The sequence below is a fragment of the Xenopus laevis genome, chromosome 1S (assembly GCF_017654675.1).
Source record: "Xenopus laevis strain J_2021 chromosome 1S, Xenopus_laevis_v10.1, whole genome shotgun sequence".
Lineage (NCBI taxonomy): Eukaryota > Metazoa > Chordata > Amphibia > Anura > Pipidae > Xenopus > Xenopus laevis.
Window position 1 is genome coordinate 151,156,975 of NC_054372.1, and position 72,089 is coordinate 151,229,063.

Consider the following 72,089-nt stretch of genomic DNA (forward strand, 5'->3'; position numbering starts at 1 on the left):
GTTATATTAAGCTAGTGATTAAAGCAGCAAAGCCTCACCTAATGCAGAGCAATGGCAAACTTTATAGCCTTTGAAACCTGTAAGGCTCACTCTGTAAGATGAAAATTTCATCCTTCAGAATTTAATTACATTACTTTAATAGGGATTTGTGTCCGAGTTATCATGTTTTGGGAATTGGAAAATCAGACTGCAATATGAATGCATCTTAAATTGGCTACACAAAAGCAGCCAATAAATCACTGACCCTCATGTAGTCTATGGGCACATATGTAGATGGAGTCAAACCAGTTAGTGTAGATGCAGCAACCTGGTGTTTTGTTTCGGTATGATGGTATTGGATAATGACAGGTCTGCCAGAGCATCAGATGATTTCCGATTGGGCTCCAGCCAAGAACAATTCACACCAACCCTTTCCTATTCTCATCATAGGCTTTTGTAAGACACCTATTGCATTTAGCACTGTCTCCATGTAATTATTGTTAAAATACATCCTCAACATCATTTTATCTGGTGGGTTATCTGGTGGTTTATCCAGACCCACACTGGGTCATAGTTTCATAGACTAGAAGTTTGGTTGGAAAGCAATTAAATTAAAACGACCAGCATTTATCACCTCTTACTGGAAACACAATACTCTTATAAAAGAACTCATGCTTTATGATAATGTTCCCATCACAAAAGGTAAAATTTCTGAGAATTATGATAAATATTAATGTGTGTTTATAAAGCGTTCATATTGCACAGAGCTGTACAAAGAGACATTTTAGCAAACAAATATGGTACAAAAGAAAGCCCCTGCTCAAGAAATCTTCCTGTCCAATACTAGAACATATTTATATCAAGGAGACAGAAAAAAAATCATAATTTATTTTGCTACAGCTGTTTTACAGAAAGATTTTATATGTAAAAATACTACTTACTTCTTAGGCGGTTTACAGCAGTTTTTTCCCAATAAACATATCCAGAAGTGCCGTCAGCCTGTGGAGTTTTTGATGTACTTACAGTGGGGACACTGTTGACTGAGCACCTGGTTGAAGGGAAGATCGGTGAGCTGGAGCGGTCTATTTCTTGGTTTTTCATTCACTGTAAAATACTACTTGCCCTATCTAACCATTTATTATTTTGCACTGAACAACCCAAGTTTATGGTTCTTCTTTCATCAGATGGTTTATAATTGGACCCTGGGAGAATTCCTGGTCCCACTCCCTATGCCCAGGATATCATTGTCTTTTTGAATTTAAAATCTTTAAATTTTAAATCCTTTATTGTCATCTTTTCTTATATGAAGGCGCAACTCCTTTTTCCATGGCCCAGTCATACAGCTGTTGCAATGTAGCTTTTATCCAAATATCGGCCATACACCCAACTTTGAATTCACTGAGGGTTTTACTATACTGTACTTTAAAGTGCAAAATGGCCAGTTTTACAGTAGGTTAGTGAAAACATTTTCCCTTGGCTTTCAGCTTCCCAGGGATCCCTTCAAGTAAAAAAATGTATACAAAAGTACATATTATACTATATAATACTATATTATACTATTAACACATATGTTTTTATAAAATGCAGCCCATCAATTGCTGAACTACATCCCCCAACATCCCAAGGAAAGCTTGAGCTTCTGCTTATGGAGGATAATGGAATCTGCAATTCAACAATGGTTGAAGGGGCTGCAGTTTGGCATCCATAATGTTATGTTATTACCCCAATGGTGGCACCAGCCGTCCTATAATAACTTACCTGCCTCCCCCCCTCTATTTCCAGCCATTTGCAAATGGATATTGTGTGTTTGCTCTGGATTAAATTACCTGTAATTTGCAAGAAGATGCTTGCAATGTTACTAATGAGCAGATATTTTCATAGGTCCATATGTGTGTGCATGTGTGTCAATATGGATAGGAGTTCTAATGAGGACCTGTGTGTCCATATCAGTTTGAGTTTGTCTTTTTCATTTCTGATGTTGAGTTTATGCATCTGTCTGTATATCTTCATCTTATTTTGTCTTTGTGTATATATATATATATATATATATATATATATATATATATATATATATATATATGTAATTGTATGTGTCCTTATGTGTATGCCTAGTTTTAAAGTGGACCCGTCACCCAGAAATAAAAATCTGTATACTAAAAGTCCTTTTTAAATTAAATATGAAAGGCAATTATTAAAGCATTCATAGCTGTTTAAAAATATCAGCTGTCAATCAAATATTGCCTACCCCACCTCTATGCTTAGGCATAGAGGCGGGGCAAACAATTACTTTCACTTTCCTTTCAGCACTTCCTAGATGTCACTGCTCTCTCCACATTCCCCCAGCTCTCTTAAAGATTTAATTGTGTAACCAGGGCATGGGGATGGACATTGGGTCCCTGTCCAAACAAGATTCTGAGGTGATACAAGACTTACCTTAATAACAGTGTCCACAAAATGGCTCCTTCCTGGTTAATATAATTATGAGTTCCCAGACTGATGGAAACAATATTCAAATAATTTATACAGTGTAATTAAAGTTCATTTTGCTTGACTAACATGATAAAATAGGATTTGGAATAATTTTGTTTGGGTGACGGGTCCCCTTTATAAAAGGAAAGCTCCAATTGATAGGGGGTGCCAATTGTTCTGGCACCCCCCCCCCCCCCCAATGATTGTAGTCACTTACCTGGCGCTAAAGTTTTAAGACACAATTGCACTTTTTTTTTGCCAAATCACTGAGAGTAGATCAAGGTTTCCATCTAGTGGAATTCTGGAAAACTGCAGTAATACTTTTGTTCAAAAGTCGCTGTCTCACTAAGGGGCACATTAAACTCTTGTTTTAGTAGTTGTATATTTTATAGGCTAATGTAGCCAAATCAAGGTTGCATATTATTTACAAAGGCCTCACTGGTCTTTTCTGTTTTGTAATTCCAATCTCCACAATTTAGAATATTCATAATGCAATGAATTTAAAATGATTCAAAGTTTTATCAACTCTTCCGAGATACAGAGAAAGTAAAATGCACATTCTGAATTCTGGCATGCAGATAATCAGGTTTTTCACCTCGAAAATTCTTAAATCTCTATGTCTCATGAAAACTCAAATGATTTGAAAATGCATGAAAATGCATTCGCAAAAATCTATTTCTGCAATCGCTGCAATGAAGATTCTTTGCGCTTATGAGCAGGGCTGGAACTAGGGGTAGGCAGAAGAGGCAACTGTCTAGGGCGCAATGATTGGGGGGTGCTGGGCAGCTACCTCTAAAACGGTGTTCTGCACACCCCTAGCTGGCTTCACACCCCTTACTCCCCATCCTTCCCTCTGCCAACCACCTCTCCATTGCTCTCCCTGCCCTCATGATCCGTTTTTGAGCAAAGTAAAAATTGTTAGATTTAATCCTTTTACGATTCGAAGGATCATACAAAAAAACCCCCATAAGCTCACCCATAGGCTCACCCATAGGCTAAACAACAATGGTCGAAGTTGTGAAGTTTTTTCAATTGGAATTGAATTTTGGCCTATTCGATGGTCGAAGTATCCAAAAATGACTTAGAAATTCTAAGTTTTTGTATTCAAAAATGTACTTTGACCCTTAGTAAATGGGCGCCTAAGTGTATATTAAGTATATTTTAAATAAAAAAGAATTATAGATTGAGCCATAAAAGGTGAAGCAGAGAGCATTTTGTACAGGGAATATATTCCTGCCTTTTAAAACACTAGGATGCCCAGCAGCCTCCTGGCTGTTGTACATAAAAAAAAGTGTTCAGTGGGTATCATTTGTGAATCTGCCACTATGCCATTCTACTATTAATTCTGGGGGGTATTATACATGGAACTGCCTTTGTGTCATTCGACTATGCATTCTATGAATTCGGGGGGGGGGAGGAATTGCCTTTGTGCCATGATCCTATGAATTCAGGGGAGGGGGTCTTATACATGGAATAGCCTCTGTGCATTCTAATGTGAATTCTGGGGGTATTACACATGGGTGGTATTATACATGGGGGGTATTATACATGGAATTGCCTCTGTGCCATTCTACTATGAATTCCGAGTGATATTATACATGGAATTGCCTCTGTGCCATTCTAATGTGAATTCTGGGGGCATTATACATGGAATTGCATCTGTGCCATGATCCTATGAATTCTGGGGGGTCTTATATATGGAATTACCTCTGTGCATTCTAATGTGAATTCCTGCCTTTTAAAACACTGGGATGCCCAGTAGCATCCTGGCTGTTGTACGTAAAAAAAAGTGTTCAGTGGGTATCACTGCCACTATGCCATTCTACTATTAATTCTGGGGGGTATTATACATGGAATTGCCTTTGTGCCATTCGACTATGAATTCTGGGGGTATTATATATGGAATTGCCTCTGTGCCATTCTAATATGAATTCCGAGTGATATTATACATGGAATTGCCTCTGTGCCATTTTAATATGAATTCTGGGGGTATTATACATGGAATTGCCTCTGTGCCATGATCCTATGAATTCTGGGGGGTTTTATACATGGAATTGCCTCTGTGCATTCTAATGTGAATTCTGGGGGTATTATACATGGAATTGCCTCTGTGCCATTCTACTATGAATTCTGTGGGGTATTATATATGGAATTGCCTCTGTGCCATTCTAATATGAATTCTGGGGGGTATTATACATGGAATTGCCTCTGTGCCATTCTACTATGAATTCTGGGGGTTATTATTTATGGAATTTCCATTATATATGCAATTGCCACTGTGCCATTCTAATATGAATTATGTGGGGTATTAGACATGGAATTGCCTCTGTGCCATTCTAATGTGAAGTCTGGGGGTATTATGGCCTCTGTGCCATTCTACTATGAACTCTGGGGGTATTATACATGGAATTGCCTTTTTGCATTACACTATGAATTCTGGGGGTATAATACATGGATTTGCCTCTGTGCCATTATAATTTGAATTCTGGGGGGGTATTATACATGGAATTGCCTCTGTGCCATTCTACTATAAATGTCTGGGGAATTATGCATGGAATTGCCTCTGTGCCATTCTAATAGGAATTCTGGGGGGTATTATGTATGGAATTGCCTATGTCCCATTCTACTATGAATTCTGGGGTATTATACACGGATTTGCCTCTGTGCCGTTCTACTATTAATTCTGGGGGTTATTATACATGGAATTGCCTCTGTGCCATTCTACTATGAATTCTGGGGTATTATACATGGAATTGCCTCTTTGCCATTCTACTATGAAGTCTGAGGAGTATTATACATGGAATTGTCTCAGTGCCATGATCCTACTATGAATTCTGGGGGGTATTATACATGGAATTGCCTCTGTGCCATTCTAATATGAATTCTGGGGAGTATTAGACATGGAATTGCCTCTGTGCCATTCTAATAGTTTGGGGGTAATATACATGGAATCGCCTATGTGCCATAGACCTACTAAGAATTCTGGAGGGTATTACACATGGAATTGCCACTGTGCCCTTCTACTATGAATTCCGGGGGGTATTATACATGAAATTGTCTCTGTGTCATCCTATGAATTCTGGGGGTATTATACATGGAATTGCATCTGTGCCATGCTACTATGAATTCTGGGGGGTATTATACATGGAATTGCCTCTGTGCCATGCTACTATGAATTCTGGGGGTATTATACATGGAATTGCCTCTGTGCCATGCTACTATGAATTCTGGGGGGTATTATACATGGAATTGCTTGCCTATTTTATGTTTGTCTATGTTTTTCTTTTGTGTTCTAATAACATTTCCTTATTTTTAGCTGTTCCATTTGTCTCCCTTCCCTTCTGCCCCCTCCCTTTTTCCTCTGGCAGCGATTCCCTTTAATTATGTTAAATAGAACTGCACATGGATAGGATAAGTTGGGCCCTAGTTATCTGGATAGCAGGCAATGATCAAATTCTTCAGCCCTTGTTCAATTTGTTTCTACTTGAGCTAATTTACTTTTCCATTTATTCAATATATTTTATTCTTACATTAAAAAATGGTATTGCCACTAATTAATATAAATGGAGAGGGCACCGAAAGTTGTTCGCCAAGAGGGCCCCTGAAAGTTCCTCTGCAGGGGGGCCCCACAAACTCTAGTTATGCCACTGGAAGCAGGGCCGGCCTTAGGCCAATTGGACCAATTGGGCCCAATTGGGCCCCGCACATCTGGGGGCCCCTCACTGCCCCTTTCCTTTCTATTTTGTGCCTGTATGCCCTTATTTTCCTAAATACTTGCTGTGTCAGTAGCCAGCAACACTTTGTCTAGGGGCCCCGCCAACATGGTCCCAATTGGGCCCCACATTTGATAGGACCAGCCCTGACTGGAAGTCCTCACTTTATTGGTAGGAAACACAAGATAATGGGAAGGTATTTATGGAATATATCATGAATGAGTTTCAGGCGTCTTCTCTCCAGCTCTCCTGTAGCTATAATATAATGTATCCAGCAGAAACGGAACTAGAGGGGGGCGGGCCCTGGCACAGGACGCGTAGCCGGGCCCCGCCCCCCTCTGTACACCCGGAACTGGCCCGGGAATATGCGCCGCAAAGCGGCGCGCGGACTGCCGGGGGGCCCTGAGGGGGTGCAGCTGGCCCCCCCTGCTCCCCCGGTAGTTCCGCCCCTGGTATCCAGCATCATAATCCGTTGCTTTGACTGTGTTGAACAAGCAGGATCCCAACTATCTGGCAACTATGGCCATGGATGGAATGGAGGTGATTAGAGGGCACTCTTACATGCTGCAGGATGTGCATGATGATTCCATTAAACACAGGTTGGAACACTGAGCTGCCTGCTTAGTTACTTTTTTGGCAGCCCGTGGGGCATACTATTTGCTACCGCAGTCTGGTTTGTGTCATTGAATTACATTATGGCATGAGGGACTGTGTAGTTTGGGGTACACCCATAGGGCATTATTTGTTCTTGCCAGTGTAAATAATAATTATTTTTATTATTTTTTCAGGCGGTAATCTTGGATGTACGATTGCTCTGTACTTCAGTAGCAAGAAAACCACTGTGCTTGTAACAACAGCATTGCTGGGCACCACATTCATCTTGCCACTGTACCGCAGGTGAGCTTCTTACTTGGGCTTTACTGTAATACATTACCCAAGTGTATGTTTGGGTGTGTCATTTCACCTTGCAGCACACACATAGGCCTGGAATTTTGCACACCTGTAATGTAAATGGGTTTTATAGGAATTTTATATGCCAATAAAAAATATTCAGTATAAATTAGGTATAGTCATGAACTGGCCGGTGTCCTGTAAATTATGTGCAATCCAATCAGGTTACAGACTCCAGTAGCATCCTGACTAACAGAAATATGCTTGTTTCCTTTGCAGCGGATGATCATCAGGCCCTAAGCTGGGATATTCAGCAGATGCCAAGAGCCATTGAGGGTCCCATATTGGCATACACAGCAGAGAAAGAAATCAACAATGTGCAGTGGGCGAGCACCCAGCCGGACTGGATTGACATTTGTTATAACAACTGTCTGGAGATCCTGAGAGTGTGACTCTATTTATTCCTTACTTTTCTTGCCCACTCCTCCTGCTCCTTTCCTTAGGATCTTCCGCTCCTGAAGGCCTACAGTTTTATACATCCAGACTTTCCCATCTTTGGTCTAAGCCAGAAGATCCTCATTCTACTCCCGGAGCTCATTGGCTTACACTACTAAACATTAGTGTCCAGATAAACCAAGTCCTTCTGTCTGTTTTTACAGTATATGACACAACTCTGTTACATGGAGGAATAAGTGCTGCTTAGTAAACCAGGCCCTGGTTTTTAACCTGCTACATTACAAGGGATTCCCTTCCCTAGTCAGTCCCCTGTACTTAGCCTTGAGTGTATTTCAGTTGTTGGGGGGATTCTGTGAAGTCAATATAAACCGGTATTAACCTTTTCCTTTTATATTCTGGTTTCAGGAACCCTTGCTTCCATCCAGAGCAAATATAATCAATAAATCCAATGAATGGGTAATGATACCAATAGGCACAGGGATTCTGCTGCAAGGTGTCTTTATTCAACTACTACATGTTTCGAGCTAAACAGCTCTTTATCAAGTGTGAACAATCAATGTGGTACACAATACAGATACTTAAAGCCCTGCCCCTCTAACTATAGATTGGTCAGCCAGCAACTGCTGGGAGGATTCATCAGCCTAGCTGGTCCAAGAAAAGTTCAAGTCTAAATATTCCATCTGTGTGTGTGAAATTCAGTCCAACCAAAACCCAAAGTCCAACATTGCGTTCCATTTGCAGTGGTGGTGTCCTGTATCCAAGTGTTCCAAGTAAAGTGAGCTATTTAAAATATTAAAATGTAATAAAATCGTATTAAGCACTTGAACCTCAGCACTACCTATTATGGGTCTGCTAAAGAGATTGTTAGTCGAATCAATACATTACAAGTCATTTGTATTCACAAGAACCTGCTACAAAGTATTCTTAATTTCTTAATTGCTGCCAGACTTAATTGTAACATTGTACTTACTTATTTGTAACATTGCACATTACTAGGAAGTGTTCTTACCATACAGAAGGTTTTTAATTCACATTCATATTCAAGGCAGCACTATCTGTTAAAGAAAGACACAATATTAGTTACCCATTCTACAAGAAACAGGCAACGCTCCATTGGTCATTTAGACCTTCTGGTACCAGTGCACATCATTTCTTTATCCACAATGCCTCTTTTTGTAGAAGTATTTTCTTAGTGTCATCCCGTCTCTGTGGTAACTGTATCACTAGTACCAGACATTTTAATTGCGACACATTATGTCTATTCTGGTTGAAGTGGCGTGATACTGGGGTGTCAGTGTAGGAGTTCGCTTTAAAGTTCTTAATATCACCTCTGTGTTTTTTTATTCTGGCCTTAATATGTTGGGGGGATTACGTGGTAACTATTGTACTGTAAAATGACCTGTGTCTACTATTCACATATATGTGTGTATTTGTAGTGTTGACATGCTATTTCTATTTATTGTCTGATATTAAATGAGTATCAGGTTCCCTCCATTGATTAGCAGCAATGATTTCACATATTGCTTTTTTTAGATACGGACTCTGTACTCCTGTACTCCTGGTTGCTCTTAGGGTGCTTCTCTTCTGTGTCTCACTTGCAGCTTGTATTTTGGGCAAGACATATCCCTAATGAATGATGGACCCTATGAAAACCTGGAGCAATCCGAGAAAGGAAGGCACCCAAGCTACAAAGAAGAGTCAGGGGTTTGGGAGAGAACTTGAAAAGTGGTTATAGAGTAATTGGTACAGGTACACCCTGGAACCTACTCTTGCCTGAGAACTGGAAATCCAGCTCTGTTTAATCAGTGCCTGTGATAAAAATGACTTATCATAATTTTTTCTGTTACATTTAAAAACACCAATGTTGAACGCAGTTACAATAGGGCTTGACCAGAACCAGATGAATGCTCCCTAAGTGCTACATGATTCAGAAGGAGGTTAAAACAAAATGTCCAAAGCCATTTTTATTTCCAGGCGAGAGAGAATTAAATTCCTTCTCGATTCCAACGCTGTTATGTAATAAAAAGCACTACGTTTGCCCGGGGCTGTAACCCATAGCAACCAATCAGCAGGTAGAGTTTACTGGTCATCTGTTTAAATGCAAACATCTTATTGGTTGCTATAGGTTACTGCTCCTGGGAAAACGTAGTGAATTTTTACATATGGGGGCAAGCGGGCAATCGGACCAGTCCCTGGATCAACCTGTACTGAGCCAATGCCAGTAGCCCTATATTTTTTCACTTGCTAAAAAGTCATCCCATCCTTTCTCAAAGCTATCTAATATATCTGCCATTACAACTGATTCTGGGAGAGAATTCCACAACTTCACAGCTCTCACTAAAACAAACCCTTTCCAAATGTTAATATGGAATCTTCTTTCTTCTAATCTCAATGAGTCCCTTGTGTCTGCTGGAAGGATATACTGGTGAATAAAGCATCAGAGAGTTTATTGTATGGTCCCCCTAGTATATTTATACATAGTTATCATGTAACTATGAACAACCCCAACTTGGCCATACCGGAGACCTTCCATTCCTGTCATCAGCCTAGTTACTCTTGTCTGTATTTTCTCTACTGGAATAATGTCCCTTTAGGAGCTCTAAAACTGTCACTATGTGGCACAGTGTGGCCCCTGTCCCATTGTTCCCGTTACAAGACTCTACATGATATATTTTATTGCTGCTATATGAATATTTGCTTTGTTACTATAAGAAGTTATAGAGGACCTGGGCAAGGGGGTCTAACTCCCAAATCCTAAACTCTGCCTAATCCACAGCCTAACTCAGGGGTGTCCAAACCTTTTGCAGCGAGGGCCAGATTTGGTGAGGTGAAAATGTGTGGGGGCCAACCATTCAGCCTGACCTCCATTCCGAGGTAGCTAGCTTGTGATCAGGATCATTCACTCCTGGAGATGGACGCGTACACTGCGTTTAGGATGTGGAGAAGTGGAGTCTGTTTGGATTTATTCCCCGCGTCTCATTTAAACAAGAAATCGCGTAGCCGTAGCAGTAATATTTGGGCACATGATTAGTGAAAAGATCGTCTATAAGAAGTATGCGAGAGCAGTGTGTCACTACGTGGCATTACGTGTCTATTACTAACACCTTCAGCACACAGGCAGCAGTATAGACCAAGTGGCAGATCATATTACTAATGGGCCCAAATATAACGGCTACGCGATTCCTTGCTCTCACCCCCTTCTTACATCACCTCACCCCTTACCTTCACTTTCACCTTACCCTCGCTCTCACACCTTCTCTCAACCCGTACCTCTTTCCCTTGCTCTCACCCCCTCCTCTAAGCCCCCACACCGTATCCTCACTCTCACCCACCCCTTAGCCTGGCTCTCATCTCCCTCCTCTCACGTCCCCCACCACTTACCCTCACTCTCACCCACTCCTCTCACCCCTTACCCTCGCTTTCACCCACCTCCTCTCACCCTTATCGCCCCCCTTCTCTCACCCCCCCACCCCTGCTTTCAACCACCCTATTCTTACCCCTCCACCCCTTACCTTTGCTTTCACCCACTCTCCATACTCTCTCTTTCACCCCACCCCTTAATCTCGCTTCAACCCCCTCCTCTCACCCCCCAATCTCTTACCCTCTCTTTAACCCACCCCATTCTTACCCCCCGACCCCTGCTTTCTCCTCTTACCCCCACCCCTTATTCTTGTTTTAATCTCCCCCTCACATCCCCACCCCTTATCCTCACTTTCACTCCCCTCCTTTTACCCCCACCCCTTGCTTTCACCCCTCCTCTTACCCTCCACCCCTTGCCCTTGGTTTCACCCCCTCTTCTCAACCCCCAACCCTTACCCTCGCTTTCAACCACCTCCTCTCACCCCCCAACATCTTACCCTCACTTTCACCCCTACCCGTTACCCTCAGTTTTACCCACCCTATTCTTACCCCCACCCCTTACCTTCGCTTTCACCCCTCCTCTCACCCCCACCCATTACCCTCGCTTTCACCCACCCTCTTCTTACCCCTTACCCTTGCTTTCACCCATCCTTTTCTTACCACCCACCCCTTACCATCACTTTCACCCCCTCCTCTTACCCCCACCCATTACCCTTGCTTTCACCCACTCTCTTCTTACCCCCATCCCTTTCCTTCACTTTCACCCCCACCCCCACTTTATCCCCCTCCTCTTACACCCCCACCCCTTACCCTTGCTTTCACCCACGCTTTTCTTACCCCCCACCCCTTACTGTCGCTTTAACCCCTCCTCTCAACCCCACAACTTAACCTCATTTTAACCTCCCTCCTCTCACCCCCACCCCTTACTCTCGCTTTCACCCCCCACCCTAACCCTCACTTTAACCTCCCTCCTCTCACCCCCTTACCCTCACTAAAACCCCCCTCCTCTCACCCCCACCCCTTACCGTCGCTTTAACCCCTCCTCACACCCCCTACCCTCATTTTAACCTCCCTCCTCTCACCCGCTTTCCCCCCGCTCTAACCCCTCTCCTCTCACCCCCACCCCTTACTCTAGTTTTCACCCCCCTACTCTCACCCCCCACCCTCGCTAAAACCCCCCTACTCTCACCCCCACCCCTTACCCTCGCTTTCACCCCCCACCCCTAACCCTTGCTTTAACCTCCCTCCTTTCACCCCCTTACCATCGCTTTAACCCCTCTTCTCTCACCCCCCAACACTTACACTCACTTTAACCCCCTCCTCTCACCCCCACCCCTTACCCTTGCTTTCACCCACCCTTTTCATACCCCACACCCTTACCCTCGCTTTAACCTCTTTCCTCTCACCCCTTACCCTTGCTTTAACCTCCCTCCTCTCATCCCCTTTACCTTAGCTTTCACCCACCCTCTTCTTACCCCCCACCTATTACTCTCGCTTTCACCCCCTCCTCTCACCCTACCCCTTGCCCTCACTCTTAACCACCCCTACCTGCTTATCATGCACCCACATAAGCAGTCACACATGCACATACATGCACCCTCCCTCTCAAACATACATATAAAACCATGACCCAGGGAGTAATACCGATTGCCATTTGGAGTCAGGAAGGAATTTTTCCCTTTAGTGCAGATTGGCCCAAGTACTCTAGGGTTTTTGCCTTCCTCTGGATCATTGGCTGTTAAGAATGCCCGAACTCAATTGACTTTTAATATGAATAAATCCTGTTCCCACCAACAGGTTTCCCCATAGATATGTCTCTGTGTTTTTCTTGAATCTCTATGGCAAATATTGAGCGGAGGGAAGGTGCTCCTGTGCCTCATTCTGATCAAGGTAATGGACCAATAGTGTGATTTAATACTGCAGAGGGGCTGCTCAAATGTGCAGATGCAGGGCAGGATATAACTCAGCAGTGGTATTGATAGAGTCTTAAAGATCTGTATGGTTTTATATCTATGCAGGTTTGTTTTTAGAATAGGTACTGCTCTGGAAATTCATTGGTTAATATGAACATCATGGGGCTGAAATACATGGAGTCAATATTTGTGCAGGGGGTTGTTAGAATGGGTAATGATATGCAATTTCATTGGTTAATAATTATGTGATGGAGCTGATCTTTTCGTGGTTTCTATGCAATATAATAGGGTGGTGTTCACCTCTTTCTGTGCCACCCCCAGATCCCTGGGCATGAAGCATGACTGTACCACAAAAGTCACAGGACAAGCTCATGTTATCTATTATGGTGAAAGGTCCATCCTAAAGCTTGAAATGGGTAAGAAAGCCCAGGATGGAAAAACCAACCAAAATTTATCCTAGCACCCACATAGTGCCTTTGAAATACACCACATGCAAAACACCGTGCCCCTACACCCATCACAGGCAAAACAAACCATATATAGCGAAGTTAGCCTTAAAGCTTTACCTACACTAAATATCTGATTTAGTGGATCTGATATGGGATATTTTGCAGGCAGCTTCTCTCCAACTGTTGTTTGACTACCACTCCCAGCATCCCCAGGCACACAGCTAAAGGGCTACACACTGGATATCTCTGCTATCCCTGCAATAGAGGCAGAGGCATAAAAAAGAACTGATTGGGGAGTTAGAGGGCGTTGAGTCCTGCACTGGGTCAGGTTATGGCTGAAAACCCACAAATCAGTCAGGTTCTGTGTTGAAAGTCCCCAATTCCCTGATTATGAGGGCAGTCTGTGGGTACCAAGCTTGAATGCAGGGTCTCATCCCCCAAGTGCAAGGAGCCTAGTGGGTCTGGTTTGGAAAAGCAAAAGGACACTAAATTCCAAATAGGGTTGCCACCGGCCGGTATTTTACCTGCCTAGCCGGTAAAATACCTGCCAAGGTCGGGGCTGGTATTAAAAATTTACCGGTAAATTTGTAATACAATTAAAAAGAGCCCTCGGCCTGCCCCCAATCCCCTGGAACTTACCTTTTCTTTTGCTTCTTTTAGCGTCCGTGGCGCAGCCCCGCCGTTCGACCATTCGAAAATCGAAGTACTGTCTCTTTAAAAAACTTTGACTTCGACACTTCGCCACCTTAAACCTGCCAAATTGCTATGTTAGCCTATGGGGACCTCCTAGAACCTATAGGCAACATTTGGCTAAGTTTTTAGAAGTGAAAGTTTTTTTTTGAAAATCGTTCGATTGATCGATTAAATCGTTCGAATCGTTTGTTTCGAGCGATTTCTACGATCGATTTTAATTCGATTGAAAACTGCTAAATTAAATTTTAAAAATACTTCGACTATCGAGTTTTTTCAATTCGATGGTTGAATTTCGAAGTTTTAGCACTTCGAAATTCGACCCTTAGTAAATGTGCCTGCTCGTCTCCATGGACAGAATTGCCTGCAACTTCGATGTGATTGAATTTACAACCTCCAGCCTCCTATTTGCTGTCTATTATTTCTTTTTCTTTTCTTCTATCCTTATGCCTTTTTCATTTCATTAAAAAAAAAAAAAAAAAAATGAATTCAAGTATCATTCACAACAGATCCAAAAACCCCCACAATTATTTATCAAACTTCACGCTGACTGCTGAGGTAACGAGTGGTTGTGTTGGACAATTTCATTGAAAAAATCCAAATCAAAACAAATCCAAAATATATACATTTATAAAAAAAACAACAAATAAAAATAAAGTCACATTTTCTGGGAGGAGCCTGCTGAGTTTCTCTGCACTGGAAATCGACAGGAGTGTTTGAGCTGGTGCTATTATCAATAATTCATGATGATGATCATGAGCGAAGTCAGGCTGAGATTTAATATTTCAAAAGTGTTGCTTAAAAAAACCCCATATAACTTTCTTTTTTTAATAAACGAGTCAAGTACATGGATTGCGATTTCACTTTTCCAGTGGCTTTAAATTTATCTGTAAATGCCATTGATTTTAAAAGCAGTATTTGCATATCCCTCTGCTTTCTGGTTCCGACTCTTGAACAAATGTAGCAGACAGGTCCATTCACCTTCAGGTTGGTTAGTCGCTGGTTATTGCAAGTTAGCGTGGAGGTACACATTTGACTTTCGCATATTCTGCACATGGGGGGGGCATTTTTCTTTGCATCACCCTGGTCACATGACATATTTCATACAAATGCAGCATGATGTAACAGCATAACAAAATCTACTGGACAACAATGCACGTGACTCCATGTGTCCTACACCCTAGTTTTGAGCACACACGGCACACCATAATAATCAGGATTAAAGGGAACATTGCTTGGCTGGCTGCTCCAGAGTCGGACACTTTAAATAACAGCTGTGATGGAAATGGGAGACTGCACAATATTGAAGAATTACCCTTTCCACGGGAAGAGTTATTCTCTTCTGTGTTTTCAAGAGCAGTACTTGCCTTGCTTATACAGTGAAGCTGAAACAGTGCCACCTGCTGTTTGTTAGGTAGAAGTGAAGTTAGTGAGAAAAGGAAACTCTTGTGGCGTTGCTCTGCTCAGAAAAGGAAGCGAGCAAGCATACAAGAGTCACCTGATGTTTTTCAGTTCAGTTCCAAGCATAGCAATATCACAAGACTTTCCTCTTCACACTAACTTCAAATCCCTTGACTGTGGCCGCTTGGACGAAATAAACAGCAGGTTGCACTGTTGCTTTAATGTCATTACATTAGTGGGGTACAAACTGCTGAAATCCTGAAAACAAGAAAAACATACTTACCACAAACTGCAAAAGTGCTCAGCAGACCAGTTATACATAAATTTGTTTTGAGGATTTACGTGTCCTTTAATTGCAAATATACACACAGAAAGAGAACCCTGACTTATAACTAGGGCACATTGGTCCTCCAGGAATCTTTGAAATGCAACTCCCAACATCCTTCTTGATAGAAAACAGCAGTACTTAAGAGTGAGTTTACTTTTAATACTACATTCTTCAACTATAAAATCCCAATACCAGCATCTTCCTGGCATACAGTTCCCATCATCCTCAGCAAGCAAACAAAGCTAACAAAATCAGTGCCTGTAACTCATCACAGCAATGGGCACTGATCTGATTCATTAAAGGGATAAGCACCATATTCTAAATAACTGGCCAAGCAAACCATCTTATTTTCAAGGGGAAAGCAACCCAAAAAGAGGAAAACACACGCCAATATTTTATCCAGAGATATCTCCTTTAAAGGGGAACTAACTGGACTCCCAGTCTTAATGATTTCTTCACCCACAAAGGAACTCGAATCAGACACATTAGGGAATGGGGGCAAATTATGTACTATACATTCATCAAAACCATAAAATAAAAATAATTAAAATGAAAAAAAAAAACACAAAAAGGCAGTAAAACGGAGTGTGTAAACAGAAGCGAGAAGGTGCAAGAACAAACGCCACTCGAATTTCCTGAGATACCCTGTCCTATGTGCCGCCTTGGGAAGGACAAGTTTATTCCGAGTTACAGTGTAAGATGGCAGCAAGGGCCTGCAGTAGCCACGTGGGGTGGAGGGTATTTGTAAGAGGGTTCCTGAAGGCACAGGCCAGCCAAGGCTATGGGATGATGGAGCGACACTGAGCTGAGGCTTCTACTGGAATACGCCCCTGCTGTTCCTGAGATTCACTCACAAGTTGCCTGCTGCACAGAATGGAATAAAAAAGAGGATGAGTTGGGGATCATCTATTATAAGGCATAATGTCCCCCCTACTGTAAATTACAAGGATATTAGAAGTCATTGAGGGGTTCTGTGACCATATAAAGATACAAGGCTGCAGGCTGAGTTATACATATATATACTCTGAATATCACTCATGTATTATAAGGGACAATATACTCCCTACTGTAAATGATAAGGATATTAGATATCACTGAGGGGTTCTGCGACCCCCAAACTGCCCCCACTTACCTGGTCCTGCGGCATGTATGGGTGTTTCGGTCCCATGTCCCCTTGTGCAGTGGCTTTGGGGAGGCTGCATTTGGAATGGCATTCTGTAAAAGGGAGATGGAGAGAGATTAAAACATGAACTCACTGGTGAAACAATAAGTCTCCACTTGTTACTTTAATATTGAACCACAGATCTCAGCATGCTCAGCCAACCAGCCCCTAAACATGATATACGTTAACGCGTATTGACATTGGCCTATGGATTAAATACCAGAAGAACAGAGAATACTGGGAGTTGTAGTTCAGTAGGAACTGGAGATGCTAGCGACCAGATGCCAGCAATACACTTGCCACAATACTCACCACTGGGTTCGCTACATATTCTGGAAAGGGGGCATGTTGCCACTTTGCTCAAACATGATAGCCTGAAAGTGTCCTCTGTTGTGATCCAGGTCCGCAGAGCAGCGTGGCCATTAGTGTCACCGTGAGCAGGGGGCTGTGTGGCATGCACAGGCAGGACCACCATCAGAAATCGCAGGGCCCCACACGACAAAATTTCCTGGGCCCCCTGGGCTGTACCCACCGCATGTCATCATATATCAGGTAAATGGTAATTATGATCAAAGGTATTTTTTAAAGGATGTGATAGACTGTTTTTCCAACTGAATTTACAAGCACTAACCTGCTAGGCCTTCTATGCAATTGTCTGTCCTTCTACTAGTTTGTGGTACAATACTAAGACATACATAGTTTATGCATGTGCTGATATATAAGTACCACATTTTACCTTGTGCAAATGTTACATTTCCACCACTCCATCCCTACTCACAGTATTATATAGGTGGTCAAGTATTGTAATCAATCATAAGTTACTGTGTTGCCCCAGGACCAGTCCTCGAGACATATAAGTAAAGGCAAATGGTTATGGACTTCATAGGGGGCTTTAAATGGTTTTAATAGTAATTACAAAGGTAGTTTAGAAAAACAAACATTTCTAATTTCTGGGTTTTTTTTCAGTGTTTATTCAGTTTACATGTCACAGCATTTAACATTTTGTGTATTGCATTTACATATACACATAGTAAATCAAGGTTTTGTTATTTCTGTATAAATGTCTAGTGATTTAGTAAACGTGTGGGATCCACGGTAGCATATTTAATTAGTTTTAAGACAGTTTAAACACTGGAGTGCCCACTTAGCGCACAAATCATAAAATTAACTCCTGCCTTCTGGGAACTACCACATATTTAGGGAGTTATTTCACTATACTGGGTCCCTTCTGGACCACAATTAAAATAAATATAAATGTTAGGGTCAATCCTTGTACTCACTGCAACCTAAATGATTCTTCTACTCAATTCCTCAGTCACTCGTAGGTGCTTCTTCTGCCCCTTGCAGTGGCAGAAAGCATTTTTCTTTTGGTCACTTGCTCACCAAACTGACCCACATAGCTGAAGTAATGGGCATAGTAAAAAAAAAAAGGTGGCCAGCCTTAATCTGCCATACAGGACTAATTATAGATGTGTATATACGAATAACATGGTGAAAAATACAACCCTATTATCAAAAATGATGGGACACTCAATTAATAAATAAAAAATATTGTAAACCTGGAAAAAGTGCTAGGGGTCAGGAAACTCCTCCCAATCCTGGATTTGGAGAATGCCAAGTAATAATAGGGGCTTCATTACAGAGCAATAGGCAAGTTTCCGGAAGTGACCATTTCCCAGATACTGTATGTTGTTTTCTTCATGGTCACATTCTTTCCTTCCTAGATGTTACAGATTTTTTGTGGTCCCTGCGAAACAGTGAAAGCAGGGTTCCACTGCAGTTACCATCAAGATAGAGTCCTGTGCGGGTCCATTTTTTGGAACCCGTACCCGCAACCCTTACCCACATTCTTACACACTTGGACCCGCTACCCAACCCACAAGTAGCATATCCGCAACCCGGACCCGCTGACCATCAAGAACCAGGAAGTACTGTCATTGTAAACTGGAAGTGACATCATCGGAAGTAGACGTTATGAGCAAAAAAAGAGTAAGAACCGCTATTGAGAAAACCAGCGGCCCGACCCACATCTGTACCCGGAACTTCTACCCGCAACCCGCAGGGTACCTCTGGTTTTTGCGGGTAACTGACTCGCTGCAGGACTCTACATCAAGACGCAATATTTAATGCAAATAAAAATAGAAGAATGATACACATTAAGCACAATCATTGTTCTTATTCTAACTTTTTACCAATTAAGTTAGAAACATTGTATCTTTTTTGGGAAATCGGGACTTTCCAGTACAAAAGCAGTACTGCGGGTTGAGCTGTCAAAAGCGGGACTGTCCTTCTCAAAACGGGACGGTTGGGAGGTACGCAATTAAATGGTAAAGAGAACAGGCGAATGTGTGGAGAGCAGTGATCTCTAGGAAGTGCTGAATGGAAAGTGAAAGCTGGCTGGTCCTTAGGGCAATGCTAAACACTTGGCATAATGCATATTTATACATGTCATATATGTGTGATATGTCATAGCATAACTGTTGCTGGCCCACTGTGTATAAGCAAGCACTTTGCCTTAGTCAATGCATCCCCTTAGTGTAAGCCCTAGTAAATTACTTCTTAATATAATTCAGTCACAGTAAAGAGCTTTAGAATATGCTGGCATTAAAAGCGTATAATAAAGAACTTTATTAATTTTATGTGCTTAAATTGGCAGTGTCCCTCCATGTTTTTAACAACTTTAATTAATAGGGCTTGTCTATAAATAGTTTCGCCTATTGCTGCAGTTAAAGGGGAACTAAAGTCTAAAATAGAATAAGGTTAGAAGTGCTGTATTTTGTATACTAAATATAAACATGAACTTATTGCACCAGAAGCCTAAAGCAGGGGGCTGTCATCTTGTAGCAATCATTGCAAGACCAAGACTATGCACATGCTCAGCGTGGGCTGGCCTTCAGTTTGGAGGTTAAGCTTAGGGATCGTCCTAAATTATCAAAACAGCACAAGTCAAATAATTTCTGCCATAGTAGCTGATACATCAAGAATGATTAATAACCAGAATATGTAGAATGCACTGGGTCTGCAGATACAAATCTCTACAAAGTTGCCAGCTGTTTTATAGGGAAACAAAGTTGCTTGAGTTCGGGGAAGTAAGGTGGGTGGCTCCCCCTTGCTGTTAGAAAGTATGATCATTTCCCTACAGAGCAGTTAGGGGCTGTCTGGGACTGTTTCCTATCTGCAGCTGTCAGAGCAAGTAAAACAAAACAGGAATTTCACTGCATACAGTCAGGTTTATTATAAAAACAGTAGACATTTTTTAATTAAAGTATATTGGAGATAGATTTCTTTTTCAGTAGAAAGTAAAAAATGGGATTTTATTTTTTTGCCTTTACATCCCCTTTAAGGAACATTTATGTTTTTTATTATTTCTTTCAGTTAGCAGGGCAAACAGTATTGTGGATGGCGAAGGAAACAGATTTGTTTACACAAAGATATGGATACATTTTCAACTATTTTTATTGTTTTCACTGTAAACATAGGTGTATGTGTATACTGCTCCTTTAAATTCAAAATGGAATCTGAAAAGTGTGTTATGTAATTTTGATAAAAGACAAGAATATACAGTCAGATTTACACTATGTTATCCATATGACTTGGCAAACATATGATTGTGGACCAAAAATGACAGTGTTAGAGTTATTTGCATACTTGCATAGTATAGACAGATACTGTACATGCAGTTCTCACAGACTTTGAATGGAGCGATGTCTGCCTAACTAGCTACTGATGAAACTCAGAGTTCACCCAAAAGCCCCTTTTCAGCACTAGGTCATCTGCATCCAGAGGGAGCTTCTGGTGTGGGCGGCCATGTTGTAGAAATGAGAATAGTTTCATTGCCTTTTCTACTGAGCTCATTATGCACATGCGTGCCACTTAACATGGCTGTCTGCATCAGCTGTACCAGTCACAGAGATGGAAAAAAATACTGTTTCTGCCACAGAAGTGTGAGCTGTATTAGCCTGCATCTCTGGTGTGGGAAACAATTTTTGGGCAATAGGTGTCCTTTAAATTATATTCACGTCACATTACATTAGAATCTGCTTCTAAAAAAAGATACAACCTTTATTTTCGGAGTGTTGATGCTTCCAAAATGAATGAAGAAACATAGATTATTAATGTTTTAGGGCTGCTGAACCATTGGATTGGTACAGTAAGTTTAGAATATAAATTCCAGCATTTCTCATTAAATCTACTAGGCTTCAGTGAGAACATCTATGGGGGTTCACTCCAAATTTCATCTGTATTCCCAGGGGTTTACAAACTTAGTTTACAGCCTGGGTCTGTTGCCCCTGAAGCAGACAGGGGGCATGGGGCTGCTGGTGTAGAGAGAAAATTGCCTCAAGGTTCCACAGCAGATGCTGCCAAAAGTGCCAGCTAAGGCAAGGTTGGCATAATAGCCATTTTATTTTATGAATTGGGGGCATCAGGTTTTAGTGGGTTTTGAGTTGGTTTTTAAAAAGTGGTTACATAGATATAGGTATGTGTATATATATGTGAGTGCATGACTATGCACGTCTTTCATGTGTACCTGCCAACCAAAGTAATGAGCCCATTCTTGAATGGCAGGTGGTATGGCAGCCGTGGTCTTCTGCAGCACCTCCTCTCCTTGAGTGCCACTTCCCAGCAGCCCCTGGTCATACGCCACATACACTGCTCCCCCAGCGAGGCCAGCTTGGTGTTTCCTTGTTTCCACTGGATGTGGTGTTTCTCTTTTTAACCCTTGCGGTCTGTCCCTGTACCCCGTCCACGGTACTGGTAGTCAGTGCAAAATCTATCAGTGGAACAGACCAGGTGGACGCAGTAATCTGCTGCAAAAGATGCCTTTTTATTTGACTCTACATGTTTGGAGCAAAAATGCCCTTTGTAGTGTCAAATAAAAAGGCATCTTTTAAAGCAGATTACTACTCCCCCCCCGTACCCCACAGAAATTGAGAGGCACAGTGACTCCCCCAGTAGCGATTCTAGAGGGGAGCGGGCCCTGGTGCGTGACGTGCATCCGGGCCCCGCCCCCTCCGTACGGCCGCATTTTCAGTGGCAAACGGACTGCCGGGGGGCCCTGAGGGGGTGCGGGCCCTGGCCCGCTCGCACCCCCGGTAGTTCCGCCACTGACTCCCCCCACAGAAATTCAGAGGCACAGTGACTCCCCCCTCACCCAACAGAAATTCAGAGGCACAGTGACTCCCCCCCACAAAAATTCAGAGGCACAGTGACTCCCCCCTCAGAAATTCAGAGGCACAGAAACTCCCCCCACAGAAATTCAGAGGCACAGTGACTCCCCCCTCAGAAATTAAGAGGCACAGTGACCACCTAGGGTTGCCACCCGGCTGGTATTTTACCGGCCTAGCCGGTTAAACACCTGCCAAGGCCAGGGCCTGTATTTCAAATTTACCGGCAATGCAGTTGCCGGTAATTTGTAATACCCTTTATAAAAAGCCCTCTGTCTGCCCCCAATTCGGGCAGAACTCACCTTTTTTGCAGTGTTCTTGACATTGCCGCGATGTTGCTCCGCCCCATTTTGTGTCGCTGCGTAGCCCCGCACCCTTTTGTGTCATGGACCACACCCTTTTTGTACCCTCCACCCACCGGCTGGTAATTTTTTTCAGTAATGGTGGCAACCCTACATGTATCCCACAGAAATTCTGAGGCACAGTGACTCCCCCCATAGAAATTCAGAGGCACAGTGATCCCTTCACCACCTACAAACATCCAGCGACACAATGAACTGGCCCAAAAGTTAAGGTAGAGGTTACAACCTGTACAAAAGCTACCATACAAGTTGGCCACCCCGGGGTTTAAGTTGCAGGTCCTGTCAAGAGTCCGCAGCCGCCACTAGAAACCATTGTCGCTTTCCCATGTTTGAATTTGCCGCTCACTAATAGGCAATCCGCAGCGGAGCGGTCACATGGTAGCATCACATGACCGTGACGTCTGGTCCTTATCGCGTATAGGAACTAGCCGCTAACCTATTGACAACGTCTTGGGAGAACTCACTCTATCTAGTCTTTGCTCTCGACCCTTCTTTGCCCTTTATCGTCCAACCGTGACCCGGGGTTTTGTGAGTCCCGCTGTTTGTCTGTCACAGCCCGGCTAAACATATGAGTGTTTCACTGGTTGTCATCCGGCTGGAACTTGCAGACCATTCTCGCTTTCCAGTGGGTTTTCAGTATTGTGCTGGTAAGTTCCGGAACATTTGCATCACTACAGCTTTCTGACTGGTCTCTGTCTGTTCTGCACTTTTAACCTTTGGGGAATGCGCTTTATTTAGTGTGTTATCTTGTCACCTTGTCAATTACAATACGAACAAACGGATGGCATAACGATATAAGGCATAGCTATTAAAGGGGTTGTTCACCTTTGGGTTCACTTTTAGTATGATGTAGAGAGAGATATTCTGAGACAATTTGCAATTGGTTTTCATTTTTTATTATTTGTGGTTTTTGAGTTATTTAGCTTTTTATTCAGCAGCTCTCTGGTTTGCTATTTTCAGCAATCTGGTTGCTAGGGTCCAACTTATCCTAGCAACCATGCATTGCTTTAAACAAGAGACTGGAATATGATAAGGGGAGACCGGAAAAGAAAGATAAGTAATAAAAAGTAGCAATAACAATAAGTTTGGGTAGCCTTACAAGTAATTTGTTTTTAGATGGGGTCAGCGACCCCCATTTGAAAGCTGGAAAGAGACAGAAGAAGAAGGCAAATAATAAAAAACTGCAAAAAAATAAATAAACATGAAGACCAATTGAAAAGTTGCTTAGAATTAGCCATTCTGTTTCCCTTTCATGGCAATACATTGTATTAGGAATATACAATATGTGACGATGTCAGTGCCATCTCTGTGATGCAGTGTTGTGCAACTTTTCCAGGCATATTGAGCTTATGTTCTACTGTAACTAAGATACTAGGGCCAAGTTAGATTACACTGATGTCATACAAAAACATGTCTATGAAGAGTCTCCTTCATCCAGGTCATGTATCTAGTTGAATTAAAGGCACAGTAACTTTCCATAATTTACATCTTCATACCTTAAAGGAAAACTATACCCCCCAAACAATGTAGGTCTCTATTAAAAGATACTGAGTAAAACAGCTCATGTGTAAAACCCTGCTTCATGTAAATGAACCATTATCATAATAATATATTTTTTTAGTAGTATGTGCCATTAGGTAATCATAAATAGAAAATTGCCATTTTAAGAAATAAGGGCCGCCCCCTGAGATCGTAAGATTCACTGTGTACACATACAAACCACATGTAAGGTCACATGAGCCAATTAACAGACAGAGTTCTGCCTTTTGCTTCCTCACTTTTTCCTGTTGCAGTTAGTGTTGTAGTATTTCTGGTCAGGTGATCTCTGAGGCAGCACAGATAGAGTCACAAAATGGTGGTTCAAGGCAAGAGATGTAAAAGGGCAATATTTATGTAAATATATATTCCAGTTTGGTAAGATTCTTTAATATGTCATTCAATTTGATATAAACTATCTGTTGCTTAAGTATTCATTTTGGGGGTATAGTTTTCCTTTAAGACTACTAGAAAATCATGTAAACATTAAATAAACCCAATTGGCTGGTTTTGCTTCCAGTAATGATTAATTATATTTTAGTTGGAATCATGTACAAGTTACTGTTTTATTATTACAAAGAAAAATAATCATTTTTAAAATTTGGATTATGTGGATAAAATGCAGTCTATGGGGCACGGCCATTCTGTAATTCAGAGCTTTCTGGATAACGGGTTTCCGGATAACTGATACCATACCTGTATTTCATTCAAAGAGCAGAAATCACTTATCAAAAATTGCTCTGTTCTGTCAAGTAATAAAAATGCATCTTTTTTTGCCTTAAATACATTGTTATAAGTTTTATATTCTAGTATGTAAGTTAGAGCACAGCACTCCTATAATCTTCCTTTTATTTATATTTTACAGAAAGATTATAATTACATGATCTGTCATTAAAGTTTCATTTTAAAGGTAGCAACAAGTTCTGGAGCAAATTCACATTGAAGTTAATATTTAATGCTCACTAATCTTCACTGTACTCTTCTGGTTTCTGGAAATAAAAGCAACTTATTATTAATATTCCTTTCCAGCCACCGATATGTCTGATGAAGAAATCAAAGAAAATGCTTTGCATAATGCAGCAGCTGACTTGCAAGGGAAGTTGCCAGTAGATAAGACTGCAATTCTGCACCAACACATTGGAAGGAGAGAAATGACAGACATGATTATAGAGACTCTAGGTCCCAGCTCAGGTTAGCTTTGAACTTCAACTTACTGTATATTTCCCCATTTCATCATTTTGAGCCTGTGTTTTTCTAGCTGATCCCCAGCTCCAATCTTGTCTGTGATTATCTGTATGCAAGTTTAGTAAGAGAATGAGCTGTTCCCTAGTTATCTCAAACACCACGAAGATTTGTTACAAATGTTAATGTATGTATAGTTTTATTTGTACAGCGCTCCTTGAAGGCAAAGCACTGTACAGCAAAGCAATAAATAATTAGTAACAAACAGGAGGTCACTGCATTAATAAGTAACAATAAATGCATTATTAGGGTCAGGGCACATGCTCAGATTCGGGGAGATTAGTCGCCCAGTGACAAATCTCCTCTTCTTCAGGACGACTAATCTCCCCGAACTGCCTCCCGCCGACTAGAATGTAAAATGCCGGCCGGATGGCACTCTGATCGCTTCATTTTCTGAAGTCGCCCAAAGTGCAAAGCTCTCCGAGTGCCATCCCGCAAGGCGATTTACATTCTAGAAAGCGGGAGGCAGTTTGGGGAGATTAGTCGCCCCAAAGAAGAGGAGATTTGTCGCCGGGCGACTAATCTTTCCGAATCTGAATGTGTGCCCTGACCCTTATAAATACAACTCACATAAATATAAAATATAATAACAATGCAGATTAAGTGCTCAGTGTCAAGGAGAGAAAAGGATGGAGGACCCTGCCCCGTGGGGCTTACAGTCTAAATGGGAGGGTAACTTAAGGACACAATTCAGAGGAGTATTAAAGCGATGTAGGTTACAGTGGGTGACACTGTCATATGGGTGACACTGTGATATAAGTGCCAGTTCCCAGTTCAGATGTTATCCAGGTGCTCCCAGGGATAGTCTTTATGTTTTGTTTTAAAATCATTGAAGGAGGATTCTCTCTGGAGAGATTCATTCCAAATAGCAGCAAGAGAGAAGGGTTTGACACGGGAAACGGCAGTAGTAGTGGGGGGGGGGGGTACAACCAAGCGGTTGCTCTGAATGGAGCAGAGTTTAGGCCAGGAACACATATATATATATATATATATATATATATATATATATATATATATATATATATATATATATATATATATATATATATATATATATATATATATATATATATATATATATATATAAAAATAAAATATGGTTTGTACAAGTAAATACATTTTAGAGTCATTGGATTTGTTAACTGTTGTTTTTTGTTAGATGTGAAGGAAAGTTCTACTGAGAAAATGGATGCATCACTGGCAATTACTAATAAGACCAGTTTGGATGAACAGGGTACCTGTGCAATGGCAGTTCCTGATTCACCCTCTAAACAACTACCTGAACAGATCACTTTCTTCAGTGGAAATCCTTCAGTGGAAATTATACATGGTATCATGCACCTGTATAAAACAAAGTAAGAAGAAATCTGCCTTGCATAGTTCAAGGGAAACACTTCTCCTTCCCATCCTATTATGTTTAATTTTATTCCCTTTGTCTAAACAATTACTTATACTTTAATATTTTGGTGTTACTGTTGCTTTAAAGACCTGGATCATTACTACTGTAGAGATGCTGAACCTTTTGGCTGGTTCAGTAAGTTTAATATATAAAATAGAGCATTTTTAGCCATATCATTTTTAGAGTTTAGTTCTCCTTTAAATTCCTCCCTATTGTCTGAGAGCTGCACTACCCTCTTGAAATATTGACTAGTGCTTTAGGTACAGAAGCTTTTTTCAGGAAAATTTATATAGGGACTGAAAAGCACTTGTAACAGAGGTATCAGATTTTTACTGTTAACATAAACAGGAGTTCCATGAAGTGGTATACGCCACTATTAGCTAGCCAGTATAAGCCTGACTGAAAAGTGCCACATGCCCCATAGCTATGTAACTTAATATTTGTTTTATTTTTAGTATGTTAAAATGTTTTGTTTTTTGCGGAGTTGCTGATATGAAGTGTTAAAATTTTAGTAAGTGAAAAAATAGGGTTATTGAAAATAGCTCTTAGTACATAGTAGTTGATCAATGGACTGGTCTGACTGCCACCTTGGAGTGGCTGGAGAGCTTCAGAAGGGTTTTTGCTACCTATGTTACATAATGGCCTTTTATATTTTCAGTGTTTTATATTTTTCATCATTGTTTACTTGTTTCCACCTCTATATTAAAGGGGAACCATAGCGGAAATGAAAATTTAATATACACTTCCTCATACTGAAATAAAAAACTTTCTAAATCAATCAATTAAAAATTCTGCATTGTTTCTGAAATAATCAAGTTTATCTTCACTAGTCATCTCTCAGCATCTGTTTCTCTTCATTCTGTCTTCATGCAGCAGTTGGGTGTCAGACAGGCCCGAACAGGCAATCTGTGGGTTCTGGTAAATGCCAGAGGGGCTGCTATAAGGTGCCATAGAAAGTCAGTATTTTGTGGGCTGTGGGGCTGTTTGGGCCTCTGGGTACCTGAAATGCCAGGGCCTATTTTGAGTCTCAGTCCAGACCTGGTGTCAGATGAATGATGAAAATATCTTAAAGATGGGCTCCCTTTCCTAGCAGATGTATTAAAGCTCACTCAAATAACTGATTCCAGTACAAACAAAATCTAACAAAATTACGGTCTTTTGCACAAATTCTGCATGTAGAGAGACACCATGTCTGGTGATTTTAATAGATTGAGCTCTAATACCTTTTCTAGGCAAAAGGAGCCCCCTATAAGATATACTGGATAATTCATCTGACACTCAACTGCTGCATAAAGACAGAATGAAAAGAAACAGATGCTGAGAGAGGAATAGTGAATATAAACTTGATTATTTCAAAAACAGTACAGAATTTTTAGTTGATGGTAAACTTGATTATTTCAGAAACGGTACAGAATTTTTAATTGATTGTATTTACAAAGTTTCTTATTTCAGTATGCAGAAGCTAATATTACATTTTCATTTTCGCGATAGTTTCCCTTCAAGCTAAATTAATGGAATTTCTATGAATACCCATTTTTAATTTTTTACTGTATGTTCCTTTTTAATACATTTTAATATGTGCTGTATAACTGAGCAGTACCAATTTGCATCATTGTGTCATTCTCAGTAAGATGACATTGCTAAAAGAAGATGTCCGTCGTAGTGCCATGCTGTGTATACTCACGGTTCCTGCAACAATGACCAGTCATGACCTTATGAAATTTGTAGCATCATTTAGTGAAGTAATAGAGCATATGAAAATCATCCGGGACTCTACTCCAAACCAGTATATGGTTCTGATAAAATTTAGTTCACAGGTAAGCATTCATGTATAGAAGCCATCAAAGCATTTTATATAGTGATGGAAATGGCATTAGCTGTATCTAAATCTTCCATGAGAGAAAGGTCTCTATATCCTTATATACTTTTGGTAAGAAAGATTAATACAATCTGATAAATCATACCTAGTTATGTTTTTAAATATTTATATAAATATATAAATATATTATATAAATAAAACAACTACAATAATGCAGAGGAAAAGCCTGTAGCAGTCTTCCTGATGCTGGCCAGCAGTTACCAGGAGATACACAAAGCATGTTCTGTACTCTACCTGTGCACTCATCTGGTAACTAGTTTTACTGCCTGGCATGATGACCAGTGGCCCTTGTACTTTTCATGTAGGCTGTGCAAATAACTTTTTTTTTTCATAATTTTTAGAAACAATGAAGATAGTGGGATACATAATTAATTTTAATTGTTTGTACAGGTATGGGATCCGTTATCCGGAAACCCATTATCCAGAAAGCTCTGAATTAAGGAAACACTGTCTCCCGTAGACTCCATTACAATCAAATAATCCAATCTTTTTTTCTTTAATAATTAAACGGTACCATGTACTTATAAAGGTATAATAATATATATCCAAATTAAGATATAATTAATCCTTTTTCCGGAAGCAGAACCTGCCTATTGGGTTTATTTAATCTTTACATGATTTTCAAGTAGACTTAAGGTATGAAGATCCAAATTACAGCAAGATCTGTTATCCGAAAACCCCAGTTCCCGAGCATTCTGGATAACCGCTCTCATACCTGTACTGAAATTGATTATCATCTAGAAAGAGGAGTTGTTCATGTAGAAACATACAAAGTTTGTTTCTGCACCACAATATTCTTTTTTTTACTTCAGCCTCAATTGGTGTGCATATTTCGGACAGATTAAAGGGTAACTGTCCCAATAATTAAACAAAAAACACAACTAGAGTGTATGTTTAATTATATTTTACAAGTGGGGATGAGTGAAATATTTTAGCGTGTTTTGCAGAGGGAAAAAAACCCCATAGACTCTGAAAAAAAAAAAAAATGTTGCGTGGCTTGAAAAATTGTCACACAATAAAGCCCATTGACTTCAATGCGTTTGACAAATTTTTTACTGTTTTGCAAATATATGGAGTAACGAAACAGGCCAAAATTGTCCCTCACTATTCACAAGCAGTATGTATTATTTTTTTCTTACAGTTGGTTGTATATTTTTGTGAGTATGTGAGCCTCAAACTAATTTGATTCCAGGATTTCTCCTGGCCAGTCAGCAATTGGCATTGCATTATTGACACGTTGGTTTATTAGTGCACATGAATGAACCATATATATGGTTTGAATTTGTACTGAATTTAATTTGTACTGAACTTGTGGAAAGGAAACCACACTCCACAATAAAATGATTGGCGCCTAGAAAACGCACCTACTTTGATCCAAAGCTGCAAATCACTTGAAATTGCATTTTTTACTATGTTTGTGTTATTGACTGCTACATAATTTCATTGTACTTAATCTATATGCATAGCATGAACTTTCTGTGCATAACTAACTGTAATTGTGATTGTAATTTACTCATTTCAGCACTCCAGTTATGCAATATGATGCCCAAAACCTGGTCCAACACAGGCCACTGCTAGCTGCCTTTTACACTAGCTGCATTATGAACTTGATTAATCTAGTATATTCCACCTATAATATAGAAGTTTGAAGACATGAGTGTGGCTACATAACCAGTTTTCACTGGGAATTCTCCATTCACATGTTTTCGTAAGCAACAAAAGTTTCTTTCCATGTGGCTAGCTGTTCTGCATAAAAGATTGATCTAGTATAACATTGTGCATGTGAAAGGGGTATAGTTGTGTGCTGAGCAAGTCAGATGACCTGAGAGGTTGAATACAAACAGCTGTCGGTTCCTGTTAATGCTTCACTTGTGTCAGACTCTTATCAGTTACCACTTCCAGCTTTCACCTGAACCACTGCGTGTACAAAATCTCCTATTCCTATAATATGTCCATTTTTCCTTCAGGCTGATGCTGATGGTTTTTATATGGCAAACAATGGTCGCCAGTTTAATTCTATTGAAGAAGATGTTTGCCAGTTGGTGTATGTTGAAAGAGCAGAGGTGTTAAAATCTGAAGACGTGAGTACATTTAAATTTCTCATGTCCTGTTTGATAATGTGATACTAGCTGTACAGTATATGGGTGTACACATTGAACATACAAGATTACATACAAAACAATCAATAATTAATACAAAAGGTAAAGAGGGCTCTGCCCAAAAGAGATTACAATTTAAAAATTCAGCACTTTACAATTGGTACCTGCACAATTTTATGCTCTGTCTAGGAGCTAGAACTATCTGATATTTTTTGGTTGTGTGTCCTTCGATTGACTAAATGGGTGACTTAAAGCCATGTAAATTATTTTACTTTACAGTCATGAATAAAGCTGCTGTACAGGTTCCCAAGTAAAACTGTCCTTTGTCCAATATAGTATCTAACAGCAGCCCCTGTTATTCCCTGTTATAACCAAATTGTCAGAAATCAGGGTACAAACATTTACTGAAATACAGACACTGATAGTATGAGCAATTTGCAATTGCTATTCATTTTCTTAAATCATTTGCCTTTTGAATATCTCTCATTATTGTAATTTTAGTTGTACAACATCCCATTCAGACGGTGGTTATTTATTTTTTCAGTGCCAGACCTTGCTACCATACAAACGTTTATCCTGTAAACCAAAAAGCTATGGAACCGAACTGTAAATTGTTCAAGAAACACCAATTTGCATGTTAATTTTCTTACAATGTCAAAAAGCTAATATCTTTAAATAAAATAAAGGATACAACGATACTGTTTTACATTTATGTGGAGATTTGCAGTTATGCTTTAAATTTTGGTTCCAGAATCTAACACCGTAATTAAAGTGGCCAATGAAGTAGTAATAAAGGAACAGTAACACCAACAAATTAAAGTGTTTTAAAGTAATGAAAATGTCATGTAATATTCCCATGCACTGGTAAAACTGATCTGTTTACTTCAGAAACACTACTGTAGTTCATATTAACAAGTTGCTGTGTAGCAATGGTGGAAATTGAAAAAAGGCTATATGGCACAGGTTAAATAGTGGATAACAGATAACACCATTATGTTCTACAGAGCTTACCTGCTATCTGATGTGTAACCTGAGTCTTTTCTCCTTGGAATGACTGCCCCCATTGCTACACAGCAGCTTATTTATATAAACAATAGTAATGTTTCTGAAGCAAACACAACAGTTTTATCAGTGCAAGGCAACACTGTATTATATTTTTATTTTACTTTAAAACACTTTAATTTTTTGGTGTTACCTTTAAATAAGTCAAAATAGACGGTTTCTGTCTATAGTTATTTGACATTGATGGAACAATATTTGCCTCAATTTGCAAATGCTCCTTCAGAGGTAAATTTAACAACATAATGGTCAAAGACATAATTCATCCTGATTAAAAATGACATTCTAAATCAGTTTTATCCATCCTGTTCAAAGCGTCTGCATTGCAAATTCCTTGTAACTCAACAGTGAATTTCCATGCAGAAGTACTATAATGTTAAAGATCCAACTCGTTTAATCCATTTTTAGCTTTCACGTTTAAAGATTGAACATATATTATAATGCTATAAAGAATGATTTCAGTTAACTGGCTTTGATTTACAGGGTGCCAGCCTCCCAGTAATGGATTTGACTGAGCTTCCTAAATGTACTGTGTGCTTGGAGCGAATGGATGAATCAGTGAATGGAATTCTGACAACACTTTGCAACCACAGCTTTCATAGCCAGTGTTTGCAACGTTGGGAGGACACCACGTAAGTATATTATATATGGTTCTGCATTATACTACTTACTGTTGTGATAACCATGTATATATATTGAATAAAGTACCCCCTCTTGTAAAATATAAGGATATTATAAGTTACCGAGGAGTTTCATGACCCTATAAAAACACGAGGCCGAAGGCCGAGTGTTTTTATACAGGTCATGGAACTCCGAGGTAACTTATAATATCCTCATATTTACAACTGGGGGTACTTTATTAATTATAATACACAAATTTTAGTGAGTCATGTGACAGAAATTACATCACTAGTCACCGTTTATAACTGATGACATCACTACTCACCGTTTATAAGGATATAATTTACAGGATATTCATGGCTTTTGTGTATTATAAGGTGATATACACAGAAAGTTTCATTTTATATACTAACACTGACAAAGATAAGTAGTTGTAATTTAAGATGACCATTTGAAGGTTTTGAAATAATCTAAGGTTTAAAGAAATGTATTCGTAAATTCATAAATTACACAGTTATAAAAAAAATATATATATATATATATATATTTTGATTCATTGGCACGGTTGCTAATAAACATTACCATTTTATTTATATGCATGTTGATGGAAATATTTGAATAGGATCTAGCCGGTTCAAAGAGTATAAATCCCTTTTTTGTAAATATTTTTCAGTTTGGTGTGCCCTTGTGGTTGTGGAGATATTCTTTTGGTAAATTTCCAGGTCACGTACTACTGAATTGTTGCTCAATTCAAGAATTTAATTTGTGAATGAGTTGCTATCTGGTTACCTCATTGTTCCGTTGTTGGGCTGATGGGGGGGGAGGGGGTGATATCACTTCAACTTGCAGTAAAGAGTGACTGAAGTTTATCAGTTTATCAAGTCACATGACTGGGGGCAGCTGGAAAACTGACAATATGTCTAGCCCCATGTCAGATATGCAAAATTAAATATAACAAAACATGTTTGCTCTTTTGAGAAATGGAGAAGTGGAGCACACTAAGTAAGTGCAGTGCCAGTGATGTCCTAATATGAAACAAGATGGGGAGCTGTTTTGGGCATATTTGAAGACATGGATGATTAATATTTTGAGCTGATGAACCTCTACAGTAAAATGATCATATTAAACACAGCATTTCTAGCCATATTCATTTTTACAGTTTAGTTCTTTCTTCTTTAACTGTCCACTAGATTATAAGCATAGGAAACTAAATTATTGTAAAAAGCAGTTAAGATATGATAGATTCTATAAATGCTAGCAAGGCGCAATGTAAGTGTCTTCTCTGTATTACAGATGCCCTGTGTGTAGATACTGCCAAACTCCTGAGCCAGTAGAGGAAAACAAATGCTTTGAATGTGGTGTTCAGGAAGTAAGTTGACATTTGAAATGCTGCGATCTTCATTTACTCTGTATGTTCTTTATATTGAAAAGAAAAGATGATTTTACAAATAGTGCCTAGGGGGCATATTTACTTACCTTCCAAGTTGTGCCAGCGTTGGCATCGCCGCACTTCAGCAGGCGTAGATTCAATGTTACGATCAGCGGTTCAAAGTTATGCTAGCAATGGCAAATTTGCATGCGCCGTTAAGTTAAAGTACAATGGCCGTATATGCAGCTGCAGGGTCGGACTGGGGGGCCCGGGGCCCACCGGGACCGCTGTCCAGGGCCCCCCTCTGGCCCCCGCTACCTACTTTGAACCGTAACGCCGATCAGCATACTCCGTCAGGCGGCGCATCGCGCATGCGCAAAAAATCACTAAGCGCGCATGTGCAAACGGCGCTAGGCGCGCGTGTGCAAATGGCGCTGCGATGCTCCGAAATAGTTTTTCCGAAAAACTGTTTGGGAGAGGGGGTCAGTCCGACACTGTGCAGCTGCAAACACATTACACTACACTACACAAGGCCAGGGAACCTTCATAAATGTGTTCTAATGCCCTACACATGTGCCCACAGTATAGTTTAGGTGCCCTATGTTATCAAATGTAGGAGGGAATGAGGGTACCCTAAAAAAAAAAAATGTGATGTTTTTCAGCCTATCACCCTATAAAAAGTAAGACGCCAGTGTTTTTTGGGACTTAGAAAAAATATCAACTTTTTTTGGACCATCCCTATCTACTCTTTTGCACTTCGCCTGGTCTGAGGTGGTGAAGTAAAGTCTGCCGCAAGAGGTAACGTTCACGAAAATCCGCAACTTAGTGAATTATCTTAGTTACATCCCTTCACCAGAGCGCAACTTTGCCTGGCACAAAGGTACGAAGCACTAGAGTAGGTCCACTTTGCTATCAAATTCACGCCAGCACCCGTTAGTAAATTGGCGAACTGGCAAAATGACGTCACACTGACGAATTTTCGCTAGCGTTAGCCACTTCACCCTTTAGTAAATTTGCCCCTAGGAGTGAGAGCGCTCTTCTATATCTTTAACGGTTGTGTTCTATATTTATATTTCTTATGTCTGTAACTGCATGATGTAATAGTTACTACTTTTGGCTAGCTTAAGTTCCTTCCTTAAAGGGATTGTTCGCCTTTGAGATAACTTTTAGTATGATGTAAGGACTGATATTCTGAGACAATTTGCAAATGTTTTTTTATTGTTTATAGCTTTTGAGTTATTTAGCTTCTTATTCAGCAGTTCTCCAGTTTACAATTTCAGCAATCCCTAGCAACCATGAATTGAGACTGGAATATGAATAGGAGAGGACCAGAATAGAAAGATAGTTACATTGTATGATATTATGTCTGTCCAATAAATCATCCAAGCCACTCTTAAAGCATTAACAGAATCAGTCATCACAATAACACCCGGCAGTGCATTCCACAACCTCACTGTGAAGAACCACCTACGTTGCTTCAAATTAAAGTTCTTTTCTTCTAGTCTAAAGGGGAGGCCTCTGGTACGGTGATTCTCTTTATGGGTAAAAAGGTCCCCTGCTATTTGTCTATAATGTCCTCTAATGTACTTGTAATGTGTAATTATGTCCCCTCTCAAGCACATTTTTTCCAGAGAAAACAACCCCAACCTTGACAGTCTACCCTCATAATTTAAGTCTTCCATCCCTCTAACCAGTTTAGTTGCACGTCTCTGCACTCTCTCCAGCTCATTTATATCCTTCTTAAGGACTGGAGTCCAAAACTGCACTGCATACTCCAGATGAGGCCTCACCAGGGACCTATAAAGAAACTTAATTATGTTTTCATCCCTTGAGTTAATGCCCTTTTTTATGCAAGACAGAACTTTATTTGCTTTAGTAGCCACAGAATAACACTGCCCAAAATTAGACAACTTGTTATCTACAAAAAACCCTAGATCCTTCTCAGTTAAGGAAACTGCCATTTAGTGTATAACTTGCATTTATATTATTTTTGCCAAAGTGCATAACCTGCATTTATCAACATTGAACTTCATTTTGTAAGGGTTACAGCGTGGAACCGCTGTGATAGTGGATAGCCATTCCATTGGGAGAGGATATGGCGGAAGCCCAGGGGTGTACCCATAGATGGTAAGGGAGGCAGACATGGTGAAAATAAAGCAGGTTTACTTGGAGCTTGCAAATAACACAGGAACAGTTCAAAATAAGGTAATTACCAGGAAGGTGAGGATAAGGAAACTGCTGGAACAAGGCAACACAGGAGCTTGGAATCCAGGAGCTTGGGATACAGGTAAGGAATCGCTGGAACAAGATACAGGATACGATTACAATTAATGACTCAGCCCTGAGCAAAGCTCAGGGCGGGGTTAATAAAGGGACGGTAATTGGGAATGGGAAACACATGAGGGTAAACGAGGTGGGTGGAGAATGGGGAGGAACACACTAGAAACTGACAGGTACATGAAACACAAGACACACAAGGGTAAGGATCAGCCTCAAAGAGCCCCCAGTGGCTCAAAAGAACACACAATGTCCAGAATCTGGGAAATAAAGGTTCGAGTCCCGGGCTGATCCTTACAGTACCCCCTCCTTAAGGGTCGACCTCCGGGCGACCCAAACGAAAGACACCCATCCTTTTTAGTCCAATGACTGGAGATGGGGACAAAAGTTTGCCAGGGTCAAAGGCTGGAGAGCCGCCAGGGTCAAAGGCTGGAGAGCCGCCAGGATCGGAAGCCAGATCAGAGAAGTCGCCAGAGTCAGGAGCCAGATCAGAGAAGTCGCCAGGGTCAGGAGCCAGATCAGATGGATGGCCAGAGTCAGCCTGCATAGCAGAAGAACCAGCCAAGGCACCCATTACAGGCGGCGGACCGGCAGAGGCACCCATTACAGGTGGCGGACCAGCAGAGGCACCCATTACAGGTGGCGGACCAGCAGAGGCACCCATTACAGGTGGCGGACCAGCAGAGGCACCCATTACAGGTGGCGGACCAGCAGAGGCACCCATTACAGGTGGCGGACCAGCAGAGGCACCCATTACAGGTGGCGGACCAGCAGAGGCACCCATTACAGGTGGCGGACCAGCAGAGGCACCCATTACAGGTGGCGGATTGCCCAGGACAACAGGAAGACCACCACGAATAGCAACAAGACTGGTAGACTCTGGAGCACCAGAACTATCAGATCCTGCAGCAGGAATGGCAGGTCTAGAAGTAGATTTGTCCGTGGGCCCAGAGGCCATGGTACACAGGTCCTCACTGGCTGAACCCAGCAAGGCTGTTGGCACAGAGGCTGGAAGCGGCAAGGCTGCTGGCACAGAGGCTGGAAGCGGCAAGGCTGCTGGCACAGAGGCTGGAACCGGCAAGGCTGCTGGCACAGGAGCTGCAGGCGGGACCACTGGCACAGGAGCTGCAGGCGGGACCACTGGCACAGGAGCTGCAGGCGGGACCACTGGCACAGGAGCTGCAGGCGGGACCACTGGCACAGGAGCTGCAGGCGGGACCACTGGCACAGGAGCTGCAGGCGGGACCACTGGCACAGGAGCTGCAGGCGGGACCGCTGGCACAGGAGCTGCAGGCGGGACCGCTGGCACAGGAGCTGCAGGCGGGACCGCTGGCACAGGAGCTGCAGGCGGGACCGCTGGCACAGGAGCTGCAGATACAGGAGCTGCAGACAGGACCGCTGGCACAGGAGTTGCAGACTGGACTGTAGGAACTGGAGCTGAAAACGTAATGGGAGACATGGAAATTGACAGAGACAGCTTTCGGGGAGCCGGCACAGGAAGCTTTCGGAGAGCCGGCACAGGAGGCAGCTGCTGGGGGCCTGGCATTGGAACAAGAGGCAGCTGCTGGGGGACCGGCACTGGAGCAAGAGACTGCTTTCGGGGAGCCGGCACTGGAGCAGGAGGCAGCTGCTGGAAGACTAACACTGGAACAGGAGGCAGCTGCTGGAGGACCGGCACTGGAACAAGAGGCAGCTTTCGGGGAGCCGGCACAGGAGCAGGCAGCTTTCGGAGAGCCGGCACAGGAGGCAGCTGCTGGGGGTCTGGCATTGGAACAAGAGGCAGCTGCTGGGGGACCGGCACTGGAGCAAGAGACTGCTTTCGGGGAGCCGGCACTGGAGCAGGAGGCTGCTTTCGGGGAGCCGGCACTGGAGCAGGAGGCAGCTGCTGGAGGACCAACACTGGAACAGGAGGCAGCTGCTGGAGGACCGGCACTGGAACAGGAGGCAGCTTTCGGGGAGCCGGCACAGGAGCAGGCAGCTTTCGGAGAGCCGGCACAGGAGGCAGCTGCTGGGGGTCTGGCATTGGAACAAGAGGCAGCTGCTGGGGGACCGGCACTGGAACAGGAGGCAGCTTTCGGGGAGCCAGCACTGGAACAAGAGGCAGCTGCTGGGGGACCGGCACTGGAGGCAGCTGCTGAGAAGCCGGCACAGCAGACAGGACAGGCTGGGAAGCCGGCACAGCAGACAGGACAGGCTGGGAAGCCGGCACAGCAGACAGGACAGGCTGGGAAGCCGGCACAGCAGACAGGACAGGCTGGGAAGCCGGCACAGCAGACAGGACAGGCTGGGAAGCCGGCACAGCAGACAGCCAGTTGGGAGCCAGTCGTCGGGAAGGTCCAGCTGGACACTTGGGTAGCCGATGCTGCTGCGAAGCCTCCTCTCTTGGGGGTACTAGGCACGGCAGAAGCCCCATTTTGGGAGGCACAGAACATGACAGAAGCCCCTCTTCTGGGGGCACAGGACAAGGCAGAAGCCCCTCTTCTGGGGGCACAGGACAAGGCAGAAGCCCCTCTTCTGGGGGCACAGGACAAGGCAGAAGCCCCTCTTCTGGGGGCACAGGACAAGGCAGAAGCCCCTCTTCTGGGGGCACAGGACAAGGCAGAAGCTGGGCCAGGACTGGAGGTAGCTGTTGCAGAGGGGTAGCAGGACCGGGAACTGAAGCAGACCGCTGTGGGGTAGAGGGCCCAGGAATAGACTGCGGAGGGATGGCTGGTGCTGGAACAGGAGCAGACTGCAGAGGCATAGCTGGCCCTGGAACAGGAGCAGACTGCAGAGGCATAGCTGGCCCTGGAACAGGAGCAGACTGCAGAGGCATAGCTGGCCCTGGAACAGGAGCAGACTGCAGAGGCATAGCTGGCCCTGGAACAGGAGCAGACTGCAGAGGCATAGCTGGCCCTGGAACAGGAGCAGACTGCAGAGGCATAGCTGGCCCTGGAACAGGAGCAGACTGCAGAGGCATAGCTGGCCCTGGAACAGGAGCAGACTGCAGAGGCATAGCTGGCCCTGGAACAGGAGCAGACTGCAGAGGCATAGCTGGCCCTGGAACAGGAGCAGACTGCAGAGGCATAGCTGGCCCTGGAACAGGAGCAGACAGCGGTGGGGATTTCAAAGGCCAAGAAACTGGAGGTGGACGACCAGACACAGGCCAGATAGCAGTTTGTAGCTCATCTTCGCTCGAATCTGAATCTTCCCAGCCCACATCGAAGACTGAATCCTCCCAGTCATCGTCAGAGAGAAAATCCTGATAGACATCATCACAGAAATGGGAGCTGACTTTTGCCTCATTCTCCCCACCCCAAGGGAGTTGTAGTTCCACATCGGGACAAGAAAGCATGGAGGGCTTTCCCAAGGGCTTCTTGTTTGGCTGAGTCATTCTGTAAGGGTTACAGCGTGGAACCGCTGTGATAGTGGATAGCCATTCCATTGGGAGAGGATATGGCGGAAGCCCAGGGGTGTACCCATAGATGGTAAGGGAGGCAGACATGGTGAAAATAAAGCAGGTTTACTTGGAGCTTGCAAATAACACAGGAACAGTTCAAAATAAGGTAATTACCAGGAAGGTGAGGATAAGGAAACAATGCTGGAACAAGGCAACACAGGAGCTTGGAATCCAGGAGCTTGGGATACAGGTAAGGAATCACTGGAACAAGATACAGCGACCAGATACAGGATACGATTAAAATTAATGACTCAGCCCTGAGCAAAGCTCAGGGCGGGGTTAATAAAGGGACGGTAATTGGGAATGGGAAACACATGAGGGTAAACGAGGTGGGTGGAGAATGGGGAGGAACACACTAGAAACTGACAGGTACATGAAACACAAGACACACAAGGGTAAGGATCAGCCTCAAAGAGCCCCCAGTGGCTCAAAAGAACACACAATGTCCAGAATCTGGGAAATAAAGGTTCGAGTCCCGGGCTGATCCTTACACATTTTCCAGTTTACAGCCCAGTTTTCCAACTTCAAATCACTCTTCAAAGTGGCAGCATCCTGCATGGAACTTATAGTTCTGCACAATTTAGTATCATCTGCAAAAATAGAAACCGTACTTTCAATGCCCATCTCCAGGTCATTAATAAACAAGTTGAAAAGCAAGGGACCTAGTACAGAGCCCTGCGGTACTCCACTAACAACACTGGTCCAATTAGAAAATGTTCTATTTACAACAACTCTTTGTAGTCTATGTTTTAGGTAGTTCTCTATCCATGTACAAATACTATGTTCCAGGCCAACATTCCTTAATTTAATTAGCAACCTTCTGTGTGGCACTGTATCAAATGCTTTAGCAAAGTCTAAGTTAATTACATCCATTGCCATCCCGGAATCGAAAAAGAAATATGAGTTAGTCTGGCAAGATCTGTTACGCATAAAACCATATTGGCACAGACTCATAGGGGTAAATTCACTAACCTCCGAAAATTCGCCAGCGTTGGCTTCCCTCACTGCGCAACACTTTTCCAGGCGTAGATTCGCCAGGACAACACTAATTCACTAAAATCAAAGTTGCATCCAGGGCGCCGAATGCTGGCGAAGTTCCGATATCGTTACTGCGCCAAGCGAAGCAAAGTTGTGCTTGCGTTGCCTAATTTGCATACGGCGGGAAGTTAGGTTCAATGGACGTATATGTTGCAGCAAAAACATTACACTGCACAATCCTGGGAAACCTTAATAGAATAAAATAAAGTTGTTCTATTTCCCTACATATGAGCCCAGTGTATAGTTTGTGCTATATATTAGGAAAATGTAGGGGGAAAGCCGGTTACCCCAAAAAAATGTAACACTCTTTTTCATTCTATCACCCTGAAAAAGGAAAAGGCTAGCGTTTTTTGGGACTTAGAAAAATTTTCAACAATTTTTTTAGGAACTCCTATCTACTCTATTGCTCTTCGACAGGTGGCGAAGGCAAGAGGTAATGTTCAGTAAAATCCGAATCTTAGTGAATTTGAGCAGTTCTGTCCATTCGCCAGATCGCAAATTCACCAGGCGTTAGGGAGCGAAGTACCGCTAGGGTCTATCTCCTTCGCTAGCGAAGTTACGCCAGCGACTGTTAGTAAATCGGCGAAGTACCAAAATGACGACTGTGTTGGTCTGATGAAGGGGCACGCCCCCGAAACGTTACATCACTTGACTTAATAAACGTGCAGGGGAGATCCCCGCTACACCAGCTTGTGTTGTTCGGCTACTTTTCTGTTCAGATCAGATGGTATTCATCCCAGGGTACTTAGCGAGCTTAGCTCTGTGATTGCCAAACCCCTTTACTTAATTTTTCAGGATTCATTGAGGTCTAGCATGGTGCCGAGAGACTTGAGAATTGCTGATGTGGTGCAGCTATTCAAAAAGGGATCACGTTCTCAGCCTCAAAACTACAGGCCAATTAGTCTGACGTCAGTGGTAGGAAAGCTTTTTGAATGGTTAATAAAGGATAAGATACTGGACTTTCATAGCAAATCATAATACTATGGGGCAAATTTACTAAAGGGCGAAATGATGTCTGATGAAGGGGCACGCCCCCGAAACTTTACATCACTTGACTTAATAAACGTGCAGGGGAGATCCCCGCTACACCAGCTTGTGTTGTTCGGCTACTTTTCTGTTCAGATAAGATTGGGAGAGGTGCCGACCCCTCCAGCCAACACCAGGCATCGACTACCAGGAGAGACTTTGGGGAAACTAGGTAAATTTACTTGCTACATGAATACCATCTGACCCAGAACCTGGGTTGTATTACTAGAATTGGGACTATTAAGAAGGAAACCTTTATTAACTGGTTCTTCATTTGTGTAGACAGACGAAAAATATGAGTTCAGAATCTCAGCTGTTTTTTTTTGTTCTCATCAACTAGCTGACCCCCCTCTGATATTAAGGGTCCCATCCCTTCCTGCTTCATTTTTTTATTATTTACATATTTAAAAAATAATTTTGGATTATTTTTACTGCTTTCTGAAATGTCCTTTTCCATATCGAGTCTAGCTTTTTGCATGATTTATTGCCCTCCTTATAAATGATTTGGCTGTCCTGGCTAACTTGAAAGCCTTAAAAGCACGTCTATTCTTACCCACCTCAACACCAACACTTTTATTGAACCAAAAAGGTTTTGCTTTGCAACGACGTTCCTTGCTTACAAGGGGAATATACTGGCGTATATTTATTAAGCAGCATTTTAAAGATTTCCCATTTATGTTCTGTGTTTAACCCTGTAAAAAGCATTTCCCACTTAATATGTTGCAGAGATGCCCTTATACTGTCAAAGTTTGCACGTCTGAAATTTAGTGTTTTAGTTACTCCCTTATAGAATTGCTTCAGCAACAGAATCTCAAAGGAGACCATGTTATGATCGCTATTCCCTAAATGCTCACCCACACAAATGTTAGAGATGAGTTCAGTATTATTAGTTATTACAAGATCCAAAAGAGAGTTCTCCTAGTAGGTTCTTGAATGAGCTGGAATAAAAAGTTGTCATTCACCAAATTTACAAACCTACTATTTTTTCTGTCTTGGCATCCCCATTACCCCAGTCAATGTCTGGATAATTTAAGTCACCCATAGTAATAACTTGACCTAGTTGTGAAGCTGCTAGGATGAGTAATAAAAAGTAGCAATAACTATAAATTTGTATCTTTACAGATCATTTGTTCTTTAGATGGGGTTAGTAATCCCCATTTGGAAGCTGAAAAGAGTCAGAAGAAGAATGCAAATAATTTAAAAAATTAAATAAGAAAAAATGAAGCTAAGTTAAAAAGTTGCTTAGAATTAGCCATTCTATGACATACTAAATGTTAACTTAAAGGTGAACAACACCTTTAATAATATTAAACTGGTTATTATAGCTTATTTTCTCTGCATTAAAATGCATCATGGGGGAAACCTATAGGAACAAACCCAATGCTGAGGTTAGTGTACAGGTTTGGAGTCAAAATAAGCCTCGGCATTTCAGGTACACAGAGGGCCAACACCAAGAAAATATCAGTACTGTCAATTTTTTGCAGGAAAACAAACACGCTTGACAGTGATGTATTGAGTAGGGATATTTTTGTTCTTCATTTTGTGAATATTGGCATTGAGATAAAATAAACTGCTCCTATTTCTTTTTGCTCTGGCAGAACCTCTGGATCTGTTTAATCTGTGGCCACATTGGATGCGGCAGATATGTTAGTAGGCATGCATACAAGCACTTTGAAGAAACACAACACACCTATGCAATGCAGCTGACAAATCACAGAGTCTGGGATTATGCAGGAGGTGAGCAAACTGTTTTAATAAAAAGAGCAAATACTATACAATATGGTTTTCTTGCTGAAAATTGAATTAGGTATGATTATGTAATACTAACATTGTACATTCATATGTAGATAATATGGCTCATTAAGCCCACAAGTGCAGTTGCAGGGCTGCTCATTTCTCCACAGACCGTTGCATGTTAAAACCCTTTCATTAAAGGTACTTTCATCAAAATGCATTCTTTGCACTATTTGCATGTATTGACTCAGAGGAACTCTTGAGTTACAGGCACCTCCTCACCTGTAACTTCAGGGTTTAGATCAACAACTACAGGGGTACCTGTAGTTAGAGGTAAATCTAATTTCAGATAGAGGGATTCGGACCTCCACTTCCCACCACTTTTATATTTCATTATGGAGTGCTAGCAAATATAACTGTTCAATAGCCTATTGGACACTCCTAATTTCAAAATATGAGGCTGCCGAACAAAGTACCTCTTGAGCTCTCTTATGGCTTTACAAGGCAACACTGCATGGCATTTGCCAATAAGTTACAGGTATGGGACCTGTTATCCAGAATGCTCGAGACCTGAGGTTTTCCAGATAACAGATCTTTCAGTAACTTGGATCTACTAGAAAATCATGTAAACATTACATAAACCCAATAGGATGGTTTTGCTTTCAATAAGGATTAATTATATCTAAGTTTGTTCAAGTATAAGGTACTACAGGTATGGGGTCCATTATCTGGAAAAGAAAAGGTCCGAATTACAGAATGTTCATCTCCCATAGACTCCATATAATCCAAATATATAAATAATTTTTTTTGTAATAATAAAACAGTACCTTATTCTTTATCTAAACTAAGATATAATTAATCTTTATTGGAAGCAAAACCAGCCTATTGGGTTTATTTAATGTTTAAATGATTTTCTAGTAGACTCAAGGTACAAAGATCCAAATTATGGAAAGATATGTTATCCGGAAAACCCCAGGACCCGAGCATTGTGGATAATAGGTCCAATACCTGTATTTTGTTATTACAGAGAAAAATCTTTTTGAAAACTGGATTATTTTGATAAAATAGGGTCTACTGGAACTTTCTGGATAACGGGTTTCCGGATAACCGATCCCATACCTGTACTACAGGTATGGGGTCCATTATCTGGAAAAGAAAAGGTCCGAATTCAAGAATGTTCATCTCCCATAGACTCCATATAATCCAAATATTTGCTTTTTTTTAATAATAAAACAGTACCTTATTCTTTATCTAAACTAAGATATAATTAATCTTTTTTGGAAGCAAACACCAGCCTATTGGGTTTATTTAATGTTTAAATGATTTTCTAGTAGACTTAAGGTACAAAGATCCAAATTATGGAAAGATATGTTATCCGGAAAACCCCAGGACCCGAGCATTGTGGATAATAGGTCCAATACCTGTATTTTGTTATTATAGAGAAAAATCATTTTGAAAACTGGATTATTTTGATAAAATAGGGTCTACTGGAGATGGCCACTGGATTATTTTGATAAAATAGGGTCTACTGGAGATGGCCTTTCTGTAATTCAGCGCTTTCTGAATAACTGGTTTCCGGATAACTGATTCCATACCTTTTTTATTTACCTTTATCCTATGTATTGCTCTAGTTGCCAAAAAAATCTGTATGCTTTTAACTCCAGATAATTATGTCCATCGATTGGTTGCAAGCAAAACAGATGGCAAAATAGTTCAGTATGAATGTGAAGGAGACACCTGCCAGGATGAAAAGATTGATTCTCTACAGCTAGAGGTAAGAAACTTGAACTGACTCAATAAATGTTTCTAGTCTCATCACTAATAAAGTGCATGGTCAACATTTTCGGTCAGTAGGCCTTTATCAAGATATATAAAAATGCCATGACCCCATGCATATATACCCAGTACACTTCAATATGATGTTATCAAAATGACATAACTTAAGATATTAAAAATGGTAAATAAATGCAAATTGAAACATATGTTGGGGCAACACTGAATTGATGCATAAAAATTACTAAACTGGTTATGAATTCAATTATGAAAAGTGTCAAATGGTATGCAAAGACAAGGATGTTACTCAAGGATTCAAATGTTTTAAAATCAGACCATTATCCTCTTTGATGCTTTAGTGAAAAAGGATTGCGGCACTCACAGGGTTTTAGTGAAAAAACAAAAAATGTTTTATTAAGCCTCAACGTTTCGATCCCCCACAGGGATCTTCGTCAGGAGCAAAAACTGCTTTTTTTGCTCCTGACGAAGATCCCTGTGGGGATCGAAACGTTGAGGCTTAATAATAAAACATTTTTTGTTTTTTCACTAAAACCCTGTGAGTGCCGCAATCCTTTTTCACTGCTTATTTCCCATGCTGGCACCCAGGTATTAATTTTGTCTACGGAGTGCACCATTCCTTTGGTTATATATATATATATATATATATATATATATATATATATATATATATATATATAATAGAGTTCAACGCTTTCTTTATTATTTTTCTTCATCTTAGATTTCTTTATTGTTTTAGTATTCGTACCTTCTCACCAGTCAGCTAGATTCACAACGCATTTATTGGGAGAACAAAATTGTGCGTCTGGAAAAAGATACAGCAGAAGAGGTAAAATACCTGGTTGAATTTGCATCTTGTCATATTTGTTCTTTGACACAAAAATCCAAGAGAATAGTAGGTATTAATATGCAAGTTTGAATATTACCATTATCCTCATTTTACAGGCTAAAGTTTAACCCTTCATGAAGGACAATGTTTCCTTCGTTGGAAAATAAAAATAGGTGGATTTCAATGAAGTCTTGGAGAGGCTAAGCCTTTTGTAAATTTAGCCGAACTTGCCTGCAGCATTATGCTATATAAGTGTCTGATAATTTAATGTGAGGGAGATGGCAAGGTAAGAAAGTACATTAGCATGGCACTGTCTGTTCTTACGGGGAGGATTTAGATATCAAGGGGGTGCAAGTGGAGAAGTAATAATCCAACCTCAGGAGTTGAATCTTCTTTGGTTCCTGATCAGAATCTGCTGCTCTTCCCTGCCCTCCTTCCCAGTGAAAGCTTAGCCTGCCCAGTAGGGAGAAGGGGCTACACAGAGAAATCATTGAAGGGCAAATTCACTAACCTACGGAAATTTGCTCACATCGCCACACTTCGCCAGGAGAAAATTTGTCAGGACAAAGCTAATTCACTAAAATGCAAAGAATGATGGCGAAGTTTTACTAGTGTTAATTCGGCAAGCAAATCGATGTTGCGCTAGCGTTGGCTAATTTGCATACAGCAGGGAGTTAGATTTCAATGGACGTATATGTTGCAGCAAATACATTACACTACACAAGCCCAGCCTTAATAAAATAAAGTTGTTATAATGCCCTACACATGTGCCCACGGTATAGTTTATGTGCCATATGTAAGGAAAGGGGGAAGCCGGGTACCCTAAAAAAAATTACGATCTTTTGCAGCCTATCACCCTGAAAAATTGAAAAGTCGCAAGCATTTTTTTTTTTTAAGGAACTCCTATCTACTTTATTGAACTTCGCCTGGTCTGAGTTGGTGAAGGCAAGTAGTTACGTCCATAAAAATTTTCCTTGCGTTAGAGTGCGAAGTAGCGCTATAGTCTTATCTCCTTCGCTAGCGTTAGTCACTTCACCCTTTAGTAAATTTGCCCCTGAGATGGGGAATGTGTAGTGTATAACTTTGCTATGTATAGCTATGCTACAATTCTTGTGGTATATGGGAGCTGAAGTAATTTTTGCAAGGTCTTACAACTGTAATGAAGCTTAGACTTAAAATCCAAAAATCACCTTCTGGAGCCAATAAGTAGGTGATCAAAAGAAGTGTGGGTACTGGAGAAAATTATATATTGAGAGTTGAGTATGAGGTAGCTGTCAGTATGTAATTAAACATTAGAGAGCTATGGGACTGAATGGAGTTGACAGAAATTCAACTTTGAGTTATCGACTTGTGTGACAAAAGTACAAAAAAATAATATCGTTGGTAAGTCTAGTTGACTGTCATTGTATATAAATATTTAAAATCACCATCCGCCTACGAAGACACCTACAAGAACTTCACGGTTGAATTCACTGGGTCAGGGGTGCCTAACACTTTGGTACTTATGCAATGAAGTAGCAATAAATTTGGCATCATTGAATGACTAATACTATTCTGGGGAGGTATTTGCTTTGCGCTTCTGGGGCAGATTGGATTGGATGCAAAAAGCACTTGTCTCCCCTGTAGCTGCTTTAGTGCCATGCTGAGTGTTATGATACTTTCAAACATAAAATGCTGCTCTTTATCAATTCAGCCAACATATATTTCTGTTTATAGATTAATAACATGAAGGCAAAGTTTAAGGAGACCATAGATAAGTTTGACAGTTTGGAGCACAGACTTAATGACCTGAGCAAAGAGAAACAAGCTGTGGAAAGAAGGTAAGGGTTTTTATTTTGTTATGCAGAACTGAGTTTTAAAAAGGCAGTCTACACTTGTGCTCAGTATATAATATTATAGGTATATGCTGTGCACAAGTGTAAACTGCCTTTACATACATACATGCATATATACATTCATACATTAATATGTGTGCACAGACTTATACAGTAGGTGGATTACATACCACCAATAATTTAGTTTTCTCTGTCAGTGTTTCTGATCAGTTTTCAGCTACAGACCAATTTGTGTCTCTTTCTGAACACAAGCATTAAGCTGGCCATAACCAAATTTGATTGGGCAGTTTGGTCAATTAGGACAATTTGGGAATGTATGGCACTTAGATAATCCTATGATGATGGTGCAGTGGGAATTATCCGTATTAATAAAAACATTTCATCAGCCCACCACAATTTGAAGAAGAGGAACTGCTGGTTGGCCCAAACGAACAGAGCTACAGAAAAGTGGCCATACAGGTACAGCGCTGCAAAATATGTTGGTGCTATATAAATACATGTTAATAATAATAATACAGGTGTTTAAAAATTTGCAAAACATTTTTTTCCAAGCAAAAGCTGAAATGACAATTTGTAGTTTTGAAGAACCTCACACTCTTCCTTTCATCAGAAGCAAGTGAGAGAGAGAAATTATATCAGTATACAGGTAGTGCAAGAATAGAAATAAGCTCTGAAATGGCTTAGTTTCTGATTAATACCAATTTTTATCCAATATGGGGACAAAACACAGCTTCCAATTAGTTGCTACATTTTGATATGGACTGCAAGAGGACATGATATTATGCTAAAGTTCTAACATGAACTGATCAGGCCAGATTGCTTTGTGTGCTGTTACAAGGTCTCTGTTACATAACACAACGTGCATGTGACGTCACACGCATAACAAGCAATTCAGGGCACATTTTCATTATGCGATTGCAATCGACCGGACGTGGCTGCTCGCACCGGGAGCTCCCTCCCGTTGCAGGTAGCGTAGCGCTGCCGGGGGCTTTTTTTTTTTTAAACTACTGTTATCCTCAAACGGAATGCGGGATCTATTAGCCTGCACCTTTGTTTGGGGATAACATTTTTACCCAACAGGTGCCCTTTAAGTTTAATGTTCCTGTCTCTAGTGTTTCAGTCTGTCAGCTCAGTAAGCCAGGAGAAGATTCTGAACTGTTACAATTTGCTACATTTAGTTGATACATTTCTCAGCAGCATCAGTGGAATATTAGCAACTATTATATCAATTCTAACATCTGCCTTGAATGAAACTCAGGGATTCTGCTCAGCAATGCCAGTCATTCAAGCTGGAAAATGAGAAAAGGCACAGGGTCGCCCAGTAGATAATAGATAAGCTCTGTAATAAACAATAGGATTCTTCAGAACTTATCTGTTATCTACTGTGTATCCTGTGCTTGAATGGCTTCACAGCAGCTTGATTATATAAACTATAATTCTGTTTCTAAAACAAGCACACCAGTTTTACCAGTTCAGGGCAACATTATATTATATTGTCATTGATTTAAAACACTTTAATTTTTTGGTGTTACTGCTCCTTTAAAGACAGACATACATCTCCTTTTAAAGAGGGCTTGGTTCTTCTGCAAACAAAGCGCTTGATGAGGGAAAAAAGTGAAAGTACAATATCAGTAAGGACACTCTCTAGATATGTTGAGCATGCCACTGCCTGGAGAACAAACCAAGCTGTGCTTATCACATGATATTACGTGTTTGTTACCTGCTAAGGGAATTCCTAATCAGGTGTTTTTCAATTGGAAGGTGTGCCCAGTTGACCAGTAAAGTGGCTAAGCTCTCCACTGAGCTGAAAGAAGAGCAAGAAATGAACAAGTGCCTTAGGGCCAATCAAAGCATGCTGCAAGCCAGGCTTCGAGACGAGGAAGTTATGCGCAAGGAAACCTGTGAGCAGAAGGACATGCAGCTCTTAGAAATGCAGGAGCAACTGAGAGATGTGATGTTTTACTTGGAGGCACAGCAAAAAATAAACCACATGCCTGCAGACACTCGACAGGAGATACAGGATGGCCAGATCAACATAGCATCCTCCACTTCTCCCGCTCCTTCTGGAAAGCTTTCATCTCGGAAAGGGCGTGGAAAAAGGGGCAAATAGTTTATCATTAATTCCTTTGTTATTTATTGTCTTAATGTTTCCACGTGAAAATATTTTGAGGAGACAGAATTTAAAGCTGTTCAGGTTTAGGAATTGTTTTCTTCTGGCATCATTTATTTCAGCTAGAACCATTAGGTACAATTTTCCACAATCCATTTGTTAGAGGTGCCTTCAGAAACAAGTTAGCAGTAGATCTTTCGGTAAAAAAAATTACTTGAAAAGCAAGAGGCCAAATATAATAAATTTTGCTGCTGAGCTTAGCTAGATATGGCCTTGTTGGTTCATTTATTTGTGAAGAATCAAAAGTAGCTTATTTCTCAGTTACCAAGTTACTAGCAAGAGGTGGAGAATAAACCTAAAGGGTCAGGGCACACAGGCAGATTCAGGGAAATTAGTCGCCCGGCGACAAATCTCCTCTTCTTGGGGGTGAATTATCTCCATCTCTTCCCCTCACAAGGAAATTTCGGAAAACAAATCGAGCCAAGTGCCATCCCGCCGTCGATTTATGTTTTAGCCGGCGGTGAGGCATTTCGGGGAGATTAGTCGCCCCAATGAAGCGGAGATTTGTCGCCCGGACCCAAATAGTAACTAAAGCACTGGGATATTTCGGCACCATAATCGTGTACCCTATGCACAAACTGTATGCACCAGTTGTACACATAGGGCACATTGCTATGGCAACAACTTCTTTCTGGGCTGTAGCTGCCATTTATGCATTAGGACGCCTATATATGCCACTATGCAAATGACAACGCAGCTGCCTTGACCGGAGTAACCTGCCCTGAACATTCTCTGCTTGTTCAATGTTTCTACTTTCCGAAACTGGAACCAGTTACACTATATAAAAAAATAAGCACAATAGAAACAGGACACACTAGAAAGTTGCAATAAATAGATGCAATCAGAAAGTTGGTGAGACAAGTCACTTCCTACATTATTTATATATGCTGTAACACTACATTAGGGAAAAGTCCAGCTTTGCTACTCTGCTTGTTTGTTTGTTATACCACATGCATTTGCTAATACTTATGGTGTTTTATTCAACTGTATTAAGGGGCCCTACCATGTATATTGGCTTTATTACACTATGAATTCATTTGGTTTAAAATAGCTTTGTGGGGTTATGTAAACCCCTATTATTGTATGATATTTGTACAACTAGTAAAGGACCAGCAATACCAAAAAAAGTTAAAAGGCTTTCTATAGATTCAGGTGTTATTTTTTGCATATTCATTATTTACAGTGCTGTCTATAGTTATGTTTCCTCCCTTTAGGGTAATGGCACATGGTGTGTTTTTTTGCTGTTGCAGTTGGAAAAATGCTGGAAAGTACCCTTCCACAGTCAATAATGGTAATCATGCTGAACCAGCCAATGCAATCGCAGGTCAGGTGATTATTGCTCAAAAATGTTCACTGCCTCAATTGTGCTTTACAGCATTTTGCCACCCATGTGGGAGCTAGAAAACTAGAGGGCAGCAAAACACTCGCAAGTGCCATGACCCTTAGTTGTATATGGAACCACGAGGACATTTAACCCCAGTTTATCATCACTTAAATACTAAAATTTATTGTAATCATCATATGGCTTGATACTGCATGTAGGATTATTCTACGTGCTATATGCTCAACCATCCAGGCTCAATCAAACAATTCCACTAAGCAGCTGACATCTCATCTCATTGGACATTTATGACTAAACATCATCATGGCTGGTTGTAAGAGGTAATTTGCCCAAAAAAATGATTAACTCTATACCACTCACAAATCCTATGCAGTTGCTTGCCAGCAGATCAGTGAAGTTTGGCGATCTGCTAGCCAGTTACATTGAAATCAGAAAATGTGTTGCATCTTTATCATTTCTATAGTATATACAAATTATAGCATACTGTAATCGCTACAACAAACTGTGTATAATTTTTTTTTTACGTATTTAGTATTAGTTTTGACATGCCAATTACAATCCAATGTATTTTAAAACAATTAACAATCATAATGTAGTGAGTACACAATGGTGGTTCAGGTTTTTACATAACATCATTTACATACATGTATCCTATAGTCCCTCTACTGTTTGCAGTTGGAACTGTCCACCATGTCCACTGTATGCCATGTAGATTATAGGGGTTAAACTGGGAAGGTGGGTTTGGGGGGAATTGGGTCTAAGGAGTATTTATGTAGGAGAACAGTGCATCATTTTTAAACAGCTGGAAACCCTTTCATTTTGTACGTTACTGGCCCTTCAAATTGCTAAAGCAACATTTATGTATGGTTCCATTTACTGAATCAATAATGGGGTATTCTACACAAATATACCTGTACTGCAAAACTCCTATGGTGTTTCAACTGTCAGTGTGGTATTTATGTACCAGTTACTGCTTTCCATGTTGATGTTTTCCTAAAATAATTTACTAATTGAATCGGTTGCCCAAGATATGTTAGACAGGCTTATGAAGGTATCAAAATGATTACTATATTATGTTAGTCAAATAGCTAGCAGTGCTAAATTGTGCAAGTTTCTATGCTGGACAGTTTATCTGGCACAGTATACAAAGCAGCTATTGTGCTATTTACAAAGCTGGGCTCACGCAGTGAGATGGTCAGCTGATTATCTTGTTTATAACCCACTTGGAACAGTTAACTCCAACCAAAGAGCCTTTGCAGACCATTCTTAGCAATTCATATCAGGGAGATCTCTGGCTGAGATTAAAAACAAGTAGCTGTAACTCCTTCACACATTACCCATGGACTGACAGATAAAAGATAATTTTGCCTCACAGTCATAATACCTCAGTTTAGGCTAGGGCAGCTTGCCAAAATCAGCAAGCTGAAAACCCCCTACCGTGGGCAGTAGCCTCCACTCTTTTCTGCAATGAATTGGAGCAACTCTGTGCGAATAAACTGGGGAGGTTTGGAGAAGAACCTCAATTCTTTTGAAAGCCAAAAGTCTGTTGACAACAAGCCTATTCAATGCGGAAAAGAGGAGGCTACTGCCCGGGGTAGGGCTAGGGTTGCCACCTTTTCTGGAAAAAAATACCGGCCTTCCTATATATTTATCTTTGTCCCCTATTAATAACATTGGGATCAACCATCATTTTGTCTGGCCAGGTGGCAACCCTAGGTAGGGCTGAAATCAGCAGATTTCGGCAAGCTGAATTTAGTACCCGTGTGGCCCTAGCCTTAAACTGTAGGCTAAACAACTGGGGTATTGGATGCAGCTAGACAGGGAATTAAGGAGAACTTTGCATTGGGGGGAGAATAGCATGTTTTACCATTCCCTGCTACCTTTTTACTGGTTAGTGAATGCATTACAAACTGGACCTTTTTACCCAAAAAGTGGATCACCGTACCAGAGGCCACCCCTTTAGACTAGCAGCGTAGTCAGGACTGGAATGCACTGCCGGGTGATGTTGTGATGGCTGATTCAGTTAATGCCTTTAAGAATGGCTTGGATGATTTCTTGGACAGACATAATATCAAAGGCTATTGTGATACTAAACTCTATAGTTAGTATAGATATGGGTGTATATAATTTATGTGAAGTTATGGAGGGGAGTGTTTATGGACGCTGGGTTTTCATTTGGAGGGGTTGAACTTGATGGGTTTTGTCTTTTTTCAACCCGATTTAACTATGTAACTATGGTCTGCGGGGCCACATGTTGGTAAGTTGTATTTTTTGGTTGGTTTGACGACAGACCCAAACATAACCAACTGGACCACTAAATACACAGTTTTACTTTGCACAGGCTGTTTCTGGTAAATTCTTTGTTTGCTTTTAGGTAAATTAAAGCCAATGCAAATATCTTATTATATGAAAAGTATATATGTGTGGAAACCTGTTTCACTAAACCGTTCTTTCTGTAACTAAATGTACAAAGCATCTTCATGCTTACAGCTAAAGTCTTTCTTATACTGTTCTGGCTGTTCTTAAAAAGAACTGCAATAAAAGCAACCTTAACATCAGTGCATATGTCTTGTCTTCTTCTTGAAATACTTTGGCAGCATTTAGAACTGTTGTCCTCACATGCCCTCTGAATGTTACGTTACTTGCTGTAGACCTCAGGATTTCCCATAAACCACTTAACAGAAGAAAATAGCAGCAAGGCTTTTAAACATGTCTTTGGAATCTGCCAACTTAAAGGGAACCTGTCACCCTAAGAAATACAGTAATTTCAAATCCTGTTTTATTATGTTAGTGAAGCAAAATAAACTTCACGTACACTATATATAAATTATTTTGATGTTTCTTTTAGTCTTTGAATTCACAATCACATCAAGCAGGCAGGCTCCATTTTTTGGACACTGTTGTGAAAGAAAACTGTGCACCATGTAAAAATCTTGTTTATGTGCCAGAATGGGGCACCTGATACCCATGCACTGGCTGCACAATTAGATGGTTTGCGTAAGAGACAGATATGGTTTGGTAAAAATAGTCAGGAATTGGTAATTTGCAGTAAAAGGAAATGGTCAACAGTCTAACAAGCAGGAGTATCCACTTGGGCCTAGGTAACCTGATGAGCAACTGCAGTACAAAGGCTGCCTCAGCACAGTGTGCAGGGTCTAATGTTGTTTGGAGGGGCACCAGCATTGTGTCACTGTATGTAGCACAGTATTAGTGGTGGAACTACCAGGGGTGCGCAGTGTGCGACAGCACCAGGGCCCAAACCCCCTTGAGGCTATCTGGCGGTTTGTGCGCATGCAAATCTACCGCAATCTCAGCTTCCGGAGTGGGTGCCGGCTAGTTACGTTACTGCACAGTATGTACTGTTCATCTTGTAGTGGTTCTGACAGGTTTCCCTGTCTCCTGCTATATTTTGCTTTCCCTATGCTCCCTGTTTATGCCATACTCTGCCTGCCCTATCCTCCGTGTGTGCCATACTCTGCCTGCCCTATCCTCCGTGTGTGCCATACTCTGCCTGCCCTATGTGCCCTGCATGTGCCATATTCTGCTTGCCCAATGCACCCTGTGTACCTTGCTCTGCCTGCCCGATGCTCCCTGTGTGTACCATACTCTGTCTGTCCTATGCTCCCTGTGTACCTTGCTCTGCCTGCCATATGCTGCTTGTGTGTACCAGACTCTGCCTGCCCTATGCTCCCTGAGTGTGCCATACTCTACCTGCCCTATCCTCCCTGTGTTTGCCATACTCTGCCTGACCTATGCTTCCTGGATGTGCCATATGCTACCAACCTGTGTGTGCCATACTCTGCCTTTGGAACACGAGCCTGGTAGGGGTTCGTTAGCATTTTGAAATTGTTGTTATGGGGCCCCTAACGTGTTCAACAATGTGCTTTCGGTGCCGTGTTATCCACAGGAGAGGAGGAAGCATATGGATTTAAGGGTATTTCTTAATATGACTTTTATAACTTTTTTCACATATGAGTGATGAGCGATATACCTACAGTGAGCACCGACCATTTGGGCTTTTGATGTGCTTCCAACATTAATGTGGACATGTTTTTGTGGTACAATGGGTGTGGTTTAAAACAGGGAGTGGTCAGAACTGGCTTCCATTATCAGCCCTCCACCAAGTAGGCCAGAAAAATGTGGGACCTCTGTACCACAGAAGTTGGAGAGCACTGCTCTAAATCACTATCTTGAAAAATCAAGATTGTTTTCTTAAGGTACTGTAAGTAAAATACTGAAAGTATCAATAACTCGGAAGGGTGATGGCTGGAACTCGTCCCAGGACTGAACGTCAAGGTTATTTTGCAGTCATTACGCTACTGCACAATAAAACTTCTTACAACAGTGATCCCCAACCAGTAGCTCGCAAGCAACATGTTACTCACCAATCCCTTGGATGTTGCTCCCAGTGGCCTCAAAGCTGGTGCTTATGTTTCGATTGTTGGCTTGAACACAATCTTTAGTTCCATTTAAAAAAAAAGCAGCCACCAGTAAGCTGTCAGTCCAAATAGGGCTACCAAATAGCCAATCACAGCCTTTTCTGGTAACCCCTTAAACACATTTTCATGCTTGTGTTGCTCACCAACTCTTTTTACATTTGAATGTGGCTCATGGGTTAAAAAGGTTGGGAACCCCTGCTTTATACCAATGATTTTGGAGCATGATCTACAAAATTCATTGAAACAGGTTTGTGTCACCAGAGCACACTCTGGTAAGAAATAATATCCAGAACATACTGTAAATAGATATGTGAGGATCCTTATAACTTACATTTTTACAGCAGGCAAACTAACTGTAGCTAAGAAATGGAAATCTCCACTGTTACCTATATAACAACTCAAACACAAAACTGAATTGGATTCTACTGAAGAAACTTACTAGCATTTTGAACATCAGACAATTGCAAAAAAAAAAAAATGTTTTCCCCTTTAAAGGACAATGAGATAAATTCAGACTGATAAATAACCCCATAACTTGGTCTGGACAGAGAGTCAAAATAGACCCTGGCATTTCAGGTACACAGAGGCCCAATCAGCCCTCTTAATACTGACTTTCTATGTCACCTTATAGCAGCCCCTCTGGTATTTGCCAGAACCCACAGATTGCCAGTCCGGGCCTGTCCCTAACTTTTTGTAAAAATGGTTTATTTATGTCTACAACAGTGGTTTGTGACATTTTAGTTAGCCACTGGTTTTCAGCAGTTACTAACTTTTTGAGGGTAAAAGTTGCTTTAACATAAACAGAGCCGAGATTACAAAGGTTGACAATGAGGCATATTAGTTATTGTACAGATAAAACATATTTGCAAAAATGGTAGCAAAAGCAGCTGCAAGTATAGCCTGCTTTACCACCATTAAGAGCTGATGCAACAGAAATAAACAGTACAGTATCCCCAATACAAAAATCAATGAACAATGTGTAACCTATATTAATCCACTAGTGTTCCAAGGTCAGCATGCAACAACTAAATAACACACAGATATAGAGGCAGTTTGCCAGACAGATGATACTCTAAATAACACTCTATAAATGTATTCATATAGGCACCAACAACAGGTTAAAAACAACCCCACCCATAAAATCAATGTATACAGCAGTTGGCCCCTCCAAAGACAGATGAATATGTAAAATAATCTGAGGTGCTTTGTATATATGTTTTTAAACTTAATAAACTACCTGAATTAAAAAAAAAACAATCTGAGGTGAACCAATCACTTTAAAGGGGTTGTTCACCTTCAAACAACTAGTTGTTTTCAGACAGTTCACCAGAAATTATAACTTTTCCAATTGCTGTCTATTTTCTATGTGTCACCGTTTTTCTAATATTGAAAGTGTAAAATTTTTCACCTTCTAAAGCAGCTCTGGGGGGGGGGAGTTTTCGACCCTTTAGGGTAGGGACACACTGGGCGATTTGGGGAGATTTAGTCGCCTGGCGACTAATCGCCGCGACTTTCCACGACCAATCTTCCCCGAATGCCTCCCCTCGCTCTGCGCCTGGCTAAAATGAAAAATCGCCTGCGCTAATCACACGCGGCGATTCGTTTTCCGAAGTCGCCCGAAGTTTCCTCGTGAGGCAACTTCGGAAAACGAATCGCCATGTGTGATTAGCGCCGGCGACTTTTCATTTTATCCAGGCGCAGAGTGAGGGGAGGCATTCGGGGAGAAAAGTCGCTGCGATTAGTCGCCAGGCGACTAAATCTCCCCAAATCGCCCAGTGTGTCCCTACCCTTAAACTGTTCTAAATTGATACATTTAGTTGATCCATTTCTTATCTTTGTCCCTGCTGAGCAGAATCTCTGGGTTTCATTACAGGCAGCTGTTAGAATTGATACAATAGTTGCTAATACTCCAGAGATGCTGCTGAGAAATGTATCAAATAAATGTTGAAAATTGTAACAGTTTAGAGTCTGGACCTGAATTACTGAGCTGCCAGACTGTCATCAGACTGTCAGATGACTAAGTGCCCTTGGAGGTGCAAAACGCGTAGGGTATATGGAGATGCTGATATATTTTAACTTTTCAACAGATAAAATTATTTTTTAACTGAATTCCTTTGGTCCTGTGGATCCGTTTTGAGTGCCGGTCAGCTCTGCTTCCATATTCGTTGCTGTACCGCTCCTTAAAGCTGGGGGTCTGGGGCTGGTGCACCCAGACCACTTTCACTGTTTGGTGAGTCACTTTATATCTCATTCTGGAGCACCTTGTTCTCTTTCAACGTGGTAAACTCCAACCAGTGTCTCAAATGCACAAAAAAATACCTTTAGCCTAATGACATATGTGTCTGTTTGTGCATTAGCTTTTCTCCAATCCTTCCTGTATCTGATTGACAGTCACAGCATCGGCCTATTCGCAGATATCAGTATGGAAAACAAAAAAGTACACTGTGGGGCATATTTAAAAAGGGTCGAATTTTTAATTGAAAAAACTTCAAAATTCAATTTCAAAAAGACCAACCAAAATGAAGTCGAAGTTTTTTTTTGGTAGAATAGGTCAGTTTTCGATCGAATAGGTCCGTATTCGGGCAAATTTGAATCATACGAATCGAAGGAATAGCGCCTTAGATTGAATTCGATTCAAAGTTTTTCCCAAAAAAAACTTCAAATTTTCAAATTCCACCATTTGACTCCAAATAGGTTCTAGGAGGTCCCCCATAGGCTAAAACAGCAATTCGGCAAATTTTTAAAGAGACAATTTTTTTTCAAATTTGAATCGAATTTGGACTATTCCTTCGTCGAGGTACACAAAAAATAGCTCAAAATTCAAATTTTTTTCATTCAAATATTCACCTCGACCTTTGATAAATCTGCCTGTGTGTGTGTCTGCACACAGACCAGCGTAGATACACAGAGAAGCGGACGGGACCACATCATCCTAATGCACAGTGCTGTGTACCATTAGCCTAACTGTAATAGTAAAGTTATAAACCTAGCAATTGTGACTACTTACGTGAAATATTCCTAAGCCTAAAGGCACAGGGGGCTCATTTGTGAACACAAAGCTTACAGGAAACACTGCTACAAATGTACAAATGTATCTTGTGGAATGTGTAGAGATATGTCAACCATTGTTTATGTCCAGTCATGCCAAGAGTCAAATCAAACACATGTTAACAAGTCAGAGTATAGTGGACTATCAATCTAGAATGAGCATGTCAGCATCTGTCCCGTGTAACACCCATGAATGGCAAAAGGTCACTTGTTGCATCTAATCAAAATGCTTTAAAAGAAGGAAAGTCGTTTAGCACTTGGGGGGTGCCAAATGTTAGGCACCCCCAAGTGAATGTATTGACTTACCTGAAACCCCAGGCTCCTATCAGCAGAAAACTGCAGTTTCTTGACTGTAGGTTACACTGCAAATGCAAAACTGCACCGGTCCGGGGTTATTCCAGCTTCTTTCTTCAAATTTCCCGGGGCAGACCCATGCGCTGTAGAATGAAAAAGCCAACTTTTTAGTTCAGCTTTTTACTCTAATGCGCTCTAATGATCGATCTGTGGTGCTTACTGGTATAACCCCGAGCCGGTGCAGTTTTGCATTTGCAGAGTAACTTACAGTCAAGAAACTGTAAACAGCCAATCAACCAGTTGCCTACCAGCCCATACGCAACTACAGTTCCCAGCACGTACAGGCACAGTACATTTTGCCCCTAAGGGATGCGTTTTTTTTGGAATATAGGGCACAGAGTTGATTTGGCTTCAGTAAGGAAAGCAGTATCGCAGATTAAAAGTGCATTAGATCTCTATACAATCAGGAGCTAGAGTTAATAAAGAATATAGGATCAGTGAGTGCAATCACAGGGAGAATTGAGAGCCCTAATCGGGTCAGACTTTGGGGGTCCGGTGGCCACTGGAGCTGCTGCTTCAGGACCTCCTCCCCGCTCCAGTGGCAAAAACACCTCAGGCCCCCCTGCCTCGGCCACAACCCCTCTCCACCCCCCTTGCGCGCACCATTGGGAAGCCCTGCTAACCTATTCTGACCCTGAACCCATACACAATCATCATCTTTTGTCCATGCTCTTCATTTATGTTTCTTCCCTTTAGCAGCTTCTCAATTCACCTTTACACCTTTTCTTGGTTTTTCCATTTTTTTTTTTTTATTTCTGAGTTTTCTATAGACATTTCCCATTCTCCCTGACTTTCCTCGTGATCGTCTCATCTGTTTCTCTTTCATATTTCTCTCTGCCTCCCACTATTTGAGTGAACCCTGCAGACAACAGAATTCATGCAAAACATCCCCCCCCCCATATTTGTTTTGTCCACTGGGATCCAATATGTGAAAATGCTTCATGCATGGAGAGTAGTGGTGAGAGTATATAACCCATTTCACTTTGCCAAAAATGTGCCCGTATTTGCAACGTATTAATGATTCGTACAGTGCTGCAACACCAAGCTGGCACATAAGCGGGTGCTGGGGATCGAGGAAAAGATGACAGAAACCCCTGAAACAAAGTGTTTCTTTGGATTAGAGCTGCAATTGGCTGCTTTATTACTATTTGCAATCTGTCAATCACCAATATCACCCAAGTGACATAAGACTAAAGAAATGTACATTTACCATAAATGTTAAAAAAACATATAGTTACACTTTGGTCAGTGTTACATCAAATGAATATTTAATAGCTGCATTAACCTAGCAGGGTTGGGAACAGCAGTTCAGTATGGTTCTCTGCACAGGACCCATTGTATTCTCCCCACTCATTACAAAACTGTGTTATTAGAGTTTAATGGGCCGGGTGTCCCTTATTCATGTTGGGCTCATGGCAGTTCCCACACAAACAACTGACTTCCCATGCACACAGAAAGCAATGTGAACAAACTTTCATATATGAAACAGCTCAGTATGTGATTCTGGAATTTGGAACAGCTCAGTTTGTGTTTCTGGAATTTGGAACACAGGCTGGACACACAGAATGAAACAGAAAACTGATAAACTAACAGCAATAGGGAATGTATGGAGGTCGCTAGTTGCACTTCTACTGTTATAAGGGCTCTGTAAATAATCACAGTACCCACTGCTTCAAAGGAAAATTTATCCTCAAACCCCATTAAAGGCCATATTGTATATCTTGCCCAATGTACAAGGAAACACCTAATAACAGGCAGTTGTATTAAGTGCAGTATATGGGAGTAGCCAAATGTGGAAACAGATATAATGCAACATATGATGTAACGGTGTCTAAACAATTCTAGTAGCACAATATTAACTATTATTCAAGGAGTTGTAAATAAAACCCCTTTTCCCCACTAGAAGCAGCTGGACCCACAGGGTATATTTATCAAAGAGTGAAGTTAAGCTGGCCATAGATGTTGAGATTTTAAAAAGATCAGATCCTGATCGTGAGACCACGATCTTCTTGGAACGATCGTACGAATTTACCATCAACTTAAAAGACCAATTTGCCAGGAAAACTAAGGGGAGCTGCCTGCTTGGCCCTGCAAACATAGATAGATTGCACTGGGGCCGACAAAGGTTTTTTGACCTGGCCGATCAATTTCCTGACAGGTGTCAGCCGAAAAATCGTAAGATGTACGATCGTTCGAATCCCACTAACCGCACGATAATTTCGAAGGATTGTTCGGACTTCCCTAAAATCGGTCGTTCGGCAAGAAGAATCGTCGCATCTATGGGGAGCTTTAGAGTTAACCACAGTCCACTAGAATGAAATACCACCACTCTCGATTCATTTCGATGGGATTTTTAAAGGGTGTATTTATCAGAGGGTGAAAGTTCACCCTTTGATAAATACGCCTTTAAGAATTCCATCGAAATAAATGGAGAGCAGCGGTGTTTCACTCTAGCATCTCTAACTTCACGTTTTGATACATATACCCCCATAAGTGCACAAGCTCAACCTTCAAGGCTGAATCCGCTCAGTGTCTCCAGCTACAATTTCTACTGTACACGGGAGGCAGGATTCGCCAACGTGAGTTGGTCATTTGTTCCCATTAGGCGCTGCTCTTTTTTGTAGTTTTTTTTTTATTACAGGGGTTTTATTAGCCAAGGGGGTTTAGTTCTCCTTTAAGATATGGAGATCCAAATTACAGAAAGACCAGTTATCCAGGTAAAATTATTAATACTCTCCTCATGTTTTCTTTGTTACCCATTAATCCATATGATAGGGTCAATTTACAGCCACGTCCATTGTTGTGCCAGTAGTAACATGGATGCTGTTGGTGTGTAAATTGAGGCTATTTATTAAAGGTGCTTGTGTCCAAGTATTTTTGTACATGTTGGCACCATTGCGCCCAGCCCAGTGTAAATTATTAGCAAGTGTAACTAAGGATGAAGCACATGTAGCATTATTTTGCTTCCCCTCAATTACTTCTCAGCCGCACCTGAATCCTTCAAACTCCCACAGCAGCAGAACATCCCCTTGTGCCTGTGACATATGCGCAGAAAAGCCAAAAGAGTGCACCGTCCTCAGTAGCTCATAATAACACACGCAGCGCTAGCTCTATAGGCAGCCATTTCTAGCCTGTGTAACCCTTTATACATTTCCACCTGTGCCATCCGAATACACTGCGCATAAGAAGCCAAAACGAATAAATACGAATACCGATATACCGCACTGTCTCCCCAAGCCAATAACCCTGGCCGCCTGCTTCCACTACTACAGCACTACCACAAACCGGCTCACGTGCTTACTCTGACTCTCTCCGCCCTTTCTTTTGATCCCTCCGACTTCCTGTAAATAGTTCCAGGCTAATCTCTCCCATTTTACCTATTCCGAATGCCGCCGAACCCCAAGACATCGGAGTTGGTAAAACAGCGAAAGTGATTTCAATAGAGTGGGGTTTTGGTGTTACTGCGTACAAATAGAGGTGGAGATTAAGACCCGGCGGATGTCGTGAAATGTTTCGTATTCGTCCGCGGGCCCGTTCTTCTTAGACTGTTTTGGTCTTTACTCGTCTGTGGCAACTGAGGCTATTTCACCCAGCACCGGTATTTCGCGTACTCGGCGTAGGCCTTACTGTTATATTCAGGCTTTGCCCGGGTGCTACTGGTTTTGCTTGTTTGTTTTTTAAAAAAAACCTTTTTTCCGTGCCATTTTAATCAAGAGAGCAAGTCGCGGATTCTTTTTTTTTTTTTTATTATTTGGTTCGTCAGCTGCTGGAATTCCGCTTGTATATGGGACCGTCATGTCCATGAAGCAGCAGGCCGGTAACAACAGGAAGCCCGGTGGGGGCAGCGTCCCGGCTGCTGGAGGAGGAGGAGGAGGAAGGCAGAATATGGGCAGGTGGGTCATGTCCCGCGGAAGCCATGATAGCAAAGGGCGTTGCGGGTGACGGAGGAGGGGGTCTGGGCTGTAGGCCTCACTCACCTTCACTAGTGGCAAGGGCCGCAGCGCCATGCAGCATTGGGGCCTGAACTACAACTCCCTGAGCCTGGTATGGCATACAGGGCGGTGTATATGTAGAGCAGCTGTCAAAAAGCCGTGTATGTGCTGCTGTATAGCTACATTTTTTGGGTTATAGGCCAGAATCGAAAATTAAATAAATGAAAAATGAAATTTACAAAATGAAACAAAAATAATAAAAGTAAAATAACCCCCAGTCCAAGGGTTTTCCAATACAATACAAAGCATTCAAATGTAGTAAGAGCTCATCCTGTAGTAAAACCATAGCCAAAAAAATGTTTTTATCAAAGTAAAAAAAAAAATCTTTTATTAGCACATGTAAGCCTGACGTGTTTCGTGCCTTACAGCCTATAAGTGAGTGACCACCTCAGGCATGAAACGCGTCAGGCTTACATATGTCCTAATAAAGATTTTTTTGCTTTCTAATGGCTACTGCTTTGCTACAGGATGACCTCTTACTACATGTGAATGCTCTGTAGAGGAGCTGTCCTCTAGATGGCAAATGTAGGTCCACAGGTTGAACGTCTCTACTAGTTGATGCTCAGCTGCAACTCCCAGAGGTTGTGTTGAAAGGTGCTGGGAGTTGTAAGCTATCTAACAACAGTAGGTGGCAGCCCGTGCCCTGTCGATAGGCATGGATTCTTGCATACAATGCGTAGCTGGAACGCTGCCATGCTGCTGCACCGATGCCACATGTGGAAGGTTTTATTCCTATAACACCTGGGGGTTATTGGGGAATCTCTTGATCAAAGAGTCTGCCAACTGTTTAATCCGCCAAGGTGCTGTACAGAGGCTATATGGGCTGCTCTGCATTGAGGAGAGCTACAGAGGTCACAGCCTGCCACCTTCCCTATTTACTTTCTGCCTCAATTCCTCATGTAATGAGTGTTATTAATACATAATTCAAAGTCCCTACTAATTCTGCAGCTCAGTACATTAGGAGGGAGTATTTACCAAACATACAAATTACCTTAAAATACTGTTTGATGAAGGTAAAGAGAGGCCTTCTCAATAATCATTAAATAAGTGATCTAATATATTAACAGGAAGAATAACCCTATTGAGCTCTGAAAACTTGTTATGCTGAATCACATTCCAATCAATCTGCTGAATCGTTTTTGTTTTTTTATTGCAAAACTAAATTAAGCTATCCAGGCTTTTCCCTTTCATTCCATATGTTGGCCAAATGTCTCGTGCTGTTCAGTTGGCTTTGTGGCAGAGAAGCAGGTATAAATAAAGGATAATAATAAACCGCAGTGCTTTTCTACAACAGACAGGGCAGGGCGTATATGCCGGTTGTGTGTTGCATTTTAAAAGGTTCCTCCTGCATTAAGCCCATGTTTCTTTCTCCTTGATTGCTTGCCTGCTTTATTCAGCAATAGGTAGAGCTTTTCTATTGCATGTCAACTAATTGTTCTGCAACTTTCACAGCATGATGCATATCCCATCCTTTTCGAATAAATATGATTCTCAACCTGCTTTTATTAGGCCACCATTTAAATGTTCTTGAGCATGGGCAGCACCGTTTGACCTTTAAGTTGTTTAAGTGCACAGTAACCATTTCATTGGCATGCTGACATTCTTTTTTCCTACTGATTGCAGAGTTAATTGATTGTGTAGTAAACTTTCCTCAGTCTCGGTGAGTTTTAGCTGTAGTGGTTTGTTGAATCCTGTGTTTGAGACTCAGATTCTTAATAAAAATGTAGACTAGAGATGCCTGTAGAAGGAAATAACCCCCCCCCCCCCAACCAGCACACCCTTATAAAATCTTTGCTTCTTTATTTTTGATACATGTCGTATTTGAGTCCAACGTTTTGGTCCTTATTAGAACCTTTCTCAACATACATATCATTTTTTTTTTTTTTTTTTAAATTCTTTTTTTTTTTTTTTTTTTTCCATACCAGTATTTATAATTTGAAGTGATGTAACCTGAAATACTCTCATGTTGAAGCAGTTTATAATTGTAATATTCATTGCAAATGTGTTTTTCTTTATGATTGTGGTGTTTTTGTTTTTTTAATAATTTTTGTGCAAGATGTGCACATTGTAAGTTATTATTCCACCAAAAAACTGGTTCGAGGAACATTTGCAAGAAAATACAGGGTAGGAACAGTAGCATCACAGTTTTATGTATACTCTGTCCTATTAGAACAGGTGTTTGTGGGGTGTATATTTCATTGCAAAGATATTCATGATAAAATCTGTACTAATTTCATAAGCTAAAGTAGGTACAATGACCATCAAGGGGGCTTCAGTTTAAAAAGTTTTGACAACCACTGCATTTTTTAGACTCAAGCTAAAGGCTCAAGGAGAAATCCATTACCCGCCTCTAGAATTTGGAGGCACACCACATTTAAAGGGGAACTACTGTGAAAATGAAAATTTAATACAAGCTTCATCATACTGAAAAGAAACTTATTAAATACAATCAATTAAAAATTCACATCATACTGTACATGTGGGCAAGGGCAGTTAGGACATGTCACTCTGTAAAAGACACAGACCAGTAAGAATCTATGTTGAGCTTTAATAAATGTGCCTTTTTGCCCCAGATTGAAAATGGGCACCATATAATAATCTTCCATGCCTATGTAATGAGGGCGATTTAAAAATAAATAAATAGTGTCCCCTCAGCTCAGAATAATTTTATAACTGACAGACTTCGATGTTTAAACCCGTATAATGGAACTAGGGATCGGCCGAATCCTTCTGCCTGGCCAATCCGAATCCTAATTTGCATAAGCAAATTAGGGACGGGGAGTGAAATTGCGTGATTTTTTTGTCACAAAACAAGGAAGTAAAAAAGGTTTTCCCCTTCCCACCCCTAATTTGCATATGCACATTAGGATTTGAATCAGTATTCAGCCGAATCTTTCGAGAAGGGTTCGGCCGAATCCAAAATTGTGGATTCAGTGCATCCCTAAATGGAACTATACTAATCTAGTCTATAAGCAGTAAAGATAATTTCATAAATTATGGACTCTCCTTTGGCAGGTAAACATTCGCATTCAGCTCAGATTCAAAAGCAACAGATATGAACCATGTGGCCCCCCTCCAAGTCTCTTGATTGGTTCCTGCCTGGTAACCAGGGTAACCAGTAAACAAAGAGAGCTGAAAAGCAGGAAGTAGTGTTCTGACTGATATGTTAGACATCCAATCACTCCAGCCTTTATACAATACATTTTTGCCTAACTATATTAGAAACATTTTTTATTTTGCACGCAGCCTATCTATTTACCCAGTTTTTATTTTTACACTGAACAATTCCTTTAAAACCCAGATGTGGAAGTTTTCTACCTGAAGATTTGTGTTTTCATGGAAAAATGCTTACACCTGCATTGTAAGCACCTGCACCATCCACATTAAAATAAATTGGAACAGGGGGTAGGTGACTGCAAGTGTTTCTCTGGCGATGGAGATAATACTGCGGGTTTCAGCCTCATCCTTTAAGAAGGCTGCACATATTCTATCCCCATGCTACACAGGCAGATTAAATGAACACTAACACTAAAAAATGAAATTGTATTAAAGTCATGAAAATATATTTTGTGCTGCACTTGTACAACTGGTGTGTTTGCAGCAGATACTCTACAATAGTTTATAAAAACAAAGCTGCTCTGTAGCCATTGGGGCAGCCATTCGAAAAGGCACAGGTTACACAGCAGATAACAGATGAGCTCGGCAGTATACAATGGTATTCCCCAAAACATATCTGTTATGTATCCTGTGCTTGAATGGCTACCCCCATGGCTACACAGCAGCTTGTTTATGTAACAAGCAAACATGCCCATTTTACCAGTGCAGGCCAACTGTACATTATATTGCCATTCCTATAAAACACTTTTTTTTCATTTTTTTTGGTGTTACTGTTCCTTTAAAGGAGAACTTAAACTGAACAAGGAACCACAGCCCTTTAGAAGTGAAGATTTGTTCCTCCAAAGATACCCTTGGTAGCTCCCTCATCTTTTCTGCTGATTGACGGCTGTGAAGGGCATAGGCTGTGAGTTACCTGAGCTTAGGGAACAGCCGCATCTCTGTGCAATAAAATATTCAAGGTACAAATCTGACGAGCAACAATTTAAATTCACATTACATGGCAGCATAGAAACCAATATTTGCCTCAGAACTAATCAATACCCTAATCAACCATGGAGCTGCACTTTCTATTAAATATGAAATCTCGCTTTCTGCAAATGTTTTTATTGTGTTTCACTATTGACAGGCCACTAAACAAATTTCTAAGCAGCATCTCCAAGGACCATGAGCCTATAACTTGCAAAATATGGCCTTACTAGATCAAAGGTAGTATGCTCTGCTGTGGACAATGTTGAAAGTATGAATCATTACTAAAATGGGGCTGCCGAACTTCTGCAATGGTAATTTGTTCAGTATATATATTGCATCATTTCTAGTCCTAATCATTTTTAGACTTTATGTCTCCATTAAGCAATTACTAATCTGGTTGCATTTTTAAAGGAAAATGCATCCCTCTTTTTTTTGGGCTTATGTAAAAAAAAAATTTGTGTCTGTGTGACAGGTCCAATTTAAGAACTCTAATTCGACTATGCACCATCTAAAACCTGCCGAATTACTGTTTGTCAATGGAAGAGGTCCAGGGATCAATTTTGAGTTGTTTGCAGCCTTCCTGACATTCGAGTTTTTTTCTGAGAAAAAACTCGAATTAAATTTGATTCAAGTTTTTGGGTCGATTCCATTCATCCGAGTTTAAAAAATGTGATCTTTTTTTTTAAAATTTTCGATTGGTTGAATTTCGAAATCATGGGAGTTTAGGGGAGTTTTTAAAAACTCACATGTATTCGAAATTTGACCCTTGATAAATGTGCCTCTAAATGTTTCAAATAATATACTGAACTTTACTGCATAAACCTAGATATTCAGCATTTCTGTAACCGTAATGAACCAGGAATTTTACATTTGTGCAGATTTTGATTTTGTTGTTTCTGTTCGCTTGGGAGTCTTCTCAATCAAGCAGAAAAAGATTTTTCTGTCATAGAAGCTGATACATTTTGCGTTAGTTTCTGAGCTGCCATATAATGATAATCTGAACGAATTACTAATTATAAAAAATATGTATTCTTTATATACTGTGTCGTTCCCTAAACTCGCCTTCAAAACTTTTTCCCTTTCGGTTGACTTTGGATAGTCCACCAGAACTAAGGAATTTTTTTTTTTTTTCCAATTTTAAATTTTTTGTATGTGACCGTTTTTCTAATATTGAAGTGTAAAGTTAAAATTTTCACCATCTGTCTTTCTAAAGCAGCTGGGGGTAGGTGCTAATTGTTTTAAATTGATACAATTTTTTCCTTTGGCCCTTCTGACAATACTTGAGTTTCATTAAAGGCAGCTGTTATAATTGATACAATAGTTGATACAATAGTTGCAAATATTCCACAGATGCTGCTAAGAAATGTATCCTCTAATTGTAACAGTTCAGAATGTGCACCTCCAATTACTGAGCTGGCATACAGAAACACCAGAGACCAGAACATTTACCTTCTTCAATTTTGGAACACATGGTAACTAATAAAAGATGCAAAGCAATTGAAAAAGTCTTTATTTCTTTTGAAAATGAAACCAACTCAGCCGATAAGTGTTTAGAAGGTAACAACCCTTTTAACTGACAGCAGCCCAGCATATGCTGTGTACCAGCAGAAAAGATTGGGAGCATATTTAGGTATAGATTTGCACTGCTAAAGGACTATTGTTGACTTGGGCTGGAACAGAACCCCCAAAACATAGTTGGCAGTGTTTCTAGCCATTGACTCCTCTAACTGGAATTTTGTTTTGATTTTACTTGTCCTCTAAATTTACCTTTTTATGATCCTTGTGGCTTAATTTGTGACTGGATTATTTAAATTTCCACTGAAAGCAGTGAAACTGGAAAAATGAATACATGGGTGGTGGTTGCATTTTAATGCAGTAGGTAAACACACTAAATTAGGTGGGGGATAAACCTCTACTACATTGTCGTTTGAATGCAGTGGAGTTGGACCTTTTTAATTCTCTGCTAAATTACATGCAGATATTTATTTTAGTTCATTCTTATTGAAAAAATGTTTTATTTGGAAAATAAATATGATGTTGAAGGCCAGTTTTAATCATGTGGCAGGAATCTACAGCTGTTGGAATTATGCCATTGGAGCAACCGCTTGATGTGCCAAAGTGCTTAGGACATCATTTCCCCATGTTCTTTAAAAATTACAGTAGAACCCCCATTTTAATTTTTTCAGTGGACCATTTTCCAGGAAAATGTACAATCAGGGAAATTTTGTTAAATTTTTCTTAAAGTACTTAAAGGTAATAAGCACAAGTCCATTTTACTTTAAGATACAATATTTATTGTGTTAATAACAGGGATTAAATGGATACTGTCATGATTGTTATGGTGTAGTTTTTATTTCTAAATTACACTGTTTCCACTGCAAATAATTCACTCTACCATGTAAAATGTAATTGCTAATCCAACAAGTGTGTTTATTTTTTTTAGTTGTAATATTGGTGTGTAGGTAGCCATCTCGGGTCACTTTGCCTGGCCATGTGCTTTCAGAAAGAGCCTTTTCAGGATGGAACTGCTTTTAGGCAGGCTACTGTTTCTCCAACTTAATGTAACTGAAGGAGTTGCAGCGGGACATGGATTTTTACTATTGAGTGCTGTTCACACATGTACCAAGTCAGTCTTGTGTCAAGGAGCTGTTGCCTTTCCACTGTTACATTGTTAGTCTGCTTTGGGGGGTGATATCACTCGAACTTGCAGTGCAGCAGTAAAGAGGGAATTAAGTTTTATCAGAGCGCAAGTCACATGACTGGGGTCACCTCGGAAACGGACAATATGTTTAGCCCCATGTCCGATTTCAAAATCAAATTGTTAAAGTTGAACACCAGAAGTTTTTGTGCAAGAATTTGGGGGGGGGCATTTGTTGCAAAATGATACTTTTAATATTCTTGACATCTTAATAGCTTATATTTTTGGAAAAGTGTAGTCGCCCCCCACCCCCAGTTTGGATTAAAATGTTCAGGCTCCATCCAAATGTTAACTGATTTTCTCTTTTTTTTTCTTTCCTTTTTAGAGGGAGAAGCAGTGGAAAAGGGCCCCCTCAACCGGTAAGTGGCAAAAAATGTTTTTCCTCTTGTATAATTACCGTACTTGTACCATTATTAAATTGTCATGTAAGCAATAGAGCACATGTAACCGTTTCACTTTAATAAAGCCAGGTCATGTAGATTCTGACATGTTTCTATGAAAATTGATAAGATAGATAAGTCCGACAGATAAGTCCGAATTCAGATTCCCTTGGTGGATCTGGTGCAACACGTAAAGGACCAATAACTAAAGTGAAAATATTTTTTATATTCAATGTTGATCTAGCACTTTAAAGTATTGGCAATTTCCTATTATATTATACATTGAAATTATTTGTTATTAAATTATTATATAAATTTAAATTTGACCCCTGTTAATGTTGAAAATTTGTCAAAACTAAAACCATTGTATTCTATGCACCTTATCTGTTATCTTCAGCCCAATCATTTGCCTTTTTGCCTCAATCAGCCATTCAATGATTTCTATGGCAATAAAAAGCTCCCGCTCAAGAAGCAATTTCACATGAGCAGCCAAAAGACATGTGACATTACCCTAACAATACTTTGCAATTATAGGGCACCTGCCATACAAAAATTGTTTATCCACTGGAGGTGTGTTCTCATAGGTGGCCATAAATGCACATAGGTGGCCACCTACTTTGTTTTGTATGATATTCAGTGTGTGTACGGTGGGAGACAAGCTTGACTGATACCCGCAAAAGATGTGTATACAGGTTGACTTGTTGATTGGCAAAATCAGAAAGGTGCCTGAACATCAGCCACTGTTAACTGCTGAATACAATACACTCTTTACTGCTTGCAGTACAGCAGTAAAGAGTGATTGAAGTTTATCAGAGCACAAGTCACATGACTTGGGGCAGCTGGGAAATTGACAATATGTCTAGCCCCATGTCAGATTTCAAAATTTATAAAAAAAAATCTGTTTGCTCTTTTGAGAAATGGATTTCAGTGCAGAATTCTGCTGGAGCAGCACTATTAACTGATTCCTTTTGAGATTTTTTTTTTTTTTTTCCATGACAGTAGCCCTTTAAGGGACTTGTCTCGCAGGATGTCTGTGCCCCCTCTGAAATTGGAGAAAAGATTCATTTGTATAGGCAATGCTTATTTTGTATCCTGGTGTTTACAAGACCATAATTTCTCTTTTAACTGAAAAGAAAACCCATCAAAGCAGATATTTTAGCCATTTGTTCTTTTAGTACTTAACTCTTTGCCAAATTTATCTAGGTTTATGACTGTCACCTAGGTTTATGACTGCCACTCCAATATAGTATGCCCACATACCATAATCCAGCAATACTGTAATCAGCAGGTTGAATTTACTAGTCAAAAGCAAACACAATGGCTGCAATGGTTACTGCACATGGGCAAACCTTGTGCCTTTTATTATATACTAGACATTAAGCCCGTTAAATTAACGGGCGCTAGAACATATCCGTGGGGCACATGCGCAGTAGCGCAATCCCACGGACACAGTGACTGGACATCTAGACATTAAGCCCGTTAAATTAACGGGCGCTAGAATATATCTGTGGGCAGGGCCGGACTGGGAGTAAAAAGCAGCCCGGGCAAACAAATCAAAGCAGCCCACATGTAAACACTCAATGGACTTTTTATTCAGCAGTTATCCATTTGCAGTTTTAGCAATCTGGTTGCTATGGTCCACATTACCCTAGCAACCAGACACTGTTTTGAATAAGAATCTGGAATATGAATATGAGAGGAGCAGAATAGAACAATATAAGGCATGGGCAAGCCAACAAATAACCAGAATAAAAAATTAAGGCATAAAACAAAAAATTTAATAAAATAAAAACTGTAACTAATTATTGTACAATAACAGGTGGAGGTGTGGGGGAAGTACCAGACCAGAAAATATCAGACAATTAACATGCTATGCTGTATATTATCCATGAATTATGAATGATTCATGGATATTACAGCAGGAGAAAGTCATGTTACAGGGGGTGAGGTAAGGAGTGGAGTCTCTGACTGAGTCTTTGACCCTAACTTACTACTGGAAGATATTATGGAGGCCCAGAGCTGGAGGGAGGCTTGGGTGCAGCAGGTGCTGACTGGAGAAAAAGAGGAGT

At 40.9% G+C, this 72,089-nt stretch overlaps 2 protein-coding genes across 7 annotated transcripts in view; both read left to right on the plus strand.

Moving 5' to 3' along the window:
- Positions 1-22,488: 22,488 nt before the first annotated feature.
- brap.S (BRCA1 associated protein S homeolog) lies at positions 22,489-50,808 on the plus strand. 2 transcript variants are annotated; one of them, XM_041574015.1, is made up of 13 exons: positions 22,489-22,985; positions 24,904-25,065; positions 26,276-26,471; positions 28,143-28,332; positions 30,362-30,475; positions 32,036-32,184; positions 33,467-33,542; positions 42,921-43,059; positions 44,721-44,830; positions 45,587-45,676; positions 47,393-47,496; positions 47,898-47,970; positions 49,273-49,445. In XM_041574015.1, exons 1-13 carry the CDS (start codon positions 22,907-22,909, stop codon positions 49,291-49,293), a joined length of 1,503 nt encoding a protein of 500 aa, XP_041429949.1. In that variant the 5' UTR covers positions 22,489-22,906; the 3' UTR covers positions 49,294-49,445.
- Positions 50,809-62,208: 11,400 nt separating this feature from the next.
- atxn2.S (ataxin 2 S homeolog) overlaps positions 62,209-72,089 on the plus strand; it is a 60,681-nt gene continuing 50,800 nt past the window's right edge. For 4 of the 5 annotated variants that reach the window (XM_018244210.2, XM_018244212.2, XM_018244211.2 and 1 more), the window contains exons 1-2: positions 62,209-62,757; positions 69,966-69,999. In XM_018244210.2, coding sequence (XP_018099699.1) covers positions 62,660-62,757; positions 69,966-69,999 — 132 coding nt within the window. In that variant the 5' untranslated portion in view covers positions 62,209-62,659. The remainder of the gene's footprint in view (positions 62,758-69,965; positions 70,000-72,089) is intronic. The other variant, XM_018244215.2, reaches the window with a different exon arrangement.

Coding starts and splice junctions, on each gene's coding strand:
- brap.S (XM_041574015.1), top strand. CDS start 22,907: ATGAGTGTTTCACTGGTTGTCATCCGGCTGGAACTTGCAGACCATTCT. Junction 30,476..32,035: donor AGGTGTTAAAATCTGAAGAC/GTGAGTACATTT, acceptor TTTGATTTACAG/GGTGCCAGCCTCCCAGTAAT. Junction 47,497..47,897: donor AAACAAGCTGTGGAAAGAAG/GTAAGGGTTTTT, acceptor ACATTTCATCAG/CCCACCACAATTTGAAGAAG.